The sequence below is a fragment of the Rattus norvegicus genome, chromosome 1 (assembly GCF_036323735.1).
Source record: "Rattus norvegicus strain BN/NHsdMcwi chromosome 1, GRCr8, whole genome shotgun sequence".
Classification (NCBI taxonomy): domain Eukaryota; kingdom Metazoa; phylum Chordata; class Mammalia; order Rodentia; family Muridae; genus Rattus; species Rattus norvegicus.
The window spans coordinates 63,041,679-63,113,767 of record NC_086019.1 but is presented as its reverse complement, the minus strand read 5'-3'; the positions used below and the strand labels follow the sequence as shown (position 1 = coordinate 63,113,767).

The following is a 72,089-nucleotide window of genomic DNA, read 5'->3' as shown; positions in this document are numbered from 1 at the left end:
AGATCTGATGCCCTCTTTGGACACACAGATGTACATGCAGATAGACCACTCAAATAATTGAATCTTAAAAGAAAGGAACAAAGGAATGAAAGAAGGAAGAAAAGAAAGTTAAAGAATGAAAGAAAGAAAAGAATGAAAGAAAGGAAGGAAAGTATGAAAGAACGAACGAAAGAAAGAACGAAAAATCAAGAAAGGCAGAGAGAGAGAGAGAGAGAGAGAAAGAGAGAGAGAGAGAAAGGAAGGAAGGAAGAATGAAAGAAAGAGAGAGATAAAAAGGAGAAGAAAAGAAAGGAGGAAGCAAGCAAGCTGGTCAGCTGTAGAGAAATGGGCCTGTAATACCAGACAATCAAGACACTCAGTAGGAAGGGGTATCAGAAGTTCAAGGCTAGCCTGGTCTACAGCATGAGTTCAAGGTCACCATGGACAACTTAGTCACACCCTTTTTCTAAAGGTGAGGAGGGCTAAGGCTACTAACTCAGTGGTAGAGCACTCGTGGGGAAAGCAGACTGCTGTCCATTGATACCTCTCCTTCCTTGCTCTGAAATACACAATGGTATTAGAAGAGTCAAAGGTTCTTGGCCTAGTATCCACTATTCTATTTGCTACATCGTTAAGGGTGCAGTTTTTGGTATTTTGGTCAGGGATCAAATCTATGAAATAAAACTTAAGCAATACTCTTATTGCTGTCAGAGTGGAAGGTGGATGATAAATGCTTGCCCACCTGCATCAGTACAAAGCTGGTTCCTTGGACTCCCTGCAAACACATCACTGCTAACTGTATGCCCTGTGTAGGCTTTTCCAGCACTGTACATAGCTTGAAAACCTTCCCTGCTATGGACCCTTGAGTGGGCATCCTGCCTCTCTCAGTCTCAGAATGGAGCACCTGGTCACCTCTAGGCTCACAGGTCAGGGACCTCTTCCATCCCATGGTGAACAAGACTGGCACGGCTGCACACACCTTGAAAAAAGAATATATTGGCAACCCTTAACAAAAAAGATGGTTCTTACTTTCCATTATGGCATTCTATAAAATACGGGTATTTCCTGGTACAATTACACATGTCATTGATTGTGTGTGTGCGTATGTTTTTGGAGGTTGGAGGGGGATAATTCATTTCTCTAAGCCCCTTCCTCAATGCGAGGCGAAAAACATTGACTCTCATACAGACTTTTAATAATTACACAGTTATTTATATATTTTTAAGATTTGTTAATTTTTCCAACTTTTTTTAGTGCTCTCTCTCTCTCTCTCTCTCTCTCTCTCTCTCTCTCTCTCTGTGTGTGGGTATGTGTGTGTAATTAGATATAATACTCAGGGTCAGTACATCCTAGACTTGAGCTACCCTATAACTTTTTATGTTTTAAACAGCTTTATTATGATATCGTTGACATATAAAGCTGATATGTGCTAGAGGTGAGCATATTGATGTTCTTAAAGACATGTTCTTTCTCAGATACAGAACGCGAGCTGGCTAAAATCCTTGCTGCTCTTGCAGATTAACCTTGTCATGCACTGAAGCAATGGGGCACATACTAAGCACACTCCCTGAGATGCCTCCTAGGTCGGTAGCACTGGCTCCATCCCAGGCACAGCTGGAGTGGGCAGCTGTAAGGTTGTGGACCTGCATTTAGGACACTGGGCCCCAGGAGCACCTTACCTGCAGGTCATCCTTTGTACCTCTGAATATCACTCCTGGGTTCTCACTGCCTGGCACTTAACCATAGACAGCACTGTAGAACTGTCTAAGGCCAGAAGGGCAAAAACATTGTTGTTATAAATTTCTACTATGTAAATGTCAAATGTTGAGCTTCTTGAACAGTATTCTGAAATGAACCTGGGAGAAACACAAGAAATATGGTCTGAAGTCTCTTCTGGAACTGCCACTCCAGCATATTTTTCCACAGGCAGTCACTCTCCTCTGCACTACCGTCCCCCTTGTTTTGCAGCTCATGGATCTCCTTGCTTAGCATATCCACAAGGTGCATTTGCTGTTGCTTCTCCAGCTTCTCCCTGGCATCTTGTTTCCATGGGTCTGGAGACAGACTCCCCAGAGGACAACTCCTCTTTACTGATAGTTATGAACTGCAGATCCCTGTGCTCAATAGTGGGGGGCTGCTGCGGGGACTACAACACCAGAATGACTGTTTCTTGGGGCCTCTGCAGTGTGGAAGGTTTTCCTGGTTTGGTCGGTGTGGTCAAAGAAGAGAAGGAAGCAGGTTCAGGGAATGAGAGTGCATCTGTCACCCATTCCTCTCCTCCTCCCTGTGCTTCCTCTCTGCTTCCTTGTCCAGGCAGGCCTTCTATATCTCAGACCACCGCTGCTGCTCCTCACTCTCTTTTGCTAGCCAGCAGCCACCTGAACAGACTGGGATCCTGCCTTGTTTGCAGAAGGTGGTGGGAGGGGCAAATCCACTAAAATGCCGCCAAAATCTGGTGTAGTGGACCTGTGGTAGAGGAGGTGGTGGAGGGAGGTCTGTTCATATGGGCTGGGAGACAGTAACAGTGGTGGCCAGCACCTCTGCTGGGGTTTCCCAATGGCCAGGACCACTCTTAGTCAGAGTGGAAGCAGGGATAACTGACTTGGAGGAAGGGTTCAGGTGCTCCTGTCTGGATGTCATAGATTCCAATGAGGAGCTCTGGATCCACATATTACTGTCACACTAGAGACCCTTGCCAGCCTCTACTCAATGGAGCTCAAGTAGGTAAAACTCTTCCTGAAGTTCTTCCTTGGAAGTGGTAAGAGGCTGAGAAAAGAAAAGAGGAAGCTCTACTACTTCAGGGACTCACCAGAGATGTTAGCAAAATTTCATGCATGTTTCTTCCTCACAGAGGAGGTAACAAAAACTGGGGAATGGGTGAATAACCAGACCTGACACTGCTTTATGGCTCACCCGCCAAGTAGCCAGCTGTTCCTGTGTCTATGAAGGAATAAAAAGATTTTTCTATACACTGATGCATGCTGTTTGTGGCATTGTCACTCCTGCAATTTAGCTCCTAACCAGGTCTAGGTTGAGGGGTCTGCTCATGTGAAATGTAAAGAAATAAACAATCAGATGCTTAAACCTGCATAAAAGGCGTACTTTTTCCTCAGGGATCTGTTTTACAATCTTTTAAAAAGCATTCAAGGGGGTTCAAACCCCGAAAGGAGCTTTGCCATTTCAGGAAAGGGCGATGGAGGGAAGATTTGTATGGTGGGTTACTGGGAAGACAGGAAGGGCTAATATTGGATTATAAAGGAAATAAATAAATGGTTTTCTAAAAAGCATGTATTTTAAATGCTGTGCTAAAAATGTAATGTTGACCCTATGCTTTCAATAAAAAACATTTCACATTTTCTTATTTACTCATTTACACTAATTCTCATTTTCCCAGATTCAATAATTTAGTATTAGTTTACTTGAGTAGCGTAATAAAAATAAAACTTCAGTGAACAAAATTCAGGAATGATAGTTAATGTAATTTGTTGAGAACTGTATCATAGAAGTCAGATATTTCACAAGTAAGAAAGTGTTCCAGCTCATCTCAGACCTCAGTGCAGAGGTCTCCAGTGGAGACAGATGTTAGCTGCTGTTCTAGTGGTATATGCACACTTCTCTCCAGGAATAGGAGGCTGATCTATTAGAAATAGTGTTAAAAACCCAAGTGTCACATTAAATGACAAGTAAAATAAACATAACAATGTTCCTTTAAATGCAGGAGCCATGTCATACCCATCATACACTGAGGGCAGGATGTTTAGCACTGAGCCAGAGACAAAGATGTACCAGAAGTCGGCTTCACGCACCCCTACAAGTCTCCTGACACCACAGACCAGGATAAGGACTTTCTCCAGGACCAGATGAGATCTGTGCTAGAGACATGAGAGTAAATACGTGAAGCCTTTTGGAGGTTGAAGCCTTTTGGAGGTTGGGGTCCCTATTCAGGATATTCCATCCTCACTACTTTGTTAGCCAGCCTTTTAAGTGTAAAAATGATCTCCACTACCTTGGAAACCTGACACTTTTTTGAAGACACATTTACAGTGCATTTTGATCTATAAGGTCAAGGGGTTTTCAAGTAAAATCCTAATTTTGGACTAATTTGAGACCTCTATGAAAACAACAATGATCGAAGTACAATGTGCCTCACTGGCTTCTGGGTTACAAGGTGACTTAGAGAGTGCCTCCTCTAAGAATTCTACCTCACTGTCTTTTTTGCTTGGAATAAATTGTCTTGTCTATTTCACGGTGTCATCTGGAAATTCTTTCATGTCCTCAGTATAAACAGTAGGTGATTTCAGACACATGGCAATGGAAAAGACACCAGCAGAAACTACAGCAGCAACAGGAGTAGCAACAATAGCAGAAGCAGCATTAGGCACAGCAGCAGCAGGAAGAGGAGAGCGAGGAGGGTAGGAGGAGGAGGAGGAAGAGGAAGATGAAGAGAGGAGGAGAAAGAAGAGGAGGAGGAGGAAGAGAAGGAAGAGGAGGAGAAAGAGGAGGATGAACAGCAGGGGGAAGATTTTGCTTCCCTTTCCCCGTGAGAATTGCTGATGACTACTTCTGGACACAGATATCATGCTGAGAACTGTTTATCAAAATGATTTAACAGAATATTAATGTTCATAGAAGACATGTCAATGTTCCTGAGGGCATGCAGCCCTGGAAAAGAGAGCCAGATGGCAGAGGCAAGCAGTGTGGAATGTTCTTACTGAGGAAGACCTTCTCAAAGCTGATGATGTAATAGGTATGAAGGAGCATTTCATGGGAGTCACGGTCCCATGCCCCTGTGTCAGGGCACACAGAGCTCCTAGCCTTGCATCCTGCGTGAGAGGGGACCTGGAATATTCCCTGATCCCCACAGGGTCCTGGATTGCATGGTTCCCCCTCAGTTATGGTCCTCCCTGTGCCTCATGGGGTACGCAGCTTCTACGGGCTGAATTTATATCAGTGATTAACTGGAGCTGGACCACAACCACACCACAGGCAAGCCCTGGGCACTGAGGACATTAAGAGCAACAGACAACATCTCCTCCACTGCTTCTGACTCTGCTCCACAAGGCAAGGCAGCTCCCACACAGCAGGCATCCAGCCTAACTCCCAGCAGGGAGAGTGTGAGATGTCTGTGGATGAGCCCACAGGGACTACAGCATTCTGTGGGAAGACATCTGGTAGGTTCTGGAGCAGCTGCAGCAGCCAGGACACATGAACTACAGTGGAGGTGAGCTATAGGACCAGGTAGCAAAGAGCCTGCTCTGGCCAATGCTGATCTGAATCCCTGGGTGCAGGCTGGAATAGTCACTCAGGGCTATTAGAGTGAAGGCCAGCCAAGGGCATACAATGTGTTACTAACATTCTTAAAGTCTTGTCCAGGAAATAAACCACTGGCCTTGACCAATAAAGTTGAGTCCAGACTCATGGGCTACAGGATAGCAGATTGAACTGAGTCTGAATTCCCATGAGTATGACCTCTGGCTGCTCCCTAGGCTCAGTATAGATGAGCATGAGAAGGCACCATTGCTGTGTTTGCAGGAGTAGCAGAGAGCTCGGAATACATGACCCACTCCTAACCCAGACTTGAGCCACTCTGGGGAGGAGATAGCATCATTTGAGAGATGGGCTTATGCGGGACACTGTGCTCTGGTTTGTGGCACATACAGCTCCTGTCTTTCTTGCTGACAGTTCAGATCCTCAGCTGGCCTCATCACGGACAGTCCCATGAGGAGTGGGTGTTTGTTTCCTGCTTCACAGTTAGGGCAGGAACAAGCCCAGACGCAGTGAGTAAGGACAGTGCTTCTGTCTTGACCCAGCTTCCTTGTCCTACCCCCTCCCCCAACTCATATCAGGAGCCACCCAGAGACCTTCATAGGAGTGTGGGTCATGTTAATCGGAATGCACAGCTGGAGATTAAATTCTGGGTAAGGTCTCCATACAGCCCTGGTGGCTCCCACACCCTGCCTACCTAAGTTTTCCCAATTGGGTCCTCATGGTCGTGGAGAATCTTCTACAGGCTGCCGTGAAGATACAGCCAGTTTCTTGGTAACATTGTGTTTAGCAGAGGTTCTCTGCTTCAGGCACAGGGCCTTCCAGTGAGAGGGTTTGCTGAGTAGCACACCAGGACCAGAAAAGTGTAGAGCCCTCCAGTGGTAGACATGAAGTACTGCAGGAGTTTATTTCCTGATTTCTTCACATCTTCCTTGTTCTAAAGGCTTTTTGTCAGACACATAGGGACCTAAGAAACTTGAGTTTGAACCCCCATAGGGAACCCAGGACACTAAACCAGCAGCCCCGTTAAACGTCGGCAGAGGACAGTCTGGGCTCTGTGTTTATAGAATGGCTCTAGACTGGTATGAAGACTGATTGACCAGCCAGTCAAGGAGAGTTAGGGACAGTTAGAGACTTGGAGGAGAGCATGAGCGGCAGACACAGCAGACTCCAGGCCAACAGTGGAACCAGTTCATTTAATAGAGAAGCATTTGCCCTCCCAAAAGGCTGTCAGCTTAAGGCACTGCACTGAAGACCTGACCCAATAACATGCCCAATTTACACATCACCCACCTGTGGCTTGTGGAGGGTCCTCAGGGTAGATCCTAAAGTCCATCATGGCTGAAAGGCAGAAGTTTGCACATCATTGCAATGTGCAGGCTACTCTCTGCTGATGGGACCCACACACTCTGTGAAAAAGTTTGCTTAAGTGAAAGTTGGCCGTCCTTGAACTCTCTGGTCTTCCAGGATAGTGTGTGTTGACCACATGCAGAGCCATTCCTGAAAAACATAAGTGCCAAAATTCAACAATAGGGAGAGAATCCTGTGCCAGATGGAATCCCTCAGGCCAGTGCGGATTCAGAGACATCCTATGCCATGGCATGGAGGCTCCCAAGAACCTCTAGGATCAATGTGAGCCACACAGGGGCCACAGTCCATCCTGGGAGAACATTAAAGTATCTGGAATTATCAGGGACCCTAAGGTAGGTTCGTCAGGATATGGAGCTGATGCATGGTGGGATGCTTGGAGGATACAGCCTAAGGCAACGTAGAGGAAAGTGTGTTATGAGAGCTAAGACAGAGCAACCACACAGTCTGAGAACAAGTTTGCTTAAGTGCAATTTGGCCGTCCTTGAACTCTCTGTTCTTCCAGGGTAGGATGGCCTATCGGGCCCAGGACAGAGCGACTATGCCAGAATTACAATGGTCTGTAATAGAGATGGAGAAGGTGTCAGGATGGGACTTGGGCAGTGGATGGAGCTCTATGACTGCAAAGCCTGCCTAGGCTCCCAGGACCCAGAGCTGGCTGCTGCAGGAAGTCCTAGATCACAACTCTGCCGTTCCTCTTCCCAGGTCTTGCTTTTAACTACTGGACCCAACACAAAGCCTCCCTTGCAGGCTTACCAGAGCATGAAAACGAAATGGCCACCTCCTCTAACAAAAAACACTTCTAGAAGAGGAAGGAGACATCAATACATTCACAAAACTTTCAACTCGAAATCTGTCTTGCCAATAAGTGTGCAGGGATAAAGGTAAAGCAGATATTGAGGGACCAACCAGTCAATGACTGACACAAAGTGAGTTCTGTCTCATGTGACAGACACAACCTCTGACGGTATTTATGATATTCTTTCTGATTTACTTGCAGACAGAAAAGTAGCACACCTGTCTCCAGAAGCTTCACTCAGCAGGTGAAAGCCACAGCCAATCCTCAGATGGAGCTCGGGAAGTCTTGTGGAAGAGTGGGGGAAGAGTGACAAGGAAACTGGTTGGGATAAAACACTACAAGAAGTCCCCTACCGTCAGATACCTTGGACCATGGAGTATGCTAGAGCCTGTGCAACCAACCCCAGAGCCAGGTTAGCTATCTGCAGTTGGTCTCCATGTGGGTCATCTGACAAGTAGATCCAGGACAGTCTCAGTCTGTGTTGCCTGCCATTGGATCTGTTCCCCATACCCGGACTGCCTGATTGTAAATCTGTGGGGCAGAATGTGCTCGGGCCACCTGGGACTAGATGTCCTGGGGTGGTGTGGTACCCAGGGACTCTCCCCTTGTCCAAAGAGAAGGGAGAGCATTATGGTAGAAAGATTTGTAAGGTGGGACTGGGAAGGGAAGAGGGAGAGTGACTGGGATCAGGATGTAACCTGAATAAAGAAGACATTATTGGAAGTAAAAAAGTTAGCCTGGAAAATGGATAGATTGATAAGTGGCTAAGAGCACTGAATGCTCTTTCAGAGGTCCTGAGTTCAAATCCCAGCAAACACATGGAGGCTCACAAATGTCTCTAATGACATCTGATGCCCTCTCTGGTCTTTCTAAATACAGCTACCCTGTATGTATGCATAACGAATGATTGATTGAATGAATGAATGAATGAATGAATGAATAAATAAATAAATTTTACCTAGTCTTAGTTATCAGGCAATGAATAAAATGTCGAGATTATGTTCAAACCCATGTCATGGATTGCCTGGATCTTTTAGATCTTCAGGAAACATCTCAACGAAGAACAAGAGAGGCTGAAGAAGAATGGGGAAGGGTTTGATCCCTGAAGTTCCTCAGTGTCCACTAGCACAGCACTTGTCCTTGGGAGATGACATCTTTCACTCTTCCTGACTGTTGCACCAATCAGAATTACAAGCTCTGTGGATGAACCTGTAAAAGAGGACAGTTGCTCTTGGGCCAATATGGAGGTTCCTGACCTCTCAGCAAGCTCACTGCTGACTTTTGAGGTCTCTGGAGGGTGAGCAAAATGAAGACACACAGAGTAGCCTCAGGTTGAGTCAGCCAGGCCCAGGGGGCTCAGTGGTGTCTCTCAGATTCCCAGGCCCTCCCTGAGATTGAACACACTACACAGTGTAAGAGGATTAGGGGATAACCAGGAAATGCAGTTGCTCAGGTGTCTGGCTCTGTAGGAGGGAAATAAATCACAGTGGGAAGCTTCAGGACAGTCAGGTGACCTGAGCCCTCCACAGAGTCTAATTCCAGAATCACAGACATTCATCTGTCCACAAGTCTCCTAAACACAGGCCTTGACTGACCTGCAGTCCAGAGTATGTTATTATACAGTGTCGCTTAGAGAGAGGACATACTTTCCAATTAGGCCTTTTCTGTGTCACACTGAGACTGGGTTTATGGTACAGCTGATGCAGATGGGGACTGGCCACAAGTTGCAGTCTATCGCAGATGAAATAAATAAATAAATAAATAAATAAATAAATAAATAAATAGATAGATAGATAGATAGATAGATAAATAAATAAATAAATAAATAAATGAATACCCACTTATCTCACTGCCTGCAATCCTCATTGTCACCACAAGGGAGCGCTGCTTTGACATTCTCAGAAAGAAAAGCTGACTTCCCTCAGGGAAATGGATGGACGGATGGATGGATGGATGGATGGATGGATGGATGGATGGATGGATGGGTGGGTGGATGGATGGATGGATGGATGGATGGATGGATGGATAGACAGAGATGTGATTTGACTTAATCAGTTTCTTCCTTTCCTACTTTTCTGGTCGAAAACACACTGAACATGTCTGCTGCAATTGCTTGTTCTTCATTTCTGCTTTCTTTGGCTGTTCATTCAAGGCAGCTCCCTTAGAATCTGCTCATCTCAATAAAGGTCCATCTGTGGAATGTATAGCTTCTCAGTTAGGAGCTAAGGGATTCTTGGAAGGAGTTCCCAAAATCCCCTCTGGGGCAGTTGCCAGTGTTCTCTACTTCAGACAGCAGCTGCATGAAGCAAACACACACCTGTCTGAACATTCCAGCTTGGGTGCACGTCACAGTGCACCTGCCCCAGGGTCCTTGCCAGTTGCACATGCCACAGGGCCACAACTACAAGATCCCTTCCCCAGGAATCATGCCCCCTTGCATCTCCCCCAGGATTCCTGCTCTGTTGTAACTGAACCAGGGTCCCTGCCCGGTTGTTCCTGGCTCACGTTTCCTACTCAGTTTTACCTGCCCCAACGACCCTGTCCCACTGCACCAGCCTCAGGGATCCTGTCCCATTGTGCCCACCATGCTGCACCTTCCTGAGAGTACCTATTAACTGTTCCTAGGTGGCATTTTTCAAAATCTAATTCAAAGATCTTGCCAGTCAGAACCCATTGTCTTTATGAACACCAAGTAGATATTTGCAGGGCTTCCTCACCTACACTTAATCAATCCCTTCTCTCAGTTGTCCATGTGGAAGCAAAGAAACTAGCAGCAGAACATGGATTATTCATCCAGGATATCAGCAGCCCTAGAATTCTCATGAGATGGGCTGCTGTGACTGTGATACAGGGGTGGCAGGGAGGCTTTGACACTGAACAAGCCCAGAGTGCTGCCTCTGCTCACATTGTGCCAGCACCTTAGCCTACCTCTAGATGTCCTAAACTCTGAGAGGAGGAAGGAGATCTTCCTACATAGAAGATGTTCTCTGAATCTGTGCTGGCCAAGGTCAAGCCAGAGTGTTTGCACATGCCAGTTCCAGCCCCTGAGGGTTCTCTGCCTGCCTGGTGTTTTGTTGTGCTTTGTGTCTGGCAAGGTGAAGATGTGGCCCATACTAGGAATATCTTTGAAGACAACTGCCCTGGGTTCCCATGCTAAAATTCAATTAGGGACTGACAGGGACCTAAATAACAACAAGACAGTGCCAAGACCATGAGTTCCAAAATCAAGAGCAAATGGGGCCTTGATGGTATCCTGTGCTGATCTGACAGGAGTCAGCACACACAATTCTCCTGCACATCCAATGCCCCTTGGAAAAATCCTCTGTCAAGGGTAAGTGATGCCTCATGAGAATGAACTGTCAGCGTAGGACAAGACACTTGGGACTACTGTCCTGAACTCACCAGTCTCAAATGAATGGGCTTTGAAAAGTTTTCAGGACACAGAATAGGGGTGTGTAAGCAAGTGCAGGTAATCCTTGGGTAACACATAGTTCCCGAGGAGGTTCTGAGAGCTGTTGGATCCACTCCTGGAAAAGGCAGCATCGTGTTCAGGGGGGTAAGAAAGCATGAGCCTGCTGATGTTTTCACAGTATTGCATGGGAACAGTAACAATGCCCTTAGGAGCAGGATGTCCTAACACTCTCAGATCAAGCAGACAGCCTAGAGCCTATTAGGCCCATATCCCAAGAGAATACCGGTCATGTGTGAAGCTTCTATAGCCAGGAAGCTGGAGCAGGGAACATTGACATTGTCTCAGATAGGGGTTTACTGCTGAGAACAGACACACCATGACCAATGCAGCTCTTATGAGGACAACATTAATGGACACAGGATTGCAGGTTCAGAGACTCAGTCCAGTATCATCAAGCTGGGAGCATGGCAGCATCCAGGCAGTCATGGTGCCAGAGTAAGTGGGAGGTCTACATATTCATCTGAAGGCTGCTTGAGGAAGACTGGCTTGCATGTGGATAGGAAAATGGTTTTAAAGACCATGCCCACAGTGACACACCTACTTTAACAAGACCACGCCTCCTAATATTGCCACTCCCTGAGCTAAGCATATACAAACCATCATAGACATCTTGCAGGAGGGTGGTACTGTTCTGTCAGAGAGAAGCCTCTGCTCCCGTTAATATACTGAGGTCAACCCTGGGTAGGGCACAGAGCCCTCTACACATCCTGGGACTCAGGGAGGCATCCTATGAAAGAGCTTTTTCCTAGAAGGAAACATGGGTGTAGGCCTCCCTTCCAGCCAGGCTGTAGGGAGTCTCCAATGCTAAACTCTGTCTTTTTGCAGAAGTGAAACAATGAAAATTCACCCTTAACAGTACAGTGAATAGCAAAAATGGTGAAAGGTATAAAAAGAACCAATTAGTACCAGAGCATGAGGATTGGTTTTATATGAAATGTGGGTGGGTGCAGTGCAGTATCCTCCTCCATGTACCCACATGTTCAGTAAGTACCCTGTTCGATGCAGCTTTACACAGAACCATCTGGAATCCATTCACTGAGGGACTCCATCCCTGGACTGGAAGCTACAGGTGGGACTTTTGTATCCAGGTCTCCCAGCCCTGGGACAGGGATGCATGGATAAAGTGGAGAGAAGCAGACTGGAATGGTGCAGAGGTTATCCTGCCAACAACCCCAAGCCCCCAGCTGCATGACAATGTAGAACAGCGAGCAGTTTCCCAGCCAGCCTCACTCCCCATTGACAGACTTCTTCCAGTCCCTCCTTATGCCAAGGAAAGAAAAGCAAAAAAAGTAGGGGCAGGGAAAGAAAAATTGCTCTACTCCCAGGAGCCAAGGACAAGCCCCCTCCCATCCTCTGATCTGACCCCATAACCAGCCACAGCCAAGTCCTGGGCTCATCTCTAGAGGCACATGGACCCAGGCAGATGAGCCCTTGAATCACAATCGGCTCCTCAAAAGCATCCTATGGGTGTCAGTCCTAAGTCCATGAATCGGAGGTGCTCTGCACAGCTATTAAGAGAAGCCTTCTCTTGATCTCTGTGAAGATCTCTCTGTTGGATGTCAGAGGAGGGTGTCCATCCAGCATCAATCCAGGGACTGTGGCCCTCTAATGTGTTAGCCCATGTGAACCTCCCCACAGAGCCCCACCTGTCCTTGTGCAACTCCTCCTTGATCGCCTTCTATAGGAAGATATTTAGAGTCCCTTGCAGGAGGCAGGGAAAATGGCACACAGCTGAGGGTGGTAGACAAACCTGGGAACACATCAAATATTGAGTTGGTGTGAGGCTCCCTAAGCCATGCTTGGGCAGGTCTGTGCCAGCGATCCCATAAGTCCCTTTGATTCTCCCCATGTACACAGCAGGAACCAATTGCCAGGCCTACCCTCTGCCCAGAGCAAAGGGAGATTGGAACTTGGATTCCAACCCTGGCCATTCCTATAATACCTGACCTTGTAACCCTTGCTCCCTTTGGGGCTCAACAGTCCCCCTCAAATGTAGACAACAATGTCTAGATGGTGTTCACAGCTTTTCTTGCCTGAAACTGTGCTTTGTTTGATACTACAAACCAGGAAGTAGGGACTTAAACTTGAGATCACTGACTCAGGCTAGGGAGGACTTCAGGGCACCTGAGCTCAGCTGCAAAGGCAGAAGCTGAACCACAGTGTGCAGAGGTGGCACACTTTGCTGTTTCTTTCCTTTTCTGCTCTCAGGCCTTTCAGTGAACTCTACAGATGAGGATCTTTCCTCCCAGGCTTAGTGTCTGCAGCCATGAGAGTCCTCTACAGGGGACTCCAAACCCCAGAAGAGTCTTCAGAAGGAAAGCGCTACACACTGCACTGCCCCCAGCACTCTGAGAAACAGAGACCCTTTCTGGGCTTGGGCCAGTCAGTGCTCAATAGTTAGCTTCTGGCTGCACTGGCTGCTCACAAATAACACAGCAGACTGGGTCCTGTGACCTGGCTGTCACAGACTGTGATTGAGAATTCATTTCAACTGTGTCAGCATAGCCACTCTGTTCCTTCTGGCCCCAGGTTGCACAGAGTTCCTTGTCCTCATACATGCCTCTTCCATCACTGGACCTTAATATTTAAAGTGAGCCCTACACTCTGGATGGACTTGGTTTTCTATACATCATGCCAACCTCTGTGTTAGAGGAAGTGTCTGCCTGTGTATGCCTACCCCTTTATGTGCCTAGGTGTCCATGCATACCACTACCCCATGTCCTGTCAGAGGCCATCCTCTGGACAGGTCCTCACGCCTGCATGTCAGACCACCTGTCTTCAAGCCCCAACCCCTCCCCACTGCACAGATGCTGAGCTTATGGGCTTTGCTGATGCATCCAACATTGATGGGGGTTTTGGGGATTGAAACTCAATTCCTTACCCTTGGGAGGCAAGTGCTCTGCCTATCCCTGCAGCTTTGTCTCAGGTGTTTGATGATAACCTAGAGCCTTTCTGAGGATTTATGAAATCAGTGTAATCTTGATGGGTCAGTTTAGAAACACAGCTTTGTTTTTTTTTTATTTTTTTTAACAGTGTACCATCAGTTTGAGGCTAATCATTCAGAATTCAATGAAAAAGTGACACCCTGAGTGTAGACATGACGACTTTGAAGCAGGAGGCATAGAAAACATTCAAAACAGAGAACCGAGGAGAGGTAAACATCTTACAGGCTTTGATTTCTAAAAGCCTTAAATCTCTCCATAGCCCAAGAAGCCAGAGCCTTGAAGCCCTTCCCAACCATGTCATGACAGGTCCTATTGTGACCTAATGAGGAGCGACTGTGAGGCGTCCCAGCTAACAGATGTTAAGCTGTTGCCAGGCCTGGATTTCTTTGAGTGCTTTGAGAGGAGGTGTGGAGTGGAGCCCTCTGCGACTTGTTTGTATCTTGTGAGCTGTGTGTGGTTGTATTGGATTTTACTGTACTGTATATATGTGTATGTATCAGTGTGTGTAAGAGAGTGTGTGCTGACATATTTGCCTGTGTGTGAGTGTGTGTACACTTTTGCTTGTGTGTTTGTCAGTATATGTAGGAGTGTGTGAGTTTACAGGTTTGTTTGTGTGTATGTTTGTATGTGTGTACCACTTCTTTTGTGTGTGTGTGTATCCCTGTGTGTGTGTGTGTGTGTGTGTGTGTGTGTGTCTGTGATGTGCATTTTTCCAGGTTTACTTGTGTGTAAGTATGTGTGTGCCTGTTCCTACGTGAGTGTGTTTTGTATGAATCTGGGTGTTTGTCTGTGTGTGTGCCTGTGTGTGTGTGTGTGTGTGTGTGTGTGTGTGTGTGTGTTTGTGTGTGCACGCACATGCCCATCCCCTTTTGCCCCTTGTATCTATATTACCTGCACCTCAGTGCAAAAGAGTGTAGAGGCTAGAAGTCACCCTGGCTCCTGTTCCTGAGGCAGGTCCTCAACCTCATTTTCAAGACAGGCTCTCTCACTGGCCTGCAGCTGCCCAAGTACCTGTCTTGGCTCTCCAGTGGCTCCCAGGAATTTGATATGCCAACCCAATAATATCAGATTAAAGGCCTACGTAGACTGCTGGCTGCTTATTTATGGATTGATTTTTTTTCTATGTGTTTAAGAGATAGAATTAGGCCATATATTCTCAAGACCACTGGCTATTTCCTTATTGTGGTTTTGTTTTATTTATTTATTTATTTATTTATTTATTTATTTATTTATTATGGATTGCTGGATTCATTTTGGTGGTGGTTTTTATGTTCTCACATGCTATAATACTGCTTTGATTATTTACGGTTCTGCAGTCGGATGTTTAACTCTATCTCCATTTTCAATGCCCTGCGGTTTCATCCTTTTACATTATTCCTGTTTCTCTATTTTGAGTACAAGCAATCATTGGCTTAGACTTGATACAAATTTGCCCTTTGTGACACTTTGACTCTTCGGCCTTTGTTTAAGGTTTACTATTCACTGATATTTAACTGCCTTATGCCTTGTGGTTGGTTAATTTTAATTTTCAGTATTTTGCTCTGGAGAGTTGTGGATTTTTGTGGATCACTAGGTCCTGAAATTCAATGGAGTTTTCCCTTAAGTGTTGGCTTTTTACATTTGTTTGTTTTGTCTTATACTCAGTCTTTCTCCTCTCATTTCTTTCATCTGACCTTTTTCTTCAAACAATCCATTCACAGTATTGATCAGCTTTGGCCGCCCAATCCTATTGTAGTATGACGATTTTTATTTTCATCATTACGTTTAGTATTTGTGTGCTCTTGGCTTTCTCTTTTGGGGTTGGTTATTTGGGTGGCTTTTACTTATGATTCTTCATATTTCCCCCTGTTCATAATTTTACTCTATTTTTCTAGTCTAGTCTTTTCTTTGTTATTATTTTTTTCTTTTTGTTTCATTTGTTTCTTTTAGGTTCCACATGTGTAATTTTAGTTCCTGAATTGCTCCATCTTTTTCATTATTTGATTCCATTTGTTTGTTATTTTTAGGTAGCATTAGTACTGATAAAATGCCTACAGAGACTGAGGAGGAGTTACCACCTTCTAGTCCCGATCCCAGTATCTCTCAGGAGGGAACCTTTCATTCCCAATACGAAGTACTGAAGACTATTGGAAAAGGAAGCCATGCCAAGGTCCTCCTGGCCCACCGCCGGCTCACAGGAACCTGAATGGCGGTCAAAGTTCTCCGAAAGAACAAGCAGTGGTTCCGGCCAGCCATGACAGAAGCAAACATAATGAGAAAGATCAACCACCCCAACATTGTTTCTCTCTTACAAGTCATTGAAAACAAAACTAGAATATACCTCATAATGGAGCTGGTGGAAGGCCAACAACTCTACCAGTACATCAGAGAGTCAGGGCACATAGAGGAGGATGAGGCCCGGCAAATATTTGAACAGATATTATCAGCAGTGAGCTACTGCCATGGAAAGGGGATTGTTCACCGAGACCTGAAAGTGGACAATATAATGATTGATAAAAACAAAAAGGTCAAAGTCATCGACTTTGGGCTTAGCACCGAAACACAACCTGGACAAATGCTAAACCAGCACTGCGGTGCGTATTCTTTTGGTTCCCCGGAACGCTTCCTTGGACTTCTGTATGACGGGATGAAGAATGATATGTGGACAATAGGAGAGGTCTTGTATTATATGGTAGTGGGAAAGCTCCCATTTGATTCTGTGATCATCCAAGAATTACAAAAACAAGTTGTTGCAGGGGTGTATCCTGCCCCCTGTGGGGTTTCAGAAGAACTGGAGAACCTCCTTACTCAATTACTAACAGTAAATCCAATGTATAGACCAACAGCCAGCGAGGTGATGAAACACGCCTGGTTCAAAGAACATGGGAAGGGGTTCACAGTTCGTTGTGAAGAACTGCTTCCCCTCAGGCCAGACCCTGAAATTTTGGGTGCGATGAAATGCATGGGATTTCAAGCCTCTGTAATAAAATACTCCCTAATAAAAAGAAAATATAATGAGGAAATGGCAACTTATTGCTTCCTACAACAGCAGGCTCTCCCAGGGTATGGCTGCACAGCCCAGGCACAGCAAGTGCGTCCCATTGCAGCCCCATTTCCTAGCCTTGATCCTGCAGGTGCTTTTAGATTACAAAGAAATAGGAGTGGAAGCCTGCCAGTCCTTGACACCTTGCAGATGTCATTCTCCCAAGGTCACGTATCTCATTATGGCCAGAAGGTTCATCCAAAAGGAGGGAGAAGGTCCACTGTGGCTGGTCGTCTCAGGCCACTACCGATGACACCTACACAGGACCACTATCACAAATGTGCCATGAGTGTCCCATACATTCAAACAACAAGCATCTTCAGTGAGAAGAGTAGCAACAAGGAAATAAAAGAAGATAATCTACTCTCCCACAGAGCCCCATTAGAGGATAAGCCCATCTCCAGCAGGGTCCGGCACAGAGGTTTTAAAGGGTGGACCAGGAATATAGCAAATGCCCTGATAAAGCTTTGTTGCTGCTTGCCAAGGAGAAAGAAACCTCGCCTGGGGCAGAACAGAATCTCACCCCAGAAATGAGCCACAGGGAGAGTCCAGATAACAAGCAGCAGGCACAGCCCAGGTACCTTCGTGCTTTGTCCTTTCTAGTTTGCTCTATGCTGGTCCTTCCTCTGTCTCTGGTTTCCATTTTCCCCACAATTCTTACCTTGTATCTTCTCTAAGTTCTTTTCTGAGGTTTCCCCAACACCAAGCCTTCTCCCTCTTCTTGATTTCTCCTCTTCCCAGCAGGGACTCAATATGAATTCCCCACTCTACAGAGTTTTCTTGTTGACCCATCCCTTCAGATGGACTCCAGCTCCCCCTTAGGCCAATAGCTCCCACAGGGTGAGGACTAGAGATTCATGGGCTCATGGACTCATCCATGGGCTACTGGTTCTAGCACATGTGGTCATCAATCACAAGTGCTGCAGAACAGAGTCTTATGTTTTCAAATGTAACATCCCACTCCATCAAGCCTTAAAATTAATAACAAGGTTTGTCACTGAATAAGTATCAACAACCTAGTTTGTTGGTTATTGTTGATGGTCAGAATCCTGCATGCATGCATATTGTTTTGCATACTGATTTTTTCATTCCTAAGACCTAGCAATTGATATATATATATATATATATGTAACATTTCTAAATGATTTTTTTCAAAAATCTTAACTGAGAAGTAGAAGAGAATATTTGATAAAATAATAAGGCAATCAAAGCTCCAAATGGTAATCTAAGTATTCTACCGCATAAGATTTTTGCTTAGAATAAATTGACTTTTTTTCTCTCACAGTGCCATCTTGAAATTCTGTCATGTCCTGAGTATAAACAGGAGGTGATTTCAGACACATGGCCAAGGAAAAGACACCAGCAGAAACTACAGCACCAACAGGAGAAACAGCAATAGCACCAGCAGCATTAGCAGCAGAAGGAGGAGGAGGAGGAGAAAGAGGAGGAAGAGGAGGATTCCCCAACACCAATCTCCACCCTCCTCTTGATTTCTCCTCTTCCCAGCAGGGACCCAATATGAATGATGAGTTCCCCACTCTACAGAGTTGTCTTGTTGACCCATCCCTTCAGATGGACTCCATCTCCCTCTTAGGCCAATAGCTCCACAGGGTGAGAACTAGAGGGTCATGGGATCATGGACTCTTCCATGGGCTACTAATCCATAGAGAAACGGGCCTGTAATACCAGACACTCAAGACACACAGTAGGTAGGGGGATCAGAACTTCAAGGCTAGCCTGGTCTACATCATGAGTTTAAGATCAGCTTGGACAACTTAGTGACACCCTTTTTCTAGAGGTGAGGAGGGCTAAGGCTACTAACTCAGTGGTAGAGTACTCGTGGGGAAACAGACTGCTGTCCATTGATACCTCTCCTTCCTTGCTCGGAAATACACAATGGTATTAGAAGAGTCAAAGGTTCCTGGCCTAGCATCCACTATTCTATTTGCTACATCATTAAGGGTGCAGTTTTTGGTATTTTGGTCAGGGATCAAATCTATGAAATAAAACTTAAGCAATACTCTCATTGCTGTCATAGTGGGAGGTGGATGATAAATGCTTGCCCACCTGCATCAGTACAAAGCTGGTTCCTTGGACTCCCTGCAAACACATCACTGCTAACTGTGTGCCTTGTATAGGCTTTTCCAGCACTGTCATAGCTTGAAAACCTTCCCTGCTATGGACCCTTGAGTGGGCATCCTGCCTTTCTCAGTCTCAGAATGGAGCAAAGATCCCCTGCTCACCTCTAGGCTCACAGGTCAGGGACCTCTTCCATCCCATAGTGAACAAGACTGGCACAGCTGCACACACCTTGGAAAAAGAATGTATTGGCAACCCTTAACAAAAAAGATGGTTCTTACTTTCGATTATGGCATTCTATAAAATACGGGTATTTCCTGGTACAATTACACATGTCATTGATTGTGTGTGTGCGTATGTTTTTTGAGGTTGGAGGGGGATAATTCATTTCTCTAAGCCCCTTCCTCAATGCTGGGTGATAAACATTGACTCTCATATAGATTTTAATAATTATACATTTATTTATATATTTTTAAGATTCGTTTATTTTTCCAACTTTTGTAGCTCTTTCTGTGTGTGTGTGTGTGTGTGTGTGTGTGTTTGTGTGTGTGTGTGTGTGTGTAATTAGATATAATACTCAGGGTCAGTAATCCTACCCTTGAGCTACCTTATAACTTTTTATGTTTTAAACAGCTGTATTATGATATCTTTGATATATAAAGCTGATATGTGCTAGAGGTGAGCATCTTGATGTTCTTAAAGACATGTTCTTCCTCAGATACAGAACGCGAGCTGGCTAAAATACTTGCTACTCCTGCAGATTAACCTTGTCATGCACTGAAGCAATGGGGCACATACTAAGCACACTCCCTGAGCTGCTTCCTAGGTTGGTAGCACTGGCTCCATCCCAGGCACAGCTGGAGTGGGCAGCTGTAAGGTTGAGGACCTGCACTCAGGACACTGGGCCCCAGGAGCACCTCACCTGCTGGTCATCCTGTGTACCTCTGAATGTCACTCCTGGGTTATTACTGCCTGGCACTTAACCATAGACACCACTGTAGAACTGTCTAAGGCCAGAAGGGCAAAAACATTGTTGTTATAAATTTCTACTATGGAAACATCAAATGTTGTGCTTCTTGAACAGTTTTATGAAATGAACCTGGGAGAAACGCAAGAAATATGGCCTGAAGTCTCTTCTGGAACTGCCACTCCAGCATAAGCGTCCACAGGCAGTCAGTCTCCTCTGCACTAAAGTCCCCCTTGTTTTGCAACTCATGGATCTCCTTGCTTAGCATATCCACAAGGTGCATTTGCTGTTGCTTCTCCAGCTTCTTCCTGACATCTTATTTTTATGGGTCTGGAGACAGACTCCCCAGAGGACAGCACCTCTTTTCTGATAGTTATGAACTGCAGATCCCTGTGCTCAATAGTGGGGGGCTGCTGCAGGGACTACAACACCAGAATCACTGTTTCTTGGGGCCTCTGCAGTGTGGAACGTTTTCTTGGTTTGGTCGGTGTGGTCAAAGATGAGAAGGAAGCAAGTTCAGGGAATGAGAGTGCATCTGTCGCCCTTTCCTCTCCTGCTCCCTGTGCTTCCTCTCTGCTTCCTTGTCCAGACAGGCCTTCTATATCTCAGACCAACACTGCTGCTCCTCACTCTTTTTTCCCAGCCACCTGTGCAGACTGGGATGCTGCCTTGTTTGCAGAAGGAGGGGGGAGTGGCAAATCCACTGAAATGCCACCAATATCTGGTGTAGTGGACCTGTGGTAGAGGAGGTGGTGGAGGGAGGTCTGTTCATATGGGCTGGGAGACAGTCACAGGGGTGGGCAGCACCTCTGCTGGGGTTTCCCAATGGCCAGGACCACTCTTGTTTAGAGTGGAAGCAGGGGCAACTGACTTGGAGGAAGAGTTCAGGTGCTCCTGGCTGCATGTGCTAGATTCCACTGAGGACCTATGGATCCACATATCACTGTCACACTAGAGACCCTTGCCAGCCTCTACTCAGTGGAGCTCAAGTAGGTAAAACTTCCTGAAGCTCTTCCTTGGAAGGGGTAAGAGGCTGAGAAAAGAAAAGAGGAAGCTATACTACTTCAGGGACTCACCAGAGATATTAGCAAAATTTCATGCATGTTTCTTCCTCACAGAGGAGGTAACAAAAACTGGGGAATGGTTATATAACCAGACCTGACACTGCTTTATGGCTCACTGGCCAAGTAGCCAGCTGTTCCTGTGTCTACAAAGGAATAAAAAGATTTTTCTATACACTGATGCATGCTGTTTGTGGCATTGTCACTCCTGAAATTTAGCTCCTAACTTCAGGTCTAGGTAGAGGGGTCTGTTCTTGTGAAATGTAAAGAAGTATACAATCAGATGCTTAAAACTGCATAAAAGTCGTACTTTTTCCTCAGGTATCTGTTTTACAATCTTTTAAAAAGCATTCATGGGCGTTGACACCCCGAAACAAGCTTTGCCATTTCAGGAAAAGTGTGATGGAGGGAAGATTTGTATGGTGGGTTACTGGGAAGACAGGATTGTAAAGGAAATAAATAAATGGTTTTCTAAAAAGCATGTATTTTAAATGCCCTGCTAAAAACTATAATTTTGACACTATGCTTTCAATAAAAAACATTTCACATTTTATTTACTCATTTAAACTAATTCTCATTTTCCCAGATTCATTAATTTAGTATTAATTTACTTGAGTAGCGTAATAAAAATAAAACTGAAAAAATAAAAAGTAAAAATAAAAGCTGAGTCAGGGTCAGAAGAGGATTCACAATACTGCACCTAACAGACTGTGAATATATCTAGTAAACCGTACCATCAGATCTGATCTGTATCATGATCCAGAAGTATTTCTCAGCATCATGCACTCAGTCTCAACTAACTTCTTCCTTGAAAAGCTGAGCAAGAGCTGTGGTAGGAGCTACTACATGGGACTTTTAGGGTCTCACTTTATAAAAATAATTTATGTGTATGAGTGTTTGCCCAGCATGTGTGCACATGAATGCTTGACTGGTGTCCAAAGAACTTAAAAGAAGGTTTCAAATCCCCTGAAATTAGAGTTTTAGGCAGTTGTGAGCTAACACTGGTGTTGTAAAATACTGAACCATCTTTCCAGCCCCAGATTTTGATAACTTTTAGGAGGAGCCATATCTCAATACAGGATTACTATATGTTGGCTAACCTGGCTTGAGTCACTAGCTCTTACCTCTCTGCACCATGGAGGACAATGGCTGGGTAAGACAGGTGGACAGGCAGTGAGAGAGGATGCCTTGATTTGCAACTTCCAGTGTAACCATGGAACTGGTTGTAGTCATGAGTTCTGCTGCCCTAGGAAGAAAATATAAAGAAACAGTGCTCACTGTCATAGAGGAGTCTATGTTCAGAATACTTGTGCTTAGGTTCCTCAGCCTGGTTGCTGTTTGGGGAAATAAACCAGACTTTCAGAAGATTATGTCCTGTCCACATCACTTATGAGAATTAATTATAAAACAGGTAAATATATTCTATTCTAGAACATAAACATTAAGATATTTAATGATTTTACAAGCTCTAAGTATATGTGTACATATTTATATAATTATTTAATGAAATGTTCTATACTAATATACGTTCTTATGAGTGAACCCAAAATGAGATTCATGTGCTCTAAGAACTAGGGTTATAGTGAAGGTGAGTAAACACAAAGAGCTTTTACATCACTTCTTTTTGAATTCAAATTTCAAAATTAAATGCAAACTATCACTTCAGTACACTAAAACTAACCAATTAGTTGACGCGTTTAAGTGACCAATTAGTCATACCTTTCCTGAGAAAGTCCAACCAGAGTAAATTCATCCACAATGAGGAGTTGGTCATGGGCACCTAGTTGTCCAACCTGAGCCACCAGAAGGGTGTAGGGAGAAAAGAAAAAAGGCAGCGTCACTGGTTGCTGCCGCTGCGGAGAGCTCATAGGCAGCACCCCACGAGCAAACTTGAGCCTCGGGACCACAGGGAAGACCAACTTTTCTGCTGCAAGAGATCTGCCTGGTGAACTCAGGACACAGAGAGGCAAAAATCCTCTAGGACCAGGCACTTCCGGGGTTTACCGAGAGTCCCAAACCCGCGGATCCTGAAACGCAACAGCTCTCTGCTCCCGAACCCTGTGGGAGAGAGACCTCACCACCTGGTCAGGTGGGCACTCCTGAGGCTGCAGAGCAGAGGAGACCACCAACACTGCCCACCCCAGCCCACATCCCTGGCCCAAGAGGAAACTGTATAAGGCCTCTGGGTTCCTGCAGAGGAGGGCCCAGGAGCAGCAGGACCGCTGCGTCTGAGACACCGCCAGAACCTTAAGGGACAGACCAGATAAACAGTTCTCTGCACCCAAATCCCGTGGGAGGGAGAGCTAAACCTTCAGAGAGGCAGACATGCCTGGGAAACCAGAAGAGACTGCACTCTGCACACATCTCTGACTCCAGAGGAAAACACCAAACACCATCTGTAACCCTGGTGCACGGAAGCTCCCGGAAAGGGCGGTGCAGATCTTCCTGGTTGCTGCCACCGTGGAGAGCTCATAGACAGCACCCCACGAGCAAACTTGAGCCTCGGGACCACAGGTAAGACCAACTTTTCTGCTGCAAGAGACCTGCCTGGTGAACTCAGGACACAGAGAGGCAAAAATTCCTCTAGGACTGGGCACTTGCGGGGTTTACCGGGAGTCCCAAACCCGCGGATCCCGGCCCGCAGCAGCTCTCTGCTCCCAAACCCCGTGGGAGAGAGACCTCACTGCCTGGTCAGGTGGGCACTCCTGAGGCTGCAGAGCAGAAGAGACCACCAACACTGCTCACCCTTGCCCACATCCCTGGCCCAATAGGAAACTGTTTAAGGCCTCTGGGTTCCCGCAGAGGAGGGCCCAGGTGCAGCAGGACCGCTGCGTCTGAGACACCACCAGAACCTGAAGGGACAGCCTGGATAAACAGTTCTCTGCACCCAAATCCCGTGGGAGGGAGAGCTAAACCTTCAGAGAGGCAGACATTCCTGGGAAACCAGAAGAGACTACACTCTGCACATATCTCTGACGCCAGAGGAAAACACCAAACTCCATCTGGAACCCTGGTGCACGGAAGCTCCCGGAAAGGGCAGCGCAGATCTTCCTGGTTGCTGCCGCCGCAGAGAGCTCATAAGCAACACCCCACGAGCAAACTTGAGCCCCAGGACCACAGGTAAGACCAACTTTTCTGCTGCAAGTGACCTGCCTGGTGAACTCCAGACACAGGCCCACAGGAACAGCTGAAGACCTATAGATAGGAAAAACTACACGCCCGAAGGCAGAACACTCTGTCCCCATAACTGGCTGAAAGAAAACAGGAAAACAGGTCTACAGCACTCCTGACACACAGGCTTATAGGACAGTCTAGCCACTGTCAGAAATAGCAGAACAAAGTAACACTAGAGATAATCTGATGGCGAGAGGCAAGCGCAGGAACCCAAGCAACAGAAACCAAGACTACATGGCACCATCGGAGCCCAATTCTCCCATCAAAACAAACATGGAATATCCAAACACACCAGAAAAGCAAGATCTAGTTTCAAAATCATATTTGATCATGATGCTGGAGGACTTCAAGAAAGACGTGAAGAACTCCCTTAGAGAAACACAGGAAAACATTAATAAACAAGTAGAAGCCTACAGAGAGGAATCGCAAAAATCCCTGAAAGAATTCCAGGAAAACATAAATAAACAAGTAGGAACCCATAGAGAGGAGTCACAAAAATCCCTGAAAGAATTCCAGGAAAACACAATCAATCAGTTGACGGAATTAAAAATGGAAATAGACGCAATCAAGAAACATCATGGAAACAACCCTGGATATAGAAAACCAAAAGAAGAGACAAGGAGCTGTAGATACGAGCTTCACCAACAGAATACAAGAGATGGAAGAGAGAATCTCAGGAGCAGAAGATTCCATAGATATCATTGACTCAACTGTCAAAGATAATGTAAAGCGGAAAAAGCTACTTGTCCAAAACATTGGGGCAGGACTCAATGAGAAGATCAAACCTAAGGACAATAGGTATAGAAGAGAGTGAAGACTCCCAGCACAAAGGACCAGTAAATATCTTCAACAAAATCATAGAAGAAAACTTCTCTAACCTAAACAAAGAGATACCCATAGGCATACAAGAAGCCTACAGAACTCCAAATGGATTGGACCAGAAAAGAAACACCTCCCGTCACATAATAGTCAAAACACCAAACGCACAAAATAAAGAAAGAATATTAAAAGCAGTAAGGGAAAAAGGTCAAGTAACATATAAAGGCAGACCTATCAGAATCACACCAGACATTTCACCAGAAACTATGAAAGCCAGAAGATCCTGGACAGATGTCACACAGACCCTAAGAGAACACAAATGTCAGCCCAGGTTACTGTATCCTGCAAAACTCCCACTTAACATAGATGGAGAAACCAAGATATTCCAGGACAAAAACAAATTTACACAATATCTTTCTACAAATCCAGCACTACAAAGGATAAGAAATGGTAAAGCCCAATGTAAGGAGGCAAGCTATACCCTAGAAGAAGCAAGAAACTAATCGTCTTGGCAACAAAACAAAGAGAAGAATAGCACAAAAACATAACCTCATATCCAAATATAAATATAACAGGAAGCAATAATCACTAGTCATTAATATCTCTCAACATCAGTGGCCTCAACTCCCCAATAAAAAGGCATAGATTAACAAACTGGATACGCAACAAGGACCTTGCATTCTGCTGCCTACAGGAAACACACCTCAGAGACAAAGACAGACACTACCTCAGAGTGAAAGGCTGGAAAACAACATTCCAAGCAAATGGTCGGAAGAAGCAAGCTGGCGTAGCCATTCTAATATCACATACAATCAATTTTCAACTAAAAGTCATCAAAAAAGATAAGGAAGGACACTTCATATTCATCAAAGGAAAAATCCACCAAGATGAACTCTCAATCCTAAATATCTGGGCCCCAAATACAAGGGCACCTACATACGTAAAAGAAACCTTACTAAAGCTCAAAACACACATTGCACCTCACACAATAATAGGAGATTTCAACACCCCCACTCTCATCAATGGACAGATCATGGAAACAGAAATTAAACAGAGACGTAGACAGACTAAGAGAAGTCATGAGCCAAATGGACTTAACGGATATTTATAGAGCATTTTATCCTAAAGCAAAAGGATATAGCTTCTTCTCAGCTCCTCATGGCACTTCCTCCAAAACTGACCATATAATTGGTCAAAAAACGGGCCTCAACAGGTACAGAAAGATAGAAATAATACCATGCGTGCTATCGGACCACCACGGCCTAAAACTGGTCTTCAATAACAATAAGGGAAGAATGCCCACATATACGTGGAAATTGACCAATGCTCTACTCAATGATAACCTGGTCAAGGAAGAAATAAAGAAAGAAATTAAAGACTTTTTAGAATTTAATGAAAATGAAGGTACAACATACCCAAACTTATGGGACACAATGAAAGCTGTGGTATAGAGGAAACTCATAGCGCTGAGTGCCTGCAGAAAGAAACAGGAAAGAGCATATGTCAGCAGCTTGACAGCACACCTAAAAGCTCTAGAACAAAAAGAAGCAAATACAACCAGGAGGAGTAGAAGGCAGGAAATAATCAAACTCAGAGCTGAAATCAACCAAGTAGAAACAAAAAGGACTATAGAAAGAATCAACAGAACCAAAAGTTGGTTCTTTGAGAAAATCAACAAGATAGATAAACCCTTAGCCAGACTAACGAGAGGACACAGAGAGTGTGTCCAAATTAACAAAATCAGAAATGAAAAGGGAGACATAACTACAGATTCAGAGGAAATTCTAAAAATCATCAGATCTTATTATAAAAGCCTATATTCAACAAAACTTGAAAATCTGCAGGAAATGGACAATTTCCTAGACAGATACCAGGTACCGAAGTTAAATCAGGAACAGATAAACCAGTTAAACAACCCCATAACTCCTAAGGAAATAGAAGCAGTCATTAAAGGTCTCCCAACCAAAAAGAGCCCAGGTCCAGACGGGTTTAGTGCAGAATTCTATCAAACCTTCATAGAAGACCTCATACCAATATTATCCAAACTATTCCACAAAATTGAAACAGATGGAGCCCTACCAAATTCCTTCTACGAAGCCACAATTACTCTTATACCTAAACCACACAAAGACACAACAAAGAAAGAGAACTTCAGACCAATTTCCCTTATGAATATCGACGCAAAAATACTCAATAAAATTCTGGCAAACCGAATTCAAGAGCACATCAAAACAATCATCCACCATGATCAAGTAGGCTTCATCCCAGGCATGCAGGGATGGTTTAATATACGGAAAACCATCAACGTGATCCATTATATAAACAAACTGAAAGAACAAAACCACATGATCATTTCATTAGATGCTGAGAAAGCATTTGACAAAATTCAACACCCCTTCATGATAAAAGTCCTGGAAAGAATAGGAATTCAAGGCCCATACCTAAACATAGTAAAAGCCATATACAGCAAACCAGTTGCTAACATTAAACTAAATGGAGAGAAACTTGAAGCAATCCCACTAAAATCAGGGACTAGACAAGGCTGCCCACTCTCTCCCTATTTATTCAATATAGTTCTTGAAGTTCTAGCCAGAGCAATCAGACAACAAAAGGAGGTCAAGGGGAAACAGGTCGGAAAAGAAGAAGTCAAAATATCACTATTTGCAGATGATATGATAGTATATTTAAGTGATCCCAAAAGTTCCACCAGAGAACTACTAAAGCTGATAAACAATTTCAGCAAAGTGGCTGGGTATAAAATTAACTCAAATAAATCAGTAGCCTTCCTCTACACAAAAGAGAAACAAGCTAAGAAAGAAATTAGGGAAACACCACCCTTCTTAATAGACCCAAATACCAAAGTACCTCGGTGTGACTTTAACCAAGCAAGTAAAAGATTTGTACAATAAGAACTTCAAGACACTGAGGAAAGAAATTGAAGAAGACCTCAGAAGATGGAAAGATCTCCCATGCTCACGGATTGGCAGGATTAATATAGTAAAAATTGCCATTTTACCAAAAGCGATCTACAGATTCAATGCAATCCCCATCAAAATACCAATCCAATTCTTCAAAGAGTTAGACAGAACAATTTGCAAATTCATCTGGAATAACAAAAAACCCACTATCTTTTCACATGCTCAAACAAAGAGCAATTTCATCTTGAGTAGTCAAGGTATTTTATGTTAAACTGGTTCACAATCGGCTTAGCAATCGAGCCTTAGGATGCAGAGTAACAAGTGCATAGAAGTAGCCATGGAGGCTGCGTGAAACTCTGATGCCTGTGTTTAGCCAGACTTAGTGCTGGGTTATTTTAAAATTACATGTAGCATAATGTGCTTGAAATGAACTAAAATCAAAGTTAGAAAAATAGAATATATATCATGGAAAGATATCAGGGAAAAGGCTAAAAACAAAAATCCCAAGTAAAATCCAAACAAATAACCAACTTTATATTCTGTTCAGCAGAGTCATGAAGCTCTCTAGAAGGAGACAAGAGAGGATGCAGCTGTTGGGCTATCTCAGGCAAACTCTGCACCAGAGCACCTGTTCAAAGAGATTAGGGCATCATTACTGTATCATGGATGTTTACTGGGAGAATTGAATGAATTAACAGCTGAGTTGTGGAATTCTATAGATCTATAAAATAATCCGCAGTGGATAATACAAAGTTATGAAATATCTTCCAGCTTCTTAATCAGAACTATAAATTTTCAATCTAGCCCATGGATGCTGAGGGTAACTGTGATTTCAAGGTCATTTCCAATCATCTATGTTAAGTGTTTTGACTCAAGGAAAGTGGCATTGCCATAGATGAAATCAGTTAAAGGCATATTTATTTCTGCTTTGCCAAGTAACTGGACAAAAGTCAGTTCAAAAAGTTGCCATTATTGAGTGTACTTATTTCCTCTCAGTTACTTCATGTATTTTCTCACTTATTTAAATTTCCATACATCTATACAGTAAAATATGGTCTTATCAACCCTAACTTCTCTCCTCCAAATTCTAAAAGATTCCTCTCAGAATCCCCCTTTTGACTCCATAGCCCTGGTTAGTCTGGGACTGGCTGTGTAAATCAGATTAGTCTAGAACTCACAAAGGTCCACCTGAATCAGATCCTGGGTTAAAAGTCAGCACCACTAAACCACCCCTCTGTGTGTGTGTGTGTGTGTGTGTGTGTGTGTGTGTGTGTGTGTGTGTACAGAAATACACATAAACACATTTTTTTTGTATCTCATTAAGCCCTGTTAGACCTGGTCAGGCTTGCATACTGTGTGTACAGCTGTTCAATGGGAGTCGTACCAATGGCCTTCCCCCAAGGAAGAATGAATTTCTATCAGCTGCTGTTAACTGCAGCTCCTCATTTGATGCAAGGGCTTATAATTACTTCTCCCACCCATGCATGATGTGCAGACAAATGCCACATCTGTCACTTTACTCGGTTAATATATACTAATAAAATGTTGTGGTGTTTTCAAATTTATATGTATATATATATATATATGTATGTATATATATTGTGCATGTATAATGACACATCGTATATACTCGTAGTGGCTATTCCTGGTTGTTTCCTGGTTGTGAACTTGACTATAAGTGGAATGAACTACAACCCAGAATTGTAAAGCTCACCTTTGATCCTGATGTTGAGGCTGGGAGATACAAGTTTCTGAACTGCATCTTGGCATGGAGATCATGAGGCAAAGTGGCTAGGAATCTCAGGAGCTTAAGGCAAGGAGGTCTCTGAGTTCAAGGTCACCTGGGACAAAGCAAGTCCCAGATCCAGCTGTGGTTGTATGCACCTTTAACCTGGGACACACCTTCTGCTGGGGATTTACATGAGGACATTGGAAGAAGGAAGAGTCTCTCTTTTTCACCTGCCTGTCTGCCTGCCTTGTGGGACTGAGCCACTGCTAGATCCTTGGACTCCCATTCATACCTGCTGCTGATCATGGTTGGGGAGTTGGACTACAGACTGCAAGTCATCAACAAATTGTCTCTCTGTACAGAGATTACCCATAAGTTCTGTGACTCTAAAGAACCCTATATAAGACAATTCTCTTTTATAATATATAATTTCTATTTATATATTAATGTACAATGTAATTTATTATTTTATTCATAATTTTATTACATGCATCCATATATTTATATGTAAATAAAACACAGGTTGTATGCCTATGAAACAGTAACACACTGCATACTTGATGACTGCTGCCTTGTCCCTACTCCCTACTGCAGGGGAGAAAATGGACCAGTCTCACCAATGAAAAAGGTAAACTAAAATGTTAACTACTGGGTGGAAATACAGATGGTGTGCATATAAAATAACATCTTCTTGATTCCTTCTTTAGAAATTTTTCTTCATTTCTTGAAGTCACTTTTTATGATACATTATTATATGATATACTATCTCACAGTTATTAAGGTAAGTTATTTTTATTGTCCGTACAAAAGTATACACATAATGTTGTGCTAATTCCAGTAATGTCCGGGTAAGGCTTCATGCACATGATTGCATTGTATAATATTTCCCTATGTGATCCAAAACTCTTTTGTTGTTATATTATGATCTCTAAGCAGAATATTGATGATCCTGAAATTATATACCATACCTAAGATTTTTCTCAAACATTTCATTAGCTTTCCATAGAATGCTATTGTAAGTGCATTTGACTGTTCAGTTCCAGGGTATGAATTCCAGTAGAGTACTTTCTGGATAATATTTCCTTACAAAATGCTGTTAACTGCTTCCTCCAAGAAGTTAATTTCTTGTTTTAAAATTTATAAATTATGTTTAAATGGAAGATAGAGAAGGCAGATGCTGGATTATTTAGTACCAAGCTGGTTTTCTGTCCTGATGTGGGTAAGGGCTGGTCACTTGTTATGTTTCTCATTCCTTTAGATTTGTAGCTGTTTTAGACTTTATAAATAATCATTTTGAGTATTCCAAGTCCATAGGCATTTTCTGACCCAATTGTCCATTTTACAGGAGTATTTTTCTTAGAAGTTTGGAACCATAAAATAGAAATTTTCCTAACTAGTCAAGATTCCAGGGTATATGTGGGTAGGATTTTGCTCATTTCCTGCTGTGTGATTTCATTGTGCTGTTCTGACCTTGTTTTTGCATAGGGTGCTGGCCGGTATAAACTGGAAATGTATGTTAAGTCGTTGTCCAAGGCAGTGTTGCAGATGTGGCCAGTATTTGTTTTAAAGGAATCAGTGAAGGGCATTCTGCACTCGAGCTTTGTGAAAAAGTGTGCAGATGCTCATGGCTGTGGATGCTGTGTGGTGTGAAGAACACTGCAGTTCATTGAATATGGTGTGAGGAATGCTGCTGTGCACTGACTGTGTTGTGTGAGGAATGCTGCTGTGCACTGACTGTGTGGTGTGAGGAATGCTGCTGTGCACTGACTGTGTGGTGTAAGGAATGCTGCTGTGCACTGACTGTGTGGTGTGAGGAATGCTGCTGTGCACTGACTGTGTGGTGTGAGGAATGCTGCTGTGCACTGACTGTGTGGTGTGAGGAATAAGCTGTGCACTGACTGTGTGGTGTGAGGAATGCTGCTGTGCACTGACTGTGTGGTGTGAGGAATGCTGCTGTGCACTGACTGTGTGGTGTGAGGAATGCTGCTGTGCACTGACTATGTGCTGTGAGGAATGCTGCTGTGCACTGACTGTGTGGTGTGAGGAATGCGGCTGTGCACTGACTGTGTGGTGTGAGGAATGCTGCTGTGTACTGACTGTGTGGTGTGAGGAATGCTGCTGTGCACTGACTGTGTGTTGTGAGGAATGCTGCTGTGTACTGACTGTGTGGTGTGAGGGATGCTGCTGCACTGACTGTGTGGTGTGAGGAATGCTGCTGTGCATTGATGCTGCCTTTTTTCCCCACTGTTTTTTTTTTTTTATTAACTTGAGTATTCCTTATTTACATTTCGAGTGTTATTCCCTTTCCCGGTTTCCGGGCAAACATCCCCCTCCCTCCTCCCCTTCTTTATTGGTGTTCCCCTCCCCATCCTCCCCACATTGCCACCCTCCCCCAACAATCTAGTTCACTGGGGGTTCAGTCTTAGCAGGACCCAGGGCTTCCCCTTCCACTGGTGCTCTTACTAGGATATTCATTGCTACCTATGAGGTCAGAGTCCAGGGTCAGTCCATGTATAGTATTTAGGTAGTGGCTTAGTCCCTGGAAGCTCTAGTTCCTTGGCATTGTTGTTCATATGGGGTCTCGAGCCACTTCAAGCTCTTCCAATTCTTTCTCTGATTCCTTCAACGGGGGTCCTATACTCAGTTCAGTGGTTTGCTGCTGGCATTCGCCTCTGTGTTTGCTGTATTCTGGCTGTGTCTCTCAGGAGCGATCTACATCCGGCTCCTGTCAGTCTGCACTTCTTTGCTTCATCCATCTTGTCTAATTAGATGGCTGTATATGTATGGGCCACATGTGGGGCAGGCTCTGAATGGGTGTTCCTTCTGTGTCTGTTTTAATCTTTGTCTCTCTATTCCCTGTCAAGTGTATTCTTGTTCCCCTTTTAAAGAAGGAGTGAAGCATTCACATTTTGATCATCCGTCTTGAGTTTCGTTTGTTCTAGGCATTTAGGGTAATTCAAGCATTTGGGCTAATAGCCACTTATCAGTGAGTGCATACCATGTGTATTTTTCTGTGATTGGGTTACCTCACTCAGGATGATATTTTCCAGTTCCACCCATTTGCGTACGAATTTCATAAAGTCATTGTTTTTGATAGCTGAGTGATATTCCATTGTGTAGATGTACCACATTTTCTGTATCCATTCCTCTGTTGAAGGGCATCTGGGTTCTTTCCAGCTTCTGGCTATTATAAATAAAGGCTGCGATGAACATAGTGGAGCAAGTGTCTTTTTTATATGTTGGGGCATTTTTGGGGTATATGCCCAAGAGAGGTATAGCTGGATCCTCAGGCAGTTCAATGTCCAATTTTCTGAGGAACCTCCAGACTGATTTCCAGAATCGTTTTACCAGTCTGCAATCCCACCAATAATGGAGGAGTGTTCCTCTTTCTCCACATCCTCGCCAGCATCTGCTGTCACCTGAGTTTTTGATCTTAGCCATTCTCACTGGTGTGAGGTGAAACCTCAGGGTTGTTTTGATTTGCATTTCCCTTATGACTAAAGATGTTGAACATTTCTTTAGGTGTTTCTCAGCCATTCGGCATTACTCAGCTGTGAATTCTTTGTTTAGCTCTGAACCCCATTTTTTAATAGGGTTATTTGTTTCCCTGCGGTTTAACTTCTTGAGTTCTTTGTATATTTTGGATATAAGGCCTCTATCTGTTGTAGGATTGGTAAAGATCTTTTCCCAATCTGTTGGTTGCCGTTTTGTCCTAACCACAGTGTCCTTTGCCTTACAGAAGCTTTGCAGTTTTATGAGATCCCATTTGTCGATTCTTGATCTTAGAGCGTAAGCCATTGGTGTTTTGTTCAGGAAATTTTTTCCAGTGCCCATGTGTTCCAGATGCTTCCCTAGTTTTTCTTCTATTAGTTTGAGTGTGTCTGGTTTGATGTGGAGATCCTTGATCCACTTGGACTTAAGCTTTGTACAGGGTGATAAGCATGGATCGATCTGCATTCTTCTACATTTTGACCTCCAGTTGAACCAGCACCATTTGCTGGAAATGCTATCTTTTTTCCATTTGATGGTTTTGGCTCCCTTGTCAAAAATCAAGTGCCCATAGGTGTGTGAGTTTTTTTCTGGGTCTTCAATTCTATTCCATTGGTGTATCTGTCTGTCTCTGTACCAATACCATACAGTTTTTATCACTATTGCTCTGTAATACTGCTTGAGTTCAGGGATAGTGATTCCCCCTGAAGCAACCAGAGCTTCCAGGGACTAAGCCACTACCTAAAGACTATACATGGACTGACCCTGGACTCTGACCTCATAGGTAGCAATGAATATCCTAGTAAGAGCACCAGTGGAAGGGGAAGCCCTGGGTCCTGCTAAGACTGAACCCCCAGTGAACTAGTCTATGGGGGGAGGGCGGCAATGGGGGGAGGGTTGGGAGGGGAACACCCATAAGGAAGGGGAGGGGGGGAGGGGGATGTTTGCCCGGAAACCGGGAAAGGGAATAACACTTGAAATGTATATAAGAAATACTCAAGTTAATAAAAAATATATATATAAAAAATACTCAAGTTAATATATATATACACACACACACTGAGGTCAACCCTAGATAGGGCATAGAGTAATCCACACATCATGGGATTCAATGGGGCGTTTTATGAAAGAGCTATTTCCCAGGAGCACACCTGTGTGTCAAGGCCTCCCTTCCAGCTAGGCATTTGGAATCTCCAGTGCTAAACACTGTCTCTTCCTTTGCAGAAGTGAAACATAATAAAAATTCACACTTCACAGTACAGTGAATAGCAGTAATCGCGAAAGGTGTAAATAGAACCGTTTAGTACCAGAGTATGTGGATTGATGTTATATGAAATGTGTGTGGATGCCGTGCAGTATCCTCTTCCATGTACCTACATACTGAGCAACGACCCTGTACAATTTCTCTCTAGACAGAACCATCTGGAATTCACTCACTGAGGGACTTATGCCCTGGAGTGGCAGCTACAGGTAGGACTTGTGCAACCATGTCACGAAGCGAAGAGACAGAGATGCATGGATTAAATGGAGAGAAGCAGATTGGAATGGTGGAGAGGCTAACCTGCCAACAACTCCAAACCCCCAGCAGGATGACAATGGAGAACAGCGAGCAGTTTCCCAGCCAGCCTCACTCTCCATAGACAGACTTCTTCCAGTCCTTCCATTTTCCCAAGGAAAGAAAAGTTCAAAAAGCAGGGACAGGGAAAGAAAAACTGCTCTACTCCCAGGAGCCAAGGACAAGCCCCCTGGCACCTCCCTGTCTGAGCCCATAAGCAGAGACAGCCCAGTCCTGGGATCATCTCTAGAGGCTCAGGGACCCAGGCAGATGAGCCCTTGAATCACAAAGGGTTCCTCTACAGCATTCTATGGGTGTCAGTCCTGAGTCCCTGAGCCTGAGGTGCTCTGCACAGCTATTCAGAGAAGCCTTCTCCTGATCTCTGTACAAAGATCTCTGTGTTGGATGTCAAAGGAGAGTGTCCACCCAGCATGGGTTGGGGCTCTGGCCCTCTAATCTGTTGGTCCATGTTAACTTCTCCACAGAGAAAGCTTATGAGCTTTGCTGATGCATCCATTAGGCGTTTGGGGGATTCAAACTCAAGTCTCTGCCTAGTCCTGCAGCTTTGTCTCAGGTGTTTGATGATAACCTAGAGCCTTTCTGAGGACTTATGAGAACAGTGTCCTCTTGATGGGTCAGTTTAGAAACAGCTTTGTCTTTAAAAAAAGAAAACTATACCATCAGTTTGAGGCTAATCCTTCAGAATTCAAAGATAATGTGACACCCTGAGTGTAGACATGAGGACTTCGAAGCAGGATGCAAAGTAAACATTCAAAACAGAGAACTATGGACAGCTAAACATCTTACAGGGTTTTATTTCTAACAGCCTAAAGTCTTTCCATAGCCCATAGAAGCCACGGTCTCAGAGTCCTTCCCAACCATGTTGACAGGTCCTATTGTGACCTCATGAGGAGCGACTGTGAGGCGTCCCAGCCAACAGATGTTAAGCTGTTGCCAGGCCTGGATTTCTTTGAGTGCTTTGAGAGGAGGTGTGGAGTGGAGCCCTCTGCGACTTGTTTGTATCTTGTGAGCTGTGTGTGGTTGTATTGGATTTTACTGTACTGTGTATATGTGTATCTATCAGTGTGTGTAAGAGAGTGTGTGCTGACAGATTTGCCTGTGTGTGAGTGTGTGTACACTTTCGCTTGTGTGTTTGTCAGTATATGTAGGAGTGTGTGAGTTTACAGGTTTGTATGTGTGTATGTGTTTGTATGTGTGTATGTCTTCTTGTGCGTATGTGTATCCCTGTGTGTATGTGTGTATGTGTCTGACGTGTGTTTTTCCAGGTTTGCTTGTGTGTAAGTATGCGTGTTTTGTGTGAATCTGGGTGTTTGTAAGAGTTTGTGTGAGTATAAGTTCACTTCTGTGTATTTCTGTGTGTGTGCCTGTGTGTGTGCCTGTGCCTGTGTGGGTGCCTGTGTGTGTGTGTGTGTGTGTGTGTGTGTGTGTCTGTGTGTCTGTGTGTGCACGTGCCCATCCCCTTTTGCCCCTTGTATCTATATTACCTGCACCTCAGTGCAAGAGAGTGTAGAGGCCAGAAATCACCCCGGCTGCTGTTCCTGAGGTAGGTTCTCAACCTTATTTTCAAGACAGGCTCTCTCACTGGCCTGCAGCTGCCCAAGTATCTGGGCTGGCTGACCAGTCGCTCCCAGGCATTTGGTATGCCAACCCCATAATATCAGTTTAAAGGCCTATGGAGATGGCTGGCTGCCTATTTCTTGATTGATTGATTTTTGGATGACTTCAAGAGAAAGAATTAGGTCACATATTGCCACGCCACTGGCTATTTCCTTATTGGGGTTTTGTTTTTTGTTTTATTTATTTATTTATTTATTTATTTATTTATTTATTTATTATGGATTGCTGGTTTCATTTTTTAGTGGTATGTTCTCACATGCTATATTACTGCTTTGATTATTTACGGTTCTGCAGTCGGATGATTAACTCTATCTCCATTTTCAATGTCCTGCGGTTTCATCCATTTACATTATTCCTGTTTCTCTATTTATTGAGTACAAGCAATCATTGGCTTAGACTTGATACAAATTTGCCCATTGTGACACTTAGACTCTTCGGCCTTTGTTTAAGGTTTACTGTTCACTGATATTTAACTGCCTTATTCCTTGTGGTTGGTTAATTTTAATTTTCAGTATTTTGCTCTGGAGAGTTGTGGATTTTTGTGGATCACTAGGTCCTGAAATTCAATAGAGTTTTCCCTTAAGTGTTGGCTTTTTATATTTGTTTGTTTTGTCTTATACTCAGTCTTTCTCCTCTCGTTTCTTTCATCTGTTTTTTTTTTCTTCAATGAACATCTATTCATAGTATTGACCATCTTTGGCCGCCCAATCCTATTGTAGTATGACGATTTTTATTTTCATCATTGCATTTACTATGTGTGTGCTCTTGGCTTTCTCTTTTGGGGTTGGTTATTTGGGTGGCTTTTACTTATGACTCTTCATATTTTCCCCTTAACTTTTTCATAATTTTGCTCTATTTTTCTAGTCTAGTTTTTACTTTGTCTTTGTTTGTTTTTTTTCTTTTTCTTTTGTTTGTTTCTTTTAGGTACCACAAGTGTAATTTTAGCTCCTATATTGCTCCATCTTTTTCATTATTTGATTCCATTTTTGTTATTTTTAGGTAGCATTAGTACTGATAAAATGCCTACAGAGACTGAGGAGGAGTTACCAACACCTACACCCGAGCCCAGTATCTCTGAGGAGGGCAACTTCCATTCCCAATACCAAGTATTGGGGACAATTGGGCAAGGGGGCAACGCCAAAGTCCTCCTGGCCCACCACCGGCTCACAGGAACCCCGGTGGCTGTCAAAGTTCTGCGAAAGGACAAGCAGTGGTTCCAGCCAGCCATGATGGAAGCAAACATAATGAGAAAGATCAACCACCCCAACATAGTGTCTCTCATACAAGTTATTGAAAAGGAAACGAGAATATACCTCATAATGGAGCTGGTGGAAGGCCAAGAACTCTACCAGTACATCAGAGAGTCAGGGCACATAGAGGAGGATGAGGCCCGGCAAATATTTGAACAGATATTGTCAGCAGTGAGCTACTGCCATGGAAAGGGGATTGTTCACCGAGACCTCAAACTGGACAATATAATGATTGATAAAAACAAAAAGGTCAAAGTCATCGACTTTGGGCTTAGCACCCAATTTCAACCTGGAAAAATGCTAAACCACCACTGCGGCACGTACTCTTTTGGTTCCCCTGAACTCCTCCTTGGCCATCGGTATGACGGGCCGAAGAATGATATGTGGATTATAGGAGTGGTCTTGTACTGTATGGTAGTGGGAAAGCTCCCATTTGATTCAGTGATCATCCAAGAACTGCAGAGACAAGTAGTGGCAGGGGTATATCCTGCTCCCTGTGGGGTTTCAAAAGAACTGGAGGACCTCCTTAGTAAATTACTAAGGGTAAATCCCAACTTTAGACCAACAGCAAGAAAGGCGATGAAACACCCTTGGTTCAAAGAACACTGGAACGGATTGATAGGTCCCTATGAAGAAATGCTTCCCCTCACACCAGACCCGGCCATTTTGGATGCCATGAAAAGCATTGGATTCCAAGCCTCTGTAGTAAAACACTCTTTAAAACAAAGAAAATATAATGAGGAAATGGCAACTTATTTCTTTCTACAAAAGCAGGCTCTCCAGGGGGATGGCTGCACAGCCCAGGCACAGCAAGTGAGTCCCGTTGTAGCCCCATTTCCTAGCCTTGATCCTGCTGCTGCTTTTAGATTAGAACCAAAGAGGAGTGGAAGCCTGCCAGTCCTTGGCACCTTGCGGGTGTCATCCTCCCATGGTCACGTATCTCACTATGGCCAGAATGCTCATCCAAAAGGAGGCAAAAGATCCACTGTGGCTGGTCGTCTCAGGCCTCTACCGATGACACCTACACAGGACCACTATCACAAATGTGCCGTGAGTGTCCCATGCATTCAAACAACAAGCATCTTCACTGAGAAGAGTAGCAATAAGGAAATCAAAGAAGACAACCCACTCTCCCACAGAGCCCCATTAGAGGATAAGCCCATCCCCAGCAGGGTCCGGCACAGAGGTTTTAAGGGGTGGACCAGGAATATAGCAAATGCCCTGATAAAGCTGTGTTGCTGCATGCCAAGGAGAAAGAAACCTCGCCTGGGGCAGAACAGAATCTCCCCCCAGAAATGAGCCACAGGGAGAGTCCAGAGAACAAGCAGCAGGCATAGCCCAGGTACCTTTGTGCTTTGTCCTTTTCAATTTGCTCTATGCTGGTCCTTCCTCTGTCTCTGGTTTCCATTTTCCCCACAATTCTTACCTTGTATATGCTCTAAGTTCTTTATGAGGTTTCCCCAACACCAAGCCTTTTCCCTCTCCTTGATTTCTCCTCTTCCCAGCAGGGACCCAATAGGATTGATGAGTTCCACACTCTACAGAGTTTTCTAGTTGGCCCATCCCTTCAGATGGCCTCCAGCTCCCCCTTAGGCCAATAGCTCCCACAGGGTGAGGACTAGAGGGTCATGGGCTCATGGACTCCTCCAGGGGCTACTGATCTTTTCACATGTGGTCATCAATCACAAGTGCTGCAGAGCAGAGTCTTATGTTTTCAAATGTAACATCCTATTCCATTATGCCTCAAAACTAATTAACAAGGTTTGTCATTGAATAAGTATCAACAACCTAGTTTGTGGGTTATAGTTGATGGTCAGAATCCTGCATGCATGCATATTGTTTTGCATACTGGTTTTTTTTTGTTCCTAAGACCTAGTGATCTATTGAATTTTATAGGTAGTAGTTCTAAATGTTTTCTTTCAAAGACCTCAACTGAGAAGTAGAAAAAAGAAGTTATAATATAGTAAGGCAAATCAAAGCCCCAAATGGTAAGCTAAGAATTCTACCTCACTGTCTTTTTTGCTTGGAATAAATTGTCTTGTCTATTTCACAGTGTCATCTGGAAATTCTTTCATATCCTCAGTATAAACAGTAGGTGATTTCAGACACATGGCAATGGAAAAGACACCAGCAGAAACTACAGCAGCAACAGGAGTAGCAACAATAGCAGAAGCAGCATTAGGCACAGAAGCAGCAGGAGGAGGAGAGCGAGGAGGGTAGGAGGAGGAGGAGGAAGAGGAAGATGAAGAGAGGAGGAGAAAGAAGAGGAGGAGGAGGAAGAGAAGGAAGAGGAGGAGAAAGAGGAGGATGAACAGCAGGGGGAAGATTTTGATTCCCTGTCCCCGTGAGAATTGCTGATGACTACTTCTGGACACAGATATCATGCTGAGAACTGTTTATCAAAATGATTTAACAGAATATTAATGTTCATAGAAGACATGTCAATGTTCCTGAGGGCATGCAGCCCTGGAAAAGAGAGCCAGATGGCAGAGGCAAGCAGTGTGGAATGTTCTTACTGAGGAAGACCTTCTCAAAGCTGATGATGTAATAGGTATGAAGGAGCATTTCATGGGAGTCACAGTCCCATGCCCCTGTGTCAGGGCACACAGAGCTCCTAGCCTTGCATCCTGCGTGAGAGGGGACCTGGAATATTCCCTGATCCCCACAGGGTCCTGGATTGCATGGTTCCCCCTCAGTTATGGTCCTCACTGTGCCTCATGGGGTACGCAGCTTCTACGGGCTGAATTTATATCAGTGATTAACTGGAGCTGGACCACAACCACACCACAGGCAAGCCCTGGGCACTGAGGACATTAAGAGCAACAGACAACATCTCCTCCACTGCTTCTGACTCTGCTCCACAAGGCAAGGTAGCTCCCACACAGCAGGCATCCAGCCTAACTCCCAGCAGGGAGAGTGTGAGATGTCTGTGGATGAGCCCACAGGGACTACAGGATTCTGTGGGAAGACATCTGGTAGCTTCTGGAGCAGCTGCAGCAGCCAGGACACATGAACTACAGTGGAGGTGAGCTATAGGACCAGGTAGCAAAGAGCCTGCTCTGGCCAATGCTGATCTGAATCCCTGGGTGCAGGCTGGAATAGTCACTCAGGGCTATTAGAGTGAAGGCCAGCCAAGGGCATACAATGTGTCACTAACATTCTTAAAGTCTTGTCCAGGAAATAAACCACTGGCCTTGACCAGTAAAGTTGAGTCCAGACTCATGGGCTACAGGATAGCAGATTGAACTGAGTCTGAATTCCCATGAGTATGACCTCTGGCTGCTCCCTAGGCTCAGTATAGATGAGCATGAGAAGGCACCATTGCTGTGTTTGCAGGAGTAGCAGAGAGCTCGGAATACATGACCCACTCCTAACCCAGACTGGAGCCACTCTGGGGAGGAGATAGCATCATTTGAGAGATGGGCTTATGCGGGACACTGTGCTCTGGTTTGTGGCACATACAGCTCCTGTCTTTCTTGCTGACAGTTCAGATCCTCAGCTGGCCTCATCACGGACAGTCCCATGAGGAGTGGGTGTTTGTTTCCTGCTTCACAGTTAGGGCAGGAACAAGCCCAGACGCAGTGAGTAAGGACAGTGCTTCTGTCTTGACCCAGCTTCCTTGTCCTACCCCCTCCCCCAACTCATATCAGGAGCCACCCAGAGACCTTCATAGGAGTGTGGGTCATGTTAATCGGAATGCACAGCTGGAGATTAAATTCTGGGTAAGGTCTCCATACAGCCCTGGTGGCTCCCACACCCTGCCTACCTAAGTTTTCCCAATTGGGTCCTCAGGGTCGTGGAGAATCTTCTACAGGCTGCCGTGAAGATACAGCCAGTTTCTTGGTAACATTGTGTTTAGCAGAGGTTCTCTGCTTCAGGCACAGGGCCTTCCAGTGAGAGGGTTTGCTGAGTAGCACACCAGGACCAGAAAAGTGTAGACCTCTCCAGTGGTAGACATGAAGTACTGCAGGAGTTTATTTCTTGATTTCTTCACATCTACCTTGTTCTAAAGGCTTTTTGTCAGACACATAGGGACTTAAGAAACTTGAGTTTGAACCCCCATAGGGAACCCAGGACACTAAACCAGCAGCCCCGTTAAACGTCGGCAGAGGACAGTCTGGGCTCTGTTTTTATAGAATGGCTCTAGACTGGTATGAAGACTGATTGACCAGCCAGTCAAGGAGAGTTAGGGACAGTTAGAGACTTGGAGGAGAGCATGAGCGGCAGACACAGCAGACTCCAGGCCAACAGTGGAACAAGTTCATTTAATAGAGAAGCATATGCCCTCCAAAAAGGCTGTCAGCTTAAGGCACTGCACAGAAGACCTGACCCAATAACATGCCCAATTTACACATCACCCACCTGTGGCTTGTGGAGGGTCCTCAGGGTAGATCCTAAAGTCCATCATGGCTGAAAGGCAGAAGTTTGCACATCATTGCAATGTGCAGGCTACTCTCTGCTGATGGGACCCACACACTCTGTGAAAAAGTTTGCTTAAGTGAAAGTTGGCCGTCCTTGAACTCTCGGGTCTTCCAGGGTAGTGTGTGTTGACCACATGCAGAGCCATTCCTGAAAAACATAAGTGCCAAAATTCAACAATAGGGAGAGAATCCTGTGCCAGATGGAATCCCTCAGGCCAGTGCGGATTCAGAGACATCCTATGCCATGGCATGGAGGCTCCCAAGAACTTCTAGGATCAATGTGAGCCACACCAGAGGCCACAGTCCATCCTGGGAGAACATTAAAGTATCTGGAATTATCAGGGACCCTAAGGTAGGTTCGTCAGGATATGGAGCTGATGCATGGTGGGATGCTTGGAGGATACAGCCTAAGGCAACGTAGAGGAAAGTGTGTTATGAGAGCTAAGACAGAGCAACCACACAGTCTGAGAACAAGTTTGCTTAAGTGAAATTTGGCTGTCCTTGAACTCTCTGTTCTTCCAGGGTAGGATGGCCTATCGGGCACAGGACAGAGCGACTATGCCAGAATTACAATGGTCTGAAATAGAGATGGAGAAGGTGTCAGGATGGGACTTGGGCAGTGGATGGAGCTCTATGACTGCAAAGCCTGCCTAGGCTCCCAGGACCCAGAGCTGGCTGCTGCAGGAAGTCCTAGATCACAACTCTGCCGTTCCTCTTCCCAGGTTTTGCTTTTAACTACTGGACCCAACACAAAGCCTCCCTTGCAGGCTTACCAGAGCATGAAAACGAAATGGCCACCTCCTGTAACAAGAAACACTTCTAGAAGAGGAAGGAGACATCAATACATTCACAAAACTTTCAACTCGAAATCTGTCTTGCCAATAAGTGTGCAGGGATAAAGGTAAAGCAGATATTGAGGGACCAACCAGTCAATGACTGACACAAAGTGAGTTCTGTCTCATGTGACAGACACAACCTCTGACGCTATTTATGATATTCTTTCTGATTTACTTGCAGACAGAAAAGTAGCACACCTGTCTCCAGAGGCTTCACTCAGCAGCTGAAAGCCACAGCCAATCCTCAGATGGAGCTCGGGAAGTCTTGTGGAAGAGTGGGGGAGAGTGACAAGGAAACTGGTTGGGATAAAACACTACAAGAAGTCCCCTACCGTCAGATACCTTGGACCATGGAGTATGCTAGAGCCTGTGCAACCAACCCCAGAGCCAGGTTAGCTATCTGCAGTTGGTCTCCATGTGGGTCATCTGACAAGTAGATCCAGGACTGTCTCAGTCTGTGTTGCCTGCCATTGGATCTGTTCCCCATACCCGGACTGCCTGATTGTAAATCTGTGGGGCAGAATGTGCTCGGGCCACCTGGGACTAGATGTCCCGGGGTGGTGTGGTACCCAGGGACTCTCCCCTTGTCCAAAGAGAAGGGAGAGCATTATGGTAGAAAGGATTTGTAAGGTGGGACTGGGAAGGGAAGAGGGAGAGTGACTGGGATCAGGATGTAACCTGAATAAAGAAGACATTATTGGAAGTAAAAAAGTTAGCCTGGAAAATGGAAAGATTGATAAGTGGCTAAGAGCACTGAATGCTCTTTCAGAGGTCCTGAGTTCAAATCCCAGCAAACACATGGAGGCTCACAAATGTCTCTAATGACATCTGATGCCCTCTCTGGTCTTTCTAAATACAGCTACCCTGTACGTATGCATAACGAATGATTTATTGAATGAATGAATGAATGAATGAATAAATAAATAAATTTTACCTAGTCTTAGTTATCAGGCAATGAATAAAATGTCGAGATTATGTTCAAACCCATGTCATGGATTGCCTGGATCTTTTAGATCTTCAGGAAACATCTCAACGAAGAACAAGAGAGGCTGAAGAAGAATGGGGAAGGGTTTGATCCCTGAAGTTCCTCAGTGTCCACTAGCACAGCACTTGTCCTTGGGAGATGACATCTTTCACTCTTCCTGACGGTTGCACCAATCAGAATTACAAGCTCTGTGGATGAACCTGTAAAAGAGGACAGTTGCTCTTGGGCCAATATGGAGGTTCCTGACCTCTCAGCAAGCTCACTGCTGACTTTTGAGGTCTCTGGAGGGTGAGCAAAATGAAGACACACAGAGTAGCCTCAGGTTGAGTCAGCCAGGCCCAGGGGGCTCAGTGGTGTCTCTCAGATTCCCAGGCCCTCCCTGAGATTGAACACACTACACAGTGTAAGAGGATTAGGGGATAACCAGGAAATGCAGTTGCTCAGGTGTCTGGCTCTGTAGGAGGGAAATAAATCACAGTGGGAAGCTTCAGGACAGTCAGGTGACCTGAGCCCTCCACAGAGTCTAAGTCCAGACTCACAGACATTCATCTGTCCACAAGTCTCCTAAACACAGGCCTTGACTGACCTGCAGTCCAGAGTATGTTATTATACAGTGTCGCTTAGAGAGAGGACATACTTTCCAATTAGGCCTTTTCTGTGTCACCCTGAGACTGGGTTTATGGTACAGCTGATGCAGATGGGGACTGGCCACAAGTGGCAGTCTATCGCAGATGAAATAAATAAATAAATAAATAAATAAATAAATAAATAAATAGATAGATAGATAGATAGATAGATAGATAGATAGATAGATAGATAAATAAATAAATAAATAAATACCCACTTATCTCACTGCCTGCAATCCTCATTGTCACCACAAGGGAGCGTTGCTTTGACATTCTCAGAAAGAAAAGCTGACTTCCCTCAGGTAAATGGATGGACAGATGGATGGGTGGATGGATTGATGGATGGATGGATGGATGGATGGGTGGTTGGGTGGGTGGGTGGGTGGGTGGGTGGATGGATGGATGGATGGATGGATGGATGGATAGACTGAGAAGTGATTTGACTTAATCAGTTTCTTCCTTTCCTACTTTTCTGGTCGAAAACACACTGAACATGTCTGCTGCAATTGCTTGTTCTTCATTTCTGCTTTCTTTGGCTGTTCATTCAAGGCAGCTCCCTTAGAATCTGCTCATCTCAATAAAGGTCCATCTGTGGAATGTATAGCTTCTCAGTTAGGAGCTAAGGGATTCTTGGAAGGGGTTCCCAAAATCCCCTCTGGGGCAGTTGCCAGTGTTCTCTACTTCAGACAGCAGCTGCATGAAGCAAACACACACCTGTCTGAACATTCCAGCTTGGGTGCACGTCACAGTGCACCTGCCCCAGGGTCCTTGCCAGTTGCACATGCCACAGGGCCACAACTACAAGATCCCTTCCCCAGGAATCATGCCCCCTTGCATCTCCCCCAGGATTCCTGCTCTGTTGTAACTGAACCAGGGTCCCTGCCCGGTTGTTCCTGGCTCACGTTTCCTACTCAGTTTTACCTGCCCCAACGACCCTGTCCCACTGCACCAGCCTCAGGGATCCTGTCCCATTGTGCCCACCATGCTGCACCTTCCTGAGAGTACCTACTAACTGTTCCTAGGTGGCATTTTTCAAAATCTAATTCAAAGATCTTGCCAGTCAGAACCCATTGTCTTTATTAACACCAAGTAGATATTTGCAGGGCTTCCTCACCTACACTTAATCAATCCCTTCTCTCAGTTGTCCATGTGGAAGCAAAGAAACTAGCAGCAGAACATGGATTATTCATCCAGGATATCAGCAGCCCTAGAATTCTCATGAGATGGGCTGCTGTGACTGTGATACAGGGGTGGCAGGGAGGCTTTGACACTGAACAAGCCTAGAGTGCTGCCTCTGCTCACATTGTGCCAGCACCTTAGCCTACCTCTAGATGTCCTAAACTCTGAGAGGAGGAAGGAGATCTTCCTACATAGAAGATGTTCTCTGAATCTGTGCTGGCCAAGGTCAAGCCAGAGTGTTTGCACATGCCAGTTCCAGCCCCTGAGGGTTCTCTGCCTGCCTGGTGTTTTGTTGTGCTTTATGTCTGGCAAGGTGAAGATGTGGCCCATACTAGGAATATCTTTGAAGACAACTGCCCTGGGTTCCCATGCTAAAATTCAATTAGGGACTGACAGGGACCTAAATAACAACAAGACAGTGCCGAGACCATGAGTTCCAAAATCAAGAGCAAATGGGGCCTTGATGGTATCCTGTGCTGATCTGACAGGAGTCAGCACACACAATTCTCCTGCACATCCAATGCCCCTTGGAAAAATCCTCTGTCAAGGGTAAGTGATGCCTCATGAGAATGAACTGTCAGCGTAGGACAAGACACTTGGGACTACTGTCCTGAACTCACCAGTCTCAGATGAATGGGCTTTGAAAAGTTTTCAGGACACAGAATAGGGGTGTGTAAGCAAGTGCAGGTAATCCTTGGGTAACACATAGTTCCTGAGGAGGTTCTGAGAGCTGTTGGATCCACTCCTGGAAAAGGCAGCATTGTGTTCAGGGGGGTAAGAAAGCATGAGCCTGCTGATGTTTTCACAGTATTGCATGGGAACAGTAACAATGCCCTTAGGAGCAGGATGTCCTAACACTCTCAGATCAAGCAGACAGCCTAGAGCCTATTAAGCCCATATCCCAAGAGAATGCCGCTCATGTGTGAAGCTTCTATAGCCAGGAAGCTGGAGCAGGGAACATTGACATTGTCTCAGTTAGGGGTTTACTGCTGAGAACAGACACACCATGACCAATGCAGCTCTTATGAGGACAACATTAATGGACACAGGATTGCAGGTTCAGAGACTCAGTCCAGTATCATCAAGCTGGGAGCATGGCAGCATCCAGGCAGTCATGGTGCCAGAGTAAGTGAGAGGTCTACATATTCATCTGAAGGCTTCTTGGGGAAGATTGGCTTGCATGTGGATAGGAAAAGGGTTTTAAAGCCCATGCCCACAGTGACACACCTACTTTAACAAGACCACGCCTCCTAATATTGCCACTCCCTGAGCTAAGCATATACAAACCATCATAGACATCTTGCAGGAGGGTGGTACTGTTCTATCAGAGAGAAGCCTCTGCTCCCGTTAATATACTGAGGTCAACCCTGGGTAGGGCACAGAGCCCTCCACACATCCTGGGACTCAGGGAGGCATCCTATGAAAGAGCTTTTTCCTAGAAGGACACATGGGTGTAGGCCTCCCTTCCAGCCAGGCTGTAGGGAGTCTCCAATGCTAAACTCTGTCTTTTTGCAGAAGTGAAACAATGAAAATCCACCCTTAACAGTACAGTGAATAGCAAAAATGGTGAAAGGTATAAAAAGAACCAATTAGTACCAGAGCATGAGGATTGGTTTTATATGAAATGTGGGTGGGTGCAGTGCAGTATCCTCCTCCATGTACCCACATGTTCAGTAACTACCCTGTTCGATGCAGCTTTACACAGAACCATCTGGAATCCATTCACTGAGGGACTCCATCCCTGGACTGGAAGCCACAGGTGGGACTTTTGTATCCAGGTCTCCCAGCCCTGGGACAGGGATGCATGGATAAAGTGGAGAGAAGCAGACTGGAATGGTGCAGAGGTTATCCTGCCAACAACCCCAAGCCCCCAGCTGCATGACAATGTAGAACAGCGAGCAGTTTCCCAGCCAGCCTCACTCCCCATAGACAGACTTCTTCCAGTCCCTCCTTATGCCAAGGAAAGAAAAGCAAAAAAAGTAGGGGCAGGGAAAGAAAAATTGCTCTACTCCCAGGAGCCAAGGACAAGCCCCCTCCAATCCTCTGATCTGACCCCATAACCAGCCACAGCCAAGTCCTGGGCTCATCTCTAGAGGCACATGGACCCAGGCAGATGAGCCCTTGAATCACAATCGGCTCCTCAAAAGCATCCTATGGGTGTCAGTCCTAAGTCCATGAATCGGAGGTGCTCTGCACAGCTATTCAGAGAAGCCTTCTCTTGATCTCTGTGAAGATCTCTCTGTTGGATGTCAGAGGAGGGTGTCCATCCAGCATCAATCCAGGGACTGTGGCCCTCTAATGTGTTAGCCCATGTGAACCTCCCCACAGAGCCCCACCTGTCCTTGTGCAACTCCTCCTTGATCGCCTTTTATAGGAAGATATTTAGGGTCCCTTGCAGGAGGCAGGGAAAATGGCACACAGCTGAGGGTGGTAGACAAACCTGGGAACACATCAAATATTGAGTTGGTGTGAGGCTCCCTAAGCCATGCTTGGGCAGGTCTGTGCCAGCGATCCCATAAGACCCTTTGATTCTCCCCATGTACACAGCAGGAACCAATTGCCAGGCCTACCCTCTGCCCAGAGCAAAGGGAGATTGGAACTTGGATTCCAACCCTGGCCATTCCTATAATACCTGACCTTGTAACCCTTGCTCCCTTTGGGGCTCAACAGTCCCCCTCAAATGTAGACAACAATGTCTAGATGGTGTTCACAGCTTTTCTTGCCTGAAACTGTGCTTTGTTTGATACTACAAACCAGGGTGTAGGGACTTAAACTTGAGATCACTGACTCAGGCTAGGGAGGACTCCAGGGCACCTGAGCTCAGCTGCAAAGGCAGAAGCTGAACCACAGTGAGCAGAGGTGGCACATTTTGCTGTTTCTTTCCTTTTCTGCTCTCAGGCCTTTCAGTGAACTCTACAGATGAGGATCTTTCCTCCCAGGCTTAGTGTCTGCAGCCATGAGAGTCCTCTACAGGGGACTCCAAACCCCAGAAGAGTCTTCAGAAGGAAAGCGCTACACACTGCACTGCCCCCAGCAATCTGAGAAACAGAGACCCTTTCTGGGCTTGGGCCAGTCAGTGCTCAATAGTTAGCTTCTGGCTGCACTGGCTGCTCACAAATAACACAGCAGACTGGGTCCTGTGACCTGGCTGTCACAGACTGTGATTGAGAATTCATTTCAACTGTGTCAGCATAGCCACTCTGTTCCTTCTGGCCCCAGGTTGCACAGGGCTCCTTGTCCTCATACATGCCTCTTCCATCACTGGACCTTAATATTTAAAGTGAGCCCTACACTCAGGATGGACTTGGTTTTCTATACATCATGCCAACCTCTGTGTGATAGGAAGTGTCTGCCTGTGTATGCATACCCCCTTATGTGCCTAGGTGTCCATGCATACCACTACCCCATGTCCTGTCAGAGGCCATCCTCTGACAGGTCCTCACGCCTGCATGTCAGACCACCTGTCTTCAAGCCCCAACCCCTCCCCACTCCACAGATGCTGAGCTTGTGGGCTTTGCTGATGCATCCAACATTGATGGGGGTTTTGGGGATTGAAACTCAATTCCTTACCCTTGGGAGGCAAGTGCTCTGCCTATCCCTGCAGCTTTGTCTCAGGTGTTTGATGATAACCTAGAGCCTTTCTGAGGATTTATGAAATCAGTGTCATCTTGATGGGTCAGTTTAGAAACACAGCTTTGTTTTTTTTTATTTTTTTTAACAGTGTACCATCATTTTGAGGCTAATCATTCAGAATTCAATGAAAAAGTGACACCCTGAGTGTAGACATGACGACTTTGAAGCAGGAGGCATAGAAAACATTCAAAACAGAGAACCGAGGAGAGGTAAACATCTTACAGGCTTTGATTTCTAAAAGCCTTAAATCTCTCCATAGCCCACAGAAGCCAGAGCCTTGAAGCCCTTCCCAACCATGTCATGACAGGTCCTATTGTGACCTCATGTGGAGCGACTGTGAGGCGTCCCAGCCAACAGATGTTAAGCTGTTGCCAGGCCTGGATTTCTTTGAGTGCTTTGAGAGGAGGTGTGGAGTGGAGCCCTCTGCGACTTGGTTGTATCTTGTGAGCTGTGTGTGGTTGTATTGGATTTTACTGTACTGTGTATATGTGTATGTATCAGTGTGTGTAAGAGAGTGTGTGCTGACAGATTTGCCTGTGTGTGAGTGTGTGTACACTTTCGCTTGTGTGTTTGTCAGTATATGTAGGAGTGTGTGAGTTTACAGGTTTGTTTGTGTGTATGTTTGTATGTGTGTACCACTTCTTTTGTGTGTGTGTGTGTCCCTGTGTGTGTGTGTGTGTGTGTGTGTGTGTGTCTGTGATGTGCATTTTTCCAGGTTTACTTGTGTGTAAGTATGTGTGTGCCTGTTCCTACGTGAGTGTGTTTTGTATGAATCTGGGTGTTTGTCTGTGTGTGTGCCTGTGTGTGTGTGTGTGTGTGTGTGTGTGTGTGTGTGTGTGTTTGTGTGTGCACGCACGTGCCCATCCCCTTTTGCCCCTTGTATCTATATTACCTGCACCTCAGTGCAAAAGAGTGTAGAGGCTAGAAGTCACCCTGGCTCCTGTTCCTGAGGCAGGTCCTCAACCTCATTTTCAAGACAGGCTCTCTCACTGGCCTGCAGCTGCCCAAGTACCTGTCTTGGCTCTCCAGTGGCTCCCAGGAATTTGATATGCCAACCCCATAATATCAGATTAAAGGCCTACGTAGACTGCTGGCTGCTTATTTATGGATTGATTTTTTTTCTATGTGTTTAAGAGATAGAATTAGGCCATATATTCTCAAGACCACTGGCTATTTCCTTATTGTGGTTTTATTTTATTTATATATTTATTTATTTATTTATTTATTTATTTATTTATTATGGATTGCTGGATTCATTTTGGTGGTGGTTTTTATGTTCTCACATGCTATATTACTGCTTTGATTATTTACGGTTCTGCAGTCGGATGATTAACTCTATCTCCATTTTAAATGCCCTGCGGTTTCATCCTTTTACATTATTCCTGTTTCTCCATTTATTGAGTACAAGCAATCATTGGCTTAGACTTGATACAAATTTGCCCTTTGTGACACTTTGACTCTTCGGCCTTTGTTTAAGGTTTACTATTCACTGATATTTAACTGCCTCATTCCTTGTGGTTGGTTAATTTTAATTTTCAGTATTTTGCTCTGGAGAGTTGTGGATTTTTGTGGATCACTAGGTCCTGAAATTCAATGGAGTTTTCCCTTAAGTGTTGGCTTTTTACATTTGTTTGTTTTGTCTTATACTAATTCTTTCTCCTCTCGTTTCTTTCATCTGACCTTTTTCTTCAAACTACATCCATTCACAGTATTGATCAGCTTTGGCCGCCCAATCCTATTGTAGTATAACGATTTTTATTTTCATCATTACATTTAGTATTTGTGTGCTCTTGGCTTTCTCTTTTGGGGATGGTTATTTGTGTGGCTTTTACTTATGATTCTTCATATTTCCCCCTGTTCATAATTTTACTCTATTTTTCTAGTCTAGTCTTTTCTTTGTTATTATTTTTTTCTTTTTGTTTCATTTGTTTCTTTTAGGTTCCACATGTGTAATTTTAGTTCCTAAATTGCTCCATCTTTTTCATTATTTGATTCCATTTGTTTGTTATTTTTAGGTAGCATTAGTACTGATAAAATGCCTACAGAGACTGAGGAGGAGTTACCACCTTCTAGTCCCGATCCCAGTATCTCTCAGGAGGGAACCTTTCATTCCCAATATAAAGTACTGAAGACTATTGGAAAAGGAAGCCATGCCAAGGTCCTCCTGGCCCACCGCCGGCTCACAGGAACCCCAGTGGCGGTCAAAGTTCTCCGAAAGAACAAGTAGTGGTTCCGGCCAGCCATGACAGAAGCAAACATAATGAGAAAGGTCAACCACCCCAACATTGTTTCTCTCTTACAAGTCATTGAAAACAAAACTAGAATATACCTCATAATGGAGCTGGTGGAAGGCCAACAACTCTACCAGTACATCAGAGAGTCAGGGCACATAGAGGAGGATGAGGCCTGGCAAATATTTGAACAGATATTATCAGCAGTGAGCTACTGCCATGGAAAGGGGATTGTTCACCGAGACCTGAAAGTGGACAATATAATGATTGATAAAAACAAAAAGGTCAAAGTCATCGACTTTGGGCTTAGCACCGAAACACAACCTGGACAAATGCTAAACCAGCACTGCGGTGCGTATTCTTTTGGTTTCCCGGAACGCTTCCTTGGACTTCTGTATGACGGGATAAAGAATGATATGTGGACAATAGGAGTGGTCTTGTATTATATGGTAGTGGGAAAGCTCCCATTTGATTCTGTGATCATCCAAGAATTACAAAAACAAGTTGTTGCAGGGGTGTATCCTGCCCCCTGTGGGGTTTCAGAAGAACTGGAGAACCTCCTTAGTCAATTACTAACAGTAAATCCAATGTATAGACCAACAGCCAGCGAGGTGATGAAACACGCCTGGTTCAAAGAACACGGGAAGAGGTTCACAGTTCGCTGTGAAGAACTGCTTCCCCTCAGGCCAGACCCTGAAATTTTGGGTGCGATGAAATGCATGGGATTTCAAGCCTCTGTAATAAAATACTCCCTAATAAAAAGAAAATATAATGAGGAAATGGCAACTTATTGCTTCCTACAACAGCAGGCTCTCCCGGGGTATGGCTGCACAGCCCAGGCACAGCAAGTGAGTCCCATTGCAGCCCCATTTCCTAGCCTTGATCCTGCTGCTGCTTTTAGATTACAAAGAAAGAGGAGTGGAAGCCTGCCAGTCCTTGACACCTTGCAGGTGTCATTCTCCCAAGGTCACGTATCTCATTATGGCCAGAAGGTTCATACAAAAGGAGGAAGAAGGTCCACTGTGGCTGGTCGTCTCAGGCCACTACCGATGACACCTACACAGGACCACTATCACAAATGTGCCATGAGTGTCCCATACATTCAAACAACAAGCATCTTCAGTGAGAAGAGTAGCAACAAGGAAATAAAAGAAGATAATCTACTCTCCCACAGAGCCCCATTAGAGGATAAGCCCATCTCCAGCAGGGTCCGGCACAGAGGTTTTAAGGGGTGGACCAGGAATATAGCAAATGCCCTGATAAAGCTTTGTTGCTGCTTGCCAAGGAGAAAGAAACCTCGCCTGGGGCAGAACAGAATCTCACCCCAGAAATGCGCCACAGGGAGAGTCCAGATAACAAGCAGCAGGCACAGCCCAGGTACCTTCGTGCTTTGTCCTTTCTAGTTTGTTCTATGCTGGTCCTTCCTCTGTCTCTGGTTTCCATTTTCCCCACAATTCTTACCTTGTATCTTCTCTAAGTTCTTTTATGAGGTTTCCCCAACACCAAGCCTTCTCCCTCTTCTTGATTTCTCCTCTTCCCAGCAGGGACTCAATATGAATTCCCCACTCTACAGAGTTTTCTTGTTGACCCATCCCTTCAGATGGACTCCAGCTCCCCCTTAGGCCAATAGCTCCCACAGGGTGAGGACTAGAGATTCATGGGCTCATGGACTCATCCATGGGCTACTGGTTCTAGCACATGTGGTCATCAATCACAAGTGCTGCAGAACAGAGTCTTATGTTTTCAAATGTAACATCCCACTCCTTTAAGCCTTAAAATTAATAACAAGGTTTGTCACTGAATAAGTATCAACAACCTAATTTGTTGGTTATTGTTGATGGTCAGAATCCTGCATGCATGCATATTGTTTTGCATACTGATTTTTTCATTCCTAAGACCTAGCAATTGATATATATATATATATATATATATATATATATATATATATGTAACATTTCTAAATGATTTCTTTCAAAAATCTTAACTGAGAAGTAGAAGAGAAGATTTGATAAAATAATAAGGCAATCAAAGCTCCAAATGGTAATCTAAGTATTCTACCTCATAAGATTTTTGCTTAGAATAAATTGACTTTTCTTCTCTCACAGTGCCATCTTGAAATTCTGTCATGTCCTGAGTATAAACAGGAGGTGATTTCAGACACATGGCCAAGGAAAAGACACCAGCAGAAGCTACAGCACCAACAGGAGAAACAGCAATAGCACCAGCAGCATTAGCAGCAGAAGGAGGAGGAGGAGGAGAAAGATGAGGAAGAGGAGGATTCCCCAACACCAATCTCCTCCCTCCACTTGATTTCTCCTCTTCCCAGCAGGGACCCAATATGAATGATGAGTTCCCCACTCTACAGAGTTGTCTTGTTGACCCATCCCTTCAGATGGACTCCATCTCCCCCTTAAGCCAATAGCTCCACAGGGTGAGAACTAGAGGGTCATGGGATCATGGACTCTTCCATGGGCTACTAATCCATAGATAAACGGGCCTGTAATACCAGACACTCAAGACACACAGTAGGTAGGGGGATCAGAACTTCAAGGCTAGCCTGGTCTACATCATGAGTTTAAGATCAGCTTGGACAACTTAGTGACACCCTTTTTCTAGAGGTGAGGAGGGCTAAGGCTACTAACTCAGTGGTAGAGTACTCGTGGGGAAACAGACTGCTGTCCATTGATACCTCTCCTTCCTTGCTCGGAAATACACAATGGTATTAGAAGCATCATAGGTTCCTGGCCTAGCATCCACTATTCTATTTGCTACATCATTAAGGGTGCAGTTTTTGGTATTTTGGTCAGGGATCAAATCTATGAAATAAAACTTAAGCAATACTCTCATTGCTGTCATAGTGGGAGGTGGATGATAAATGCTTGCCCACCTGCATCAGTACAAAGCTGGTTCCTTGGACTCCCTGCAAACACATCACTGCTAACTGTGTGCCTTGTATAGGCTTTTCCAGCACTGTCATAGCTTGAAAACCTTCCCTGCTATGGACCCTTGAGTGGGCATCCTGCCTTTCTCAGTCTCAGAATGGAGCAAAGATCCCCTGCTCACCTCTAGGCTCACAGGTCAGGGACCTCTTCCATCCCATAGTGAACAAGACTGGCACAGCTGCACACACCTTGGAAAAAGAATGTATTGGCAACCCTTAACAAAAAAGATGGTTCTTACTTTCGATTATGGCATTCTATAAAATACGGGTATTTCCTGGTATAATTACACATGTCATTGATTGTGTGTGTGCGTATGTTTTTTGAGGTTGGAGGGGGATAATTCATTTCTCTAAGCCCCTTCCTCAATGCTGGGTGATAAACATTGACTCTCATATAGATTTTAATAATTATACATTTATTTATATATTTTTAAGATTCGTTTTTTTCCAACTTTTGTAGCTCTTTCTGTGTGTGTGTGTGTGTGTGTGTGTGTGTGTGTGTGTGTATGTGTGTGTGTGTGTGTGTGTGTGTGTATGTGTGTGTGTGTGTTTAATTAGATATAATACTCAGGGTCAGTAATCCTACCCTTGAGCTACCTTATAACTTTTTATGTTTTAAACAGCTTTATTATGATATCTTTGATATATAAAGCTGATATGTGCTAGAGGTGAGCATCTTGATGTTCTTAAAGACATGTTCTTCCTCAGATACAGAACGCGAGCTGGCTAAAATCCTTGCTACTCCTGCAGATTAACCTTGTCATGCACTGAAGCAATGGGACACATACTAAGCACACTCCCTGAGATGCCTCCTAAGTTGGTAGCACTGGCTCCATCCCAGGCACAGCTGGAGTGGGCAGCTGTAAGGTTGAGGACCTGCACTCAGGACACTGGGCTCCAGGAGCACCTCACCTGCTGGTCATTCTTTGTACCTCTGAATGTTACTCCTGGGTTCTCACTGCCTGGCACTTAACCATAGACACCACTGTAGAACTGTCTAAGGCCAGAAGGGCAAAAACATTGTTATAAATTTCTACTATGGAAACATCAAATGTTGTGCTTCTTGAACAGTTTTATGAAATGAACCTGGGAGAAACGCAAGAAATATGGCCTGAAGTCTCTTCTGGAACTGCCACTCCAGCATAAGCGTCCACAGGCAGTCAGTCTCCTCTGCACTACCGTCCCCCTTGTTTTGCAACTCATGGATCTCCTTGCTTAGCATATGCACAAGGTGCATTTGCTGTTGCTTCTCCAGCTTCTTCCTGACATCTTATTTTTATGGGTCTGGAGACAGACTCCCCAGAGGACAGCACCTCTTTTCTGATAGTTATGAACTGCAGATCCCTGTGCTCAATAGTGGGGGGCTGCTGCAGGGACTACAACACCAGAATGACTGTTTCTTGGGGCCTCTGCAGTGTGGAAGGTTTTCCTGGTTTGGTCGGTGTGGTCAAAGATGGGAAGGAAGCAAGTTCAGGGAATGAGAGTGCATCTGTCGCCCTTTCCTCTCCTGCTCCCTGTGCTTCCTCTCTGCTTCCTTGTCCAGACAGGCCTTCTATATCTCAGACCACCACTGCTGCTCCTCACTCTTTTTTCCCAGCCACCTGTGCAGACTGGGATGCTGCCTTGTTTGCAGAAGGAGGGGGGAGTGGCAAATCCACTGAAATGCCACCAATATCTGGTGTAGTGGACCTGTGGTAGAGGAGGTGGTGGAGGGAGGTCTGTTCATATGGGCTGGGAGACAGTCACAGGGGTGGGCAGCACCTCTGCTGGGGTTTCCCAATGGCCAGGACCACTCTTGATCAGAGTGGAAGCAGGGGCAACTGACTTGGAGGAAGAGTTCAGGTGCTCCTGGCTGCATGTGCTAGATTCCACTGAGGACCTATGGATCCACATATCACTGTCACACTAGAGACCCTTGCCAGCCTCTACTCAGTGGAGCTCAAGTAGGTAAAACTTCCTGAAGCTCTTCCTTGGAAGGGGTAAGAGGCTGAGCAAAGAAAAGAGGAAGCTATACTACTTCAGGGACTCACCAGAGATATTAGCAAAATTTCATGCATGTTTCTTCCTCACAGAGGAGGTAACAAAAACTGGGGAATGGTTATATAACCAGACCTGACACTGCTTTATGGCTCACTGGCCAAGTAGCCAGCTGTTCCTGTGTCTACAAAGGAATAAAAAGATTTTTCTATACACTGATGCATGCTGTTTGTGGCATTGTCACTCCTGAAATTTAGCTCCTAACTTCAGGTCTAGGTAGAGGGGTCTGTTCTTGTGAAATGTAAAGAAGTATACAATCAGATGCTTAAAACTGCATAAAAGTCGTACTTTTTCCTCAGGTATCTGTTTTACAATCTTTTAAAAAGCATTCATGGGCGTTGACACCCCGAAACAAGCTTTGCCATTTCAGGAAAAGTGTGATGGAGGGAAGATTTGTATGGTGGGTTACTGGGAAGACAGGATTGTAAAGGAAATAAATAAATGGTTTTCTAAAAAGCATGTATTTTTAAATGCCCTGCTAAAAACTATAATTTTGACACTATGCTTTCAATAAAAAACATTTCACATTTTATTTACTCATTTAAACTAATTCTCATTTTCCCAGATTCATTAATTTAGTATTAATTTACTTGAGTAGCGTAATAAAAATAAAACTGAAAAAATAAAAAGTAAAAATAAAAGCTGAGTCAGGGTCAGAAGAGGATTCACAATACTGCACCTAACAGACTGTGAATATATCTAGTAAACCGTACCATCAGATCTGATCTGTATCATGATCCAGAAGTATTTCTCAGCATCATGCACTCAGTCTCAACTAACTTCTTCCTTGAAAAGCTGAGCAAGAGCTGTGGTAGGAGCTACTACATGGGACTTTTAGGGTCTCACTTTATAAAAATAATTTATGTGTATGAGTGTTTGCCCAGCATGTGTGCACATGAATGCTTGACTGGTGTCCAAAGAACTTAAAAGAAGGTTTCAAATCCCCTGAAATTAGAGTTTTAGGCAGTTGTGAGCTAACACTGGTGTTGTAAAATACTGAACCATCTTTCCAGCCCCAGATTTTGATAACTTTTAGGAGGAGCCATATCTCAATACAGGATTACTATATGTTGGCTAACCTGGCTTGAGTCACTAGCTCTTACCTCTCTGCACCATGGAGGACAATGGCTGGGTAAGACAGGTGGACAGGCAGTGAGAGAGGATGCCTTGATTTGCAACTTCCAGTGTAACCATGGAACTGGTTGTAGTCATGAGTTCTGCTGCCCTAGGAAGAAAATATAAAGAAACAGTGCTCACTGTCATAGAGGAGTCTATGTTCAGAATACTTGTGCTTAGGTTCCTCAGCCTGGTTGCTGTTTGGGGAAATAAACCAGACTTTCAGAAGATTATGTCCTGTCCACATCACTTATGAGAATTAATTATAAAACAGGTAAATATATTCTATTCTAGAACATAAACATTAAGATATTTAAAGATTTTACAAGCTCTAAGTATATGTGTACATATTTATATAATTATTTAATGAAATGTTCTATCCTAATATACATTCTTATGAGTGAACCCAAAATGAGATTCATGTGCTCTAAGAACTAGGGTTATAGTGAAGGTGAGTAAACACAAAGAGCTTTTACATCACTTCTTTTTGAATTCAAATTTCAAAATTAAATGCAAACTATCACTTCAGTACACTAAAACTAACCAATTAGTTGACGCGTTTAAGTGACCAATTAGTCATACCTTTCCTGAGAAAGTCCAACCAGAGTAAATTCATCCACAATGAGGAGTTGGTCATGGGCACCTAGTTGTCCAACCTGAGCCACCAGAAGGGTGTAGGGAGTAAAGAAAAAAGGCAGCGTCACTGGTTGCTGCCGCTGCGGAGAGCTCATAGGCAGCACCCCACGAGCAAACTTGAGCCTCGGGACCACAGGTAAGACCAACTTTTCTGCTGCAAGAGATCTGCCTGGTGAACTCAGGACACAGAGAGGCAAAAATCCTCTAGGACCAGGCACTTCCGGGGTTAACCGAGAGTCCCAAACCAGCGGATCCTGAAACGCAACAGCTCTCTGCTCCCGAACCCTGTGGGAGAGAGACCTCACCACCTGGTCAGGTGGGCACTCCTGAGGCTGCAGAGCAGAGGAGACCACCAACACTGCCCACCCCAGCCCACATCCCTGGCCCAAGAGGAAACTGTATAAGGCCTCTGGGTTCCTGCAGAGGAGGGCCCAGGAGCAGCAGGACCGCTGCGTCTGAGACACCGCCAGAACCTTAAGGGACAGACCAGATAAACAGTTCTCTGCACCCAAATCCCATGGGAGGGAGAGCTAAACCTTCAGAGAGGCAGACACGCCTGGGAAACCAGAAGAGACTGCACTCTGCACACATCTCTGACGCCAGAGGAAAACACCAAACACCATCTGTAACCCTGGTGCACGGAAGCTCCCGGAAAGGGCGGTGCAGATCTTCCTGGTTGCTGCCACCGTGGAGAGCTCATAGGCAGCACCACACGAGCAAACTTGAGCCTCGGGACCACAGGTAAGACCAACTTTCTGCTGCAAGAGACCTGCCTGGTGAACTCAGGACACAGAGAGGCAAAAATTCCTCTAGGACTGGGCACTTGCGGGGTTTACCGGGAGTCCCAAACCCGCGGATCCCGGCCCGCAGCAGCTCTCTGCTCCCAAACCCCGTGGGAGAGAGACCTCACTGCCTGGTCAGGAGGGCACTCCTGAGGCTGCAGAGCAGAAGAGACCACCAACACTGCTCACCCTTGCCCACATCCCTGGCCCAATAGGAAACTGTTTAAGGCCTCTGGGTTCCCGCAGAGGAGGGCCCAGGTGCAGCAGGACCGCTGCGTCTGAGACACCACCAGAACCTGAAGGGACAGCCTGGATAAACAGTTCTCTGCACCCAAATCCCGTGGGAGGGAGAGCTAAACCTTCAGAGAGGCAGACATTCCTGGGAAACCAGAAGAGACTTCACTCTGCACATATCTCTGACGCCAGAGGAAAACACCAAACTCCATCTGGAACCCTGGTGCACGGAAGCTCCCGGAAAGGGCAGCGCAGATCTTCCTGGTTGCTGCCGCCGCAGAGAGCTCATAAGCAACACCCCACGAGCAAACTTGAGCCCCAGGACCACAGGTAAGACCAACTTTTCTGCTGCAAGTGACCTGCCTGGTGAATTCCAGACACAGGCCCACAGGAACAGCTGAAGACCTATAGATAGGAAAAACTACACGCCCGAAGGCAGAACACTCTGTCCCCATAACTGGCTGAAAGAAAACAGGAAAACAGGTCTACAGCACTCCTGACACACAGGCTTATAGGACAGTCTAGCCACTGTCAGAAATAGCAGAACAAAGTAACACTAGAGATAAACTGATGGCGAGAGGCAAGCGCAGGAACCCAAGCAACAGAAACCAAGACTACATGGCACCATCGGAGCCCAATTCTCCCATCAAAACAAACATGGAATATCCAAACACACCAGAAAAGCAAGATCTAGTTTCAAAATCATATTTGATCATGATGCTGGAGGACTTCAAGAAAGACGTGAAGAACTCCCTTAGAGAAACACAGGAAAACATTAATAAACAAGTAGAAGCCTACAGAGAGGAATCGCAAAAATCCCTGAAAGAATTCCAGGAAAACATAAATAAACAAGTAGAAACCCATAGAGAGGAGTCACAAAAATCCCTGAAAGAATTCCAGGAAAACACAATCAATCAGTTGAAGGAATTAAAAATGGAAATAGACGCAATCAAGAAACAACACATGGAAACAACCCTGGATATAGAAAACCAAAAGAAGAGACAAGGAGCTGTAGATACGAGCTTCACCAACAGAATACAAGAGATGGAAGAGAGAATCTCATGAGCAGAAGATTCCATAGAAATCATTGACTCAACTGTCAAAGATAATGTAAAGCGGAAAAAGCTACTGGTCCAAAACATTGGTCCAGGACTCAATGAGAAGATCAAACCTAAGGACAATAGGTATAGAAGAGAGTGAAGACTCCCAGCACAAAGGACCAGTAAATATCTTCAACAAAATCATAGAAGAAAACTTCTCTAACCTAAACAAAGAGATACCCATAGGCATACAAGAAGCCTACAGAACTCCAAATGGATTGGACCAGAAAAGAAACACCTCCCGTCACATAATAGTCAAAACACCAAACGCACAAAATAAAGAAAGAATATTAAAAGCAGTAAGGGAAAAAGGTCAAGTAACATATAAAGGCAGACCTATCAGAATCACACCAGACATTTCACCAGAAACTATGAAAGCCAGAAGATCCTGGACAGATGTCATACAGACCCTAAGAGAACACAAATGTCAGCCCAGGTTACTGTATCCTGCAAAACTCCCACTTAACATAGATGGAAAAACCAAGATATTCCAGGACAAAAACAAATTTACACAATATCTTTCTACAAATCCAGCACTACAAAGGATAAGAAATGGTAAAGCCCAACGTAAGGAGGCAAGCTATACCCTAGAAGAAGCAAGAAACTAATCGTCTTGGCAACAAAACAAAGAGAAGAATAGCACAAAAACATAACCTCATATCCAAATATAAATATAACAGGAAGCAATAATCACTAGTCATTAATATCTCTCAACATCAGTGGCCTCAACTCCCCAATAAAAAGGCATAGATTAACAAACTGGATACGCAACAAGGACCTTGCATTCTGCTGCCTACAGGAAACACACCTCAGAGACAAAGACAGACACTACCTCAGAGTGAAAGGCTGGAAAACAACTTTCAAAGCAAATGGTCGGAAGAAGCAAGCTGGCCTAGCCATTCTAATATCACATACAATCAATTTTCAACTAAAAGTCATCAAAAAAGATAAGGAAGTACACTTCATATTCATCAAAGGAAAAATCCACCAAGATGAACTCTCAATCCTAAATATCTGGGCCCCAAATACAAGGGCACCTACATACGTAAAAGAAACCTTACTAAAGCTCAAAACACACATTGCACCTCACACAATAATAGGAGATTTCAACACCCCCACTCTCATCAATGGACAGATCATGGAAACAGAAATTAAACAGAGACGTAGACAGACTAAGAGAAGTCATGAGCCAAATGGACTTAACAGATATTTATAGAACATTCTATCCTAAAGCAAAAGGATATACCTTCTTCTCAGCTCCTCATGGCACTTCCTCCAAAACTGACCATATAATTGGTCAAAAAACGGGCCTCAACAGGTACAGAAAGATAGAAATAATACCATGCGTGCTATCGGACCACCACGGCCTAAAACTGGTCTTGAATAACAATAAGGGAAGAATGCCCACATATACGTGGAAATTGAACAATGCTCTACTCAATGATAACCTGGTCAAGGAAGAAATAAAGAAAGAAATTAAAGACTTTTTAGAATTTAATGAAAATGAAGGTACAACATACCCAAACTTATGGGACACAATGAAAGCTGTGGTATAGAGGAAACTCGTAGCGCTGAGTGCCTGCAGAAAGAAACAGGAAAGAGCATATGTCAGCAGCTTGACAGCACACCTAAAAGCTCTAGAACAAAAAGAAGCAAAACACCCAGGAGGAGTAGAAGGCAGGAAATAATCAAGCTCAGAGCTGAAATCAACCAAATAGAAACAAAAAGGACCATAGAAAGAATCAACAGAACCAAAAGTTGGTTCTTTGTGAAAATCAGCAAGATAGATAAACCCTTAGCCAGACTAACGAGAGGACATAGAGAGTGTGTCCAAATTAACAAAATCAGAAATGAAAAGGGAGACATAACTACAGATTCAGAGGAAATTCTAAAAATCATCAGATCTTATTATAAAAGCCTATATTCAACAAAACTTGAAAATCTGCAGGAAATGGACAATTTCCTAGACAGATACAAGGTACCCAAGTTAAATCAGGAACAGATAAACCAGTTAAACTACCCCATAACGCCTAAGGAAATAGAAGCAGTCATTAAAGGTCTCCCAACCAAAAAGAGCCCAGGTCCAGATGGGTTTAGTGCAGAATTCTATCAGACCTTCATAGAAGACCTCATACCAATATTATCCAAACTATTCCACAAAATTGAAACAGATGGATCACTACTGAATTCCTTCTATGAATCCACAATTACTCTTATACCTAAACCACACAAAGTCCCAACAAAGAAAGAGAACTTCAGAACCAATTTCCCTTATGAATATCGACGCAAAAATACTCAATAAAATTCTGGCAAACCGAATCCAAGAGCACATTAAAACAATCATCCACCATGATCAAGTAGGCTTCATCCCAGGCATGCAGGGATGGTTTAATATACGGAAAACCATCAACGTGATCCATTATATAAACAAACTGAAAGAACAAAACCACATGATCATTTCATTAGATGCTGAGAAAGCATTTGACAAAATTCAACACCCCTTCATGATAAAAGTCCTGGAAAGAGTAGGAATTCAAGGCCCCTACCTAAACATAGTAAAAGCCATATACAGCAAACCAGTTGCTAACATTAAACTAAATGGAGAGAAACTTGAAGCAATCCCACTAAAATCAGGGACTAGACAAGGCTGCCCACTCTCTCCCTATTTATTCAATATAGTTCTTGAAGTTCTAGCCAGAGCAATCAGACAACAAAAGGAGGTCAAGGGGAAACAGGTCGGAAAAGAAGAAGTCAAAATATCACTATTTGCAGATGATATGATAGTATATTTAAGTGATCCCAAAAGTTCCACCAGAGAACTACTAAAGCTGATAAACAATTTCAGCAAAGTGGCTGGGTATAAAATTAACTCAAATAAATCAGTAGCCTTCCTCTACACAAAAGAGAAACAAGCTGAGAAAGAAATTAGGGAAACACCACACTTCTTAATAGACCCAAATACCAAAGTACCTCGGTGTGACTTTAACCAAGCAAGTAAAAGATTTGTACAATAAGAACTTCAAGACTCTGAAGAAAGAAATTGAAGAAGACCAAAGAAGATGGAAAGATCTCCCATGCTCACGGATTGGCAGGATTAATATAGTAAAAATTGCCATTTTACCAAAAGCGATCTACAGATTCAATGCAATCCCCATCAAAATACCAATACAATTCTTCAAAGAGTTAGACAGAACAATTTTCAAATTCATCTGGAATAACAAAAAACCCAGGATAGCTAAAACTATCCTCAACAATAAAAGGACTTCAGGGGGAATCACTATCCCTGAACTCAAGCAGTATTACAGAGCAATAGTGATAAAAACTGCATGGTATTGGTACAGAGACAGACAGATACACCAATGGAACAGATTTGAAGACCCAGAAAAAAACCCACACACCTATGGGCACTTGATTTTTGACAAGGGAGCCAAAACCATCAAATGGAAAAAAGATAGCATTTCCAGCCAATGGTGCTGGTTCAACTGGAGGTCAACATGTAGAAGAATGCAGATCGATCCATGCTTATCACCCTGTACAAAGCTTAAGTCCAAGTGGATCAAGGACCTCCATATCAAACCAGATACACTCAAACTAATAGAAGAAAAACTAGCGAAGCATCTGGAACACATGGGCACTGGAAAAAATTTCCTGAACAAAACACCAATGGCTTATGTTCTAAGATCAAGAATCGACAAATGGGATCTCATAAAACTGCAAAGCTTCTGTAAGGCAAAGGACACTGTGGTTAGGACAAAACGGCAACCAACAGATTGGGAAAAGATCTTTACCAATCCTACAACAGATAGAGGCCTTATATCCAAAATATACAAAGAACTCAAGAAATTAGACCGCAGGGAGACAAATAACCCTATTAAAAATGGGGTTCAGAGCTAAACAAAGAATTCACAGTTGAGGAATGCCGAATGGCTGAGAAACACCTAAAGAAATGTTCAACATTTTAGTCATAAGGGAAATGCAAATCAAAACAACCCCGAGATTTCACCTCACACCAGTGAGAATGGCTAAGATCAAAATCTCAGGTGACAGCAGTTGCTGGCGAGGATGTGGAGAAAGAGGAACACTCCTCCATTGTTGGTGGGATTGCAGACTGGTAAAACCATTCTGGAAATCAGTCTGGAGGTTCCTCAGAAAATTGGACATTGAACTGCCTGAGGATCCAGCTATACCTCTCTTGGGCATATACCCCAAAAATGCCCCAACATATAAAAAAGACACGTGCTCCACTATGTTCATCGCAGCCTTTATTTATAATAGCCAGAAGCTGGAAAGAACCCAGATGCCCTTCAACAGAGGAATGGATACAGAAAATGTGGTACATCTACACAATGGAATATCACTCAGCTATCAAAAAAATGACTTTATGAAATTCGTAGGCAAATGGGTGGAACTGGAAAATATCATACTGAGTGAGGTAACCCAATCACAGAAAAACACACATGGTATGCACTCACTGATAAGTGGCTATTAGCCCAAATGCTTGAATTACCCTAAATGCCTAGAACAAATGAAACTCAAGACGGATGATCAAAATGTGAATGCTTCACTCCTTCTTTAAAAGGGGAACAAGAATACACTTGACAGGGAATAGAGAGACAAAGATTAAAACAGACACAGAAGGAACACCCATTCAGAGCCTGCCCCACATGTGGCCCATACATATACAGCCATCCAATTAGACAAGATGGATGAAGCAAAGAAGTGCAGACTGACAGGAGCCGGATGTAGATCGCTCCTGAGAGACACAGCCAGAATACAGCAAACACAGAGGCGAATGCCAGCAGCAAACCACTGAACTGAGTATAGGACCCCCGTTGAAGGAATCAGAGAAAGAATTGGAAGAGCTTGAAGTGGCTCGAGACCCCATATGAACAACAATGCCAAGCAACTAGAGCTTCCAGGGACTAAGCCACTACCTAAATACTATACATGGACTGACCCTGGACTCTGACCTCATAGGTAGCAATGAATATCCTAGTAAGAGCACCAGTGGAAGAGGAAGCCCTGGGTCCTGCTAAGACTGAACCCCCAGTGAACTAGATTGTTGGGGGAGGGTGGCAATGTGGGGAGGATGGGGAGGGGAACACCAATAAAGAAGGGGAGGAGGGATGGGGATGTTTGCCCGGAAACCGGGAAAGGGAATACACTCGAAATGTAAATAAGGAATACTCAAGTTAATAAAAAAAAAAAAAACAGTGGGGGAAAAAAGGCAGCATCAATGCACAGCAGCATTCCTCACACCACACAGTCAGTGCAGCAGCATCCCTCACACCACACAATCAGTACACAGCAGCATTCCTCACACCACACAGTCAGTGCACAGCCGCATTCCTCACACCACACAGTCAGTACACAGCAGCATTCCTCACACCACACAGTCAGTGCACAGCAGCATTCCTCACACCACACAGTCAGTGCAGCAGCATCCCTCACACCACACAATCAGTACACAGCAGCATTCCTCACACCACACAGTCAGTGCACAGCCGCATTCCTCACACCACACAGTCAGTACACAGCAGCATTCCTCACACCACACAGTCAGTGCACAGCCGCATTCCTCACACCACACAGTCAGTGCACAGCAGCATTCCTCACACCACACAGTCAGTGCACAGCAGCATTCCTCACACCACACAGTCAGTGCACAGCAGCATTCCTCACACCACACAGTCAGTGCACTGCAGCATTCCTCACACCATATTCAATGAACTGCAGTGTTCTTCACACCACACAGCATCCACAGCCATGAGCATCTGCACACTTTTTCACAAAGCTCGAGTGCAGAATGCCCTTCACTGATTCCTTTAAAACAAATACTGGCCACATCTGCAACACTGCCTTGGACAACGACTTAACATACATTTCCAGTTTATACCGGCCAGCACCCTATGCAAAAACAAGGTCAGAACAGCACAATGAAATCACACAGCAGGAAATGAGCAAAATCCTACCCACATATACCCTGGAATCTTGACTAGTTAGGAAAATTTCTATTTTATGGTTCCAAACTTCTAAGAAAAATACTCCTGTAAAATGGACAATTGGGTCAGAAAATGCCTATGGACTTGGAATACTCAAAATGATTATTTATAAAGTCTAAAACAGCTACAAATCTAAAGGAATGAGAAACATAACAAGTGACCAGCCCTTACCCACATCAGGACAGAAAACCAGCTTGGTACTAAATAATCCAGCATCTGCCTTCTCTATCTTCCATTTAAACATAATTTATAAATTTTAAAACAAGAAATTAACTTCTTGGAGGAAGCAGTTAACAGCATTTTGTAAGGAAATATTATCCAGAAAGTACTCTACTGGAATTCATACCCTGGAACTGAACAGTCAAATGCACTTACAATAGCATTCTATGGAAAGCTAATGAAATGTTTGAGAAAAATCTTAGGTATGGTATATAATTTCAGGATCATCAATATTCTGCTTAGAGATCATAATATAACAACAAAAGAGTTTTGGATCACATAGGGAAATATTATACAATGCAATCATGTGCATGAAGCCTTACCCGGACATTACTGGAATTAGCACAACATTATGTGTATACTTTTGTACGGACAATAAAAATAACTTACCTTAATAACTGTGAGATAGTATATCATATAATAATGTATCATAAAAAGTGACTTCAAGAAATGAAGAAAAATTTCTAAAGAAGGAATCAAGAAGATGTTATTTTATATGCACACCATCTGTATTTCCACCCAGTAGTTAACATTTTAGTTTACCTTTTTCATTGGTGAGACTGGTCCATTTTCTCCCCTGCAGTAGGGAGTAGGGACAAGGCAGCAGTCATCAAGTATGCAGTGTGTTACTGTTTCATAGGCATACAACCTGTGTTTTATTTACATATAAATATATGGATGTATGTAATAAAATTATGAATAAAATAATAAATTACATTGTACATTAATATATAAATAGAAATTATATATTATAAAAGAGAATTGTCTTATATAGGGTTCTTTAGAGTCACAGAACTTATGGGTAATCTCTGTACAGAGAGACAATTTGTTGATGACTTGCAGTCTGTAGTCCAACTCCCCAACCATGATCAGCAGCAGGTATGAATGGGAGTCCAAGGATCTAGCAGTGGCTCAGTCCCACAAGGCAGGCAGACAGGCAGGTGAAAAAGAGAGACTCTTCCTTCTTCCAATGTCCTCATGTAAATCCCCAGCAGAAGGTGTGTCCCAGGTTAAAGGTGCATACAACCACAGCTGGATCTGGGACTTGCTTTGTCCCAGGTGACCTTGAACTCAGAGACCTCCTTGCCTTAAGCTCCTGAGATTCCTAGCCACTTTGCCTCATGATCTCCATGCCAAGATGCAGTTCAGAAACTTGTATCTCCCAGCCTCAACATCAGGATCAAAGGTGAGCTTTACAATTCTGGGTTGTAGTTCATTCCACTTATAGTCAAGTTCACAACCAGGAATAGCCACTACGAGTATATACGATGTGTCATTATACATGCACAATATATATACATACATATATATATATATATATATATATATATATATATATATATATACATATAAATTTGAAAACACCACAACATTTTATTAGTATATATTAACCGAGTAAAGTGACAGATGTGGCATTTGTCTGCACATCATGCATGGGTGGGAGAAGTAATTATAAGCCCTTGCATCAAATGAGGAGCTGCAGTTAACAGCAGCTGATAGAAATTCATTCTTCCTTGGGGGAAGGCCATTGGTACGACTCCCAGTGAACAGCTGTACACACAGTATGCAAGCCTGACCAGGTCTAACAGGGCTTAATGAGATACAAAAAAATGTGTTTATGTGTATTTCTGTACACACACACACACACACACACACACACACACACACACACACACACAGAGGGGTGGTTTAGTGGTGCTGACTTTTAACCCAGGATCTGATTCAGGTGGACCTCTGTGAGTTCTAGACTAATCTGATTTACACAGCCAGTCCCAGACTAACCAGGGCTATAGAGTCAAAAGGGGGATTCTGAGAGGAATCTTTTAGAATTTGGAGGAGAGAAGTTAGGGTTGATAAGACCATATTTTACTGTATAGATGTATGGAAATTTAAATAAGTGAGAAAATACATGAAGTAACTGAGAGGAAAAAAGTACACTCAATAAAGGCAACTTTTTGAACTGACTTTTGTCCAGTTACTTGGCAAAGCAGAAATAAATATGCCTTTAACTGATTTCATCTTTGGCAATGCCACTTTCCTTGAGTCAAAACACTTAACATAGATGATTGGAAATGACCTTGAAATCACAGTTACCCTCAGCATTCATGGGCTACATTGAAAATTTATAGTTCTGATTAAGAAGCTGGAAGATATTTCATAACTTTGTATTATCCACTGCGGATTATTTTATAGATCTATAGAATTCCACAACTCAGCTGTTAATTCATTCAATTCTCCCAGTAAACATCCATGATACAGTAATGATGCCCTAATCTCTTTGAACAGGTGCTCTGGTCAGAGTTTGCCTGAGATAGCCCAACAGCTGCATCCTCTCTTGTCTCCTTCTAGAGAGCTTCATGACTCTGCTGAACAGAATATAAAGTTGGTTATTTGTTTGGATTTTACTTGGGATTTTTGGTTTTAGCCTTTTCCCTGATATCTTTCCATGATATATATTCTATTTTTCTAACTTTGATTTTAGTTCATTTCAAGCACATTATGCTACATGCAATTTTAAAATAACCCAGCACTAAGTCTGGCTAAACACAGGCATCAGAGTTTCACGCAGCCTCCATGGCTACTTCTATGCACTTGTTACTCTGCATCCTAAGGCTCGATTGCTAAGCCGATTGTGAACCAGTTTAACATAAAATACCTTGACTACTCAAGATGAAATTGCTCTTTGTTTGAGCATGTGAAAAGATAGTCTTTTTATGAGCCAAATTTAATAATAACCAATCCTAAGTCTTTGCTCATGCCTTGTGAAGGATGGCATAAGGAATCTTTACCTTTCTTGTTTGGTTCTCTAGAATTTTCTAGTTCTTCAGGGTGGCTCCCTCTGCCCTTTCTGATCCAGAGAACTCTGGAAGGAGTCCAGGGCCTAATTACTTTTCCTATAAGCAGAAACATAAGGTCTTTCTCCCAAACTAGCATGTCCTTTAGCCAGTAACCAGAAAGATTTTTAGCTTGACATCTTTCCCAGAAAAATAGTAAAATAACCAGAAAATTCAAAATCACACACATTTTGAAAATTAAATTCTCAACAAAGTAACTAAACCAAACAAGCACAGTAGAAACCTTTCTTTCCGGCCTTTTCTAATCTGCCAGGCCAGGATATTGAACCCACTTTTGAGAGAACAGGAGCATCCTGTGAGACACTGAGACTTTCCTAGAGGATTTTATCCTCATCCAATCTCTGTTGTCTGCTTTGCAGGTTGTAGTTTTTCTGTTAGCTCAGCTTCTCCCTGCACAGCAGGAGCTCCCAGATAATCTGGGCCCATTTTCCCTGAGTTAGCTCTGAACCTCAGGAGGAATTCCCCAGGTGACTGAGGCCAAAATTGTGTCCTCTTCTATCCAATTAAACCAAATTAGCAACAACTAAACCAAACTTTATTAAAAGCAGGCACCCTTTACTTTCCCTCTCTGCCTGGAGCCATTCATTATACTGATTCTTTTTACAGGAGGAGAACTCAGAGCCTGATTTGGGTCTGTCTATCCCTGTGTTTAGATTCCCATGTGCTGGAGTCCCTTGACTCATCTCTGCTCATTCAGGAATCTAATTCTCTCATCCCTAGGACAAGAATCCTAACTCCCTAGTGGATTGTTGACTACCACACTCGACGTCATCTATTGCATGTAGTTTTAAATTAAACCCATGCTAATTCATTCTATGCTCTGGTATCAGTGGTTAGGTTCACCCTACATGGCTAGTTCTATGCAGCCATCTTGTCTTGGTTCCTGCTGTTAGTCTGCTACTTTAACCAAACAAATTTTAACTGAAGTGCCTGGAGTGCTGTTGCATTTCTCATCCCACCCACACCCTCTGGCTGGCCTGCAGAAGGCTGGGTAAAGTTCCTCTCACAGGACTTGCCTTAGTCATTTGAAATGAAAATACCAGAGGTTTATACTAACCAGATTTACATGGGTAAATCTCCAAACCAAAAACGCCCATGCAAGGAACAGAAAACTCAATAATATAACGACAAAATGTGCGATTAGATTGGACAAATACACCTCTACACCACTCTATTGCCCATTATGAAATCTCTAGCTACTTGTGGCTCCTCCAGGCCACAGGGGTCTGCTCCTTTTTCAACCTCTTCCTCCTCCATCTACTTCTTGCCCACATCCTCCATCTCTATTTTTCTTTCTCTCCCTTTTCCAATGCATTCTGCTCTACCTTTTCCTTCCATTGTCCAATCAGAGGAAGTAACCTTTATTTGGCTAATTACTATTTCACCTGACATCATCTGAATATGTGATCTATTGCACTACAGGTCCACCCTGTTGGGAAAGCAAAAATACAAAGAGCAATCCACAAGACATTTTGCTCATTTTGAGTTAACACATATAGTAATTTCACTACATGTTTTTCATCATTTTTATTCTATTCTTATTAAGTTATTTCTAGGGAATATTTGTAGTTTTTAACTACAATGCTTACACATAGTAAGGAGGAGTTACAACACCCTAGACCTGAGCAGAATCTCTGAGGAGGTATACTTCCACTGTCAATACAAAGACTTAAGGACCATGGGACACAGGAGCAACGCCAAGGTCCCAATACCACACCATCAGCTCCCTGGCAGCCCCATGACCATCAAACTGCTTCTAAAGATGCAATGGTGCCAGCCACTCATGACCAAGGCAGAGACAATGATGATGGTCGACCACCTGAACAGCATCTTATTTCCCCAAGTAAGAGCTCATTGAAGGACAACAGTTTTATGAAAACACCAGAAAATGGGGGTAAGGTAGAGGAGGATAAAGTCAGGCAAATATTTAGGCAAATTAGAGCAACTGTGAGCTAATGCCATGAGCATGGTATAGTACACAGGGAACTCAAACCATATAAGATTATGTTGGACATAAATGGATAAGTTAAAATCGTAGACTTTCTTTCGCATTAGAACACAAGTTGAACCAGGGCAATGCTGAACTGGCACTGTGGTGCTTTGTCTTTTGGAACTCCTCAACTCTTGCCCAGCAAACTTTATGATAGTCCACAAAATGACATTTGGACCTTAGTTTTACATGGTACTTATTAAGTTAAGATCTTTACTCTGTATTCATACTAGATTTGAAAAGACTTGTTGTGGCAATTGTATTCTGCCACCTGTTGGGTGTTAGAAGAGATGGATAACCTGCTTAGCCTCTTAATGATACTCAACATGAAATATAGGATGACAGTCACTGATGTGATGATGTACCGCTGGTTAAAGGAAGACCGGAAGGCTTTCTCAAATCCCTATGAGGACTGAGCTCCATCACACAGGACCCTGTAATTGTGGACGACATGGAACACATTGAGTCCAGAGCCTAAGATATTACAATGTATAATCAACCCATGGGATCATGTTGCTTACTGTCCTGGCAAGTTCTCCAGGTGCAAGGCTGAACAACAGAGGCTCACACATTGAGTTCAGTTATTCCCTACCCTTGATGATAATGATTCATTCCCTTTGGGCTCAAGGAAAAGTGGAAGCTACCCCACCCTAAGCACACTGGTCTCATCATCCTCCAATGGCTTTCTGTTTCCCTGCGGCCATAAACTGGTCCATGATTAGGCATAAGAGCCCCTG

At 44.1% G+C, this 72,089-nt stretch overlaps 1 protein-coding gene across 1 annotated transcript; it reads left to right on the top strand.

The window, feature by feature from the left end:
* Positions 1-35,594: 35,594 nt before the first annotated feature.
* On the top strand, positions 35,595-39,248 carry LOC134484876 (sperm motility kinase Y-like). Its single transcript, XM_063280756.1, has 2 exons — positions 35,595-36,209; positions 37,283-39,248. The coding sequence occupies exon 2, from the start codon at positions 37,299-37,301 to the stop codon at positions 38,826-38,828; it is 1,530 nt and encodes a 509-aa protein (XP_063136826.1). The 5' UTR covers positions 35,595-36,209; positions 37,283-37,298; the 3' UTR covers positions 38,829-39,248.
* The last annotated feature ends 32,841 nt before the right edge of the window (positions 39,249-72,089 follow it).

Excerpts from the sequence above, each read along its gene's own strand:
- LOC134484876 (XM_063280756.1), top strand. The coding sequence starts at position 37,299 with ATGCCTACAGAGACTGAGGAGGAGTTACCAACACCTACACCCGAGCCC.